Source organism: Melospiza georgiana, chromosome 14 (assembly GCF_028018845.1).
Source record: "Melospiza georgiana isolate bMelGeo1 chromosome 14, bMelGeo1.pri, whole genome shotgun sequence".
NCBI classification, from domain to species: Eukaryota; Metazoa; Chordata; class Aves; order Passeriformes; family Passerellidae; genus Melospiza; species Melospiza georgiana.
Window position 1 is genome coordinate 3,305,007 of NC_080443.1, and position 65,139 is coordinate 3,370,145.

A 65,139-nucleotide genomic window follows, 5' to 3' on the forward strand; every position below is an offset into this window, starting at 1 on the left:
CATCTTTGGAACTAAAACACTAAGCATGATTTGCTTTGAATTTATTTAGTTCTTATACAGCCATAAGAAAATTTTACTTTCAGAAGGCATTTCTTTCCTGAAAAATAAAGTTGCTATTATTTTAAACACCTGAAGTACATTTGACACCAAACAGAGTACATAAATACAGGAAATACATGCATAATGTTAGGTCAGCTCTCTGCTGAAACCTTTATTTTCTTAACCTCTGTGAGGTCAAGTTCTCCACAATAACCTGACTGTTCACTGCTTTGCAGGTCTGAGCCCCAGGACAGGATTAGCCAGAATCAGCTGGACAGACAAAGGCCTAAACCACTAAGGAATGATATGTATATGGCATTTCCAGAATGCACAGTAATAATTCCAAGTGCAAACATTTGTTCTAGCTGTCCTCCCTTGACAGCTTCAGAAAGAGCATGAGCTGTACTTCAACATCAGCTCTGTTATACAGACTAAAATAAACCAAATCTCCTCTTTGTGGATGTGAAACAAGAAACTGAAAATTCAGGGAAGGATTGAAGTCCCAGCCCTTTAGCTAGTATCACCTGTGATATGGTGAGGATGGCAGACAGGTGCTAGCATGGAGATAGGCAAGAAGTCAGCCTAAGCCAAGCAACTTCACATGTAGGTAGCAAAAACTTCCAGGTAGGCAGTGGACACTGCTCTAGTCAGGCTTCCTGGGTCACAGGAATTCATGAAATTCGTGGTTATGAACACAGAACAATACACAGGCCACCCAAAAAAACCCCACAGGAGGACAGGTCAGGGTGTTTTCTCAGGGGAACACGGTGAGGGAAGTTTAGCATTCCAAGCTGTTTCAGTTTTCAGAGAGTGAACAGTAAAATCAGTCATTATTAGGGTGGAAACTGTTCTGCTCTTGGCCTCCTTTTAGAACTGCTTTTCCCCCTAGTCTAGGCATCATGCAGATGAGCACCAGGTCTAAATAAGAGTCTGTCACACCACAGAGCTTCTCTGCTATGTTCTGTGCTCCCTCCTCCCTGGGAACTGTTGCAAAAAATGCTGGTTGCTCTGCAACAGGATAGTGGAGTACACAAGAAAGACCCTGACAGTTGTCCCACTGTGGACTTCAGGAGGGGAAACACGGTGTATCTCTTCACAGGCAACCTGATTTATCTGGTGTTTGTCACCTCTGGGCCTCACCACCTTCTCCTCCCTTCTCTGTCAGGTAGAGGATGGAAATTATGAAGAGAATAATGAATGTAAGTCACAAAGACAACAAGAGAGCCTTTTCCACTGAAAGGGATGGAGGAGGAGGGAGAACATCCTGGGGGTGTAGGGAGCAGTCCAGAGCTTGTCTGCAGGGGAAGAAGGGTGAACTAAACGGGGAGAGTGAGCATAGCTACCAGGGACCATCAAATGTCTCAGGAATAAAACAGAACTGGTGTTTGCCACTTTACAACACACTTTTGGCTACCTTGCTTCCATGTGTTTGGGCCCTGACACTCTGCATGTTTGAGTTGCCCTACACACCAGGCTCTCCTGAGATACCCTCCTGACACATGGGGAAAGAGAGGCAAAGAAAGACCAGGCAGCTGAAGACAGTGATTGTGCATCACAAGCTCTGGTTCTCAATGCACCTAAAAGGGGAAAAAATAGACAGCTGGATAGCACAAACATTGCTGAATCTTTGCTATTAAATGAAAGTAACTTTCATTATTCCTGCACCTGCCTTGTAATTGTGACAAGCAGGGTAAATGCAAATGTATTCTAGTTAATATTAGTTTTCTGAAACCACATAAAAATGAAACAAATTTGGATTTGGAATATCCTCCATGTTGAAACAAAGCTTTATAACACCTTTTGCAACAGCTATAAAGCTGTTGCTGCATATCAAAACAATAAAAAGACAGCCTGGTGTGTGTTAATGTGGCAGTATTACAGTACATTACACCTCTTAGCTATTTTTATAGATTTATAAGAACTGAATTTCCCAGTTATTCTATCTTCCCACAGGCCCCACTGTCACGGATATAAGTCATTCACCCATTCACTGCATGCAAAATGTTAGATACTGAGTGCCCAGGACCAGCCCAATTACTCACACAAAGAAAAGGACCATGAACAGCTTCCCACCCAGATTTAAAGCTATCATTTACTTCCCTTAATTCACTTATTTTCAGAAAGGCAGGAGCTCTGACCAACCACAGAAACAGAAAGAATGAAGCAGACAATATTTCAGTTCCATGCTATATCCTACAATAACTCAGTACCAAAAGAGGTGGGCATTGGAACTTGGATGAGCAGTTTCAGAAGGCCAGTAAGTGAAAGGGGCCTGTAACAAGCCTTCTGTTTGTACAGCCAGCAAATCCATTATTCAATATCCTCCATAGAATATGCTTGATCTCATGGATTAGGAGTTTGTATGAAGTCTTTGTAGCGTGTTTCCCTCAGCTCTGTTTCCACCATTAGGTTTTTTTCCATGGGAGCTCTCCAGACATTAGCCACAGAAAAGCCACCTGAATTACTGAGAAACAGGGAATAAAATACCTGCAGGGATTTCACAACCATGTCCAGAGACTTACATTATTTTCAGATGACTCTCAGTTTCCAGGAATTTGTTCCACATTGGGGTATCCTGATGATCTAATGTGTCTTTCAAGAGCCAGTTCCTTGGTCTGTTGAGTTTATGATTACCTGACAGGAACTTTTATTTATTTTATTTATTTCTTAGCTGTGAAGCAGAAAATACCTCATGATTTAATGAGTCTATGGGTAAAATAATTTTAAAATACATGCAATAATTGGAGATCAAGTAGACCTGCCATAGTTTAAGATCCTGCATGGTTTATTAAGCAGAGAATAATATATGTCTAAAAAGACATTCGGTAAAACAGAAGAATACTATTTAAATGATTTGTGGATGGTCTCTCAGGGTACATTTAATGTATTTCTGATGATGGAGCATAATTTAATCCATGTTCAGAAACAGACAGAAGTAGGTATATAAAAAATCTACTGGGAAGTCATCCACCACCACCAGAGAATTGTTGGGTGTTCTATGAATGGAAAGTTTGGTGGCAGCAGAATTTTAAAGTAGCAGAAGCCTACATCATAAAAATACCTTTTTGAGTAGTGGCTCTATGAGAAAATTCAAGAAAAAAGCTACAGCAAATCTGTAATGAGGGATTTTAGCATCCTCTCCCCATAGAGCAAATAGGAACCTCCTGTCTCACCTGCTGCATCAGAGCTTCAGGCTGCAGTCTCTGAAGAACTGTTCTTTGAAAAGCCAAAAGAAATTAAGATGATCTGGATAAATGTGTGACAGGAATGGCAGAAAGTCCTGCAACAGAGGCAAATCTCGAATATCAGACTATTCCTAGAGCACAGGCTAAGGCTTGTGCTATTATCTGAGAGGGAAGTTTTGGGAAGGGAAGTTTTGGGAAGGGAAATTTTGGGAAGCGAAGGGAAGTTTTGGGAAGGGAAGTGAAGTTTTGGGAAGGGAAGGGAAGTTTTGGGAAGTTTTGGGAAGGGAAGGGAAGTTTTGGGAAGTTTTGGGAAGTTTTGGGAAGGGAAGTTTTGGGAAGGGAAGTTTTGGGAAGGGAAGTTTTGGGAAGGGAAGGGAAGGGAAGGGAAGGGAAGGGAAGGGAAGGGAAGGGAAGGGAAGGGAAGGGAAGGGAAGGGAAGGGAAGGGAAGGGAAGGGAAGGGAAGGGAAGGGAAGGGAAGGGAAGGGAAGGGAAGGGAAGGGAAGGGAAGGGAAGGGAAGGGAAGGGAAGGGAAGGGAAGGGAAGGGAAGGGAAGGGAAGGGAAGGGAAGGGAAGGGAAGGGAAGGGAAGGGAAGGGAAGGGAAGGGAAGGGAAGGGAAGGGAAGGGAAGGGAAGGGAAGGGAAGGGAAAAAAGAAAAGGCGGTGAGGGTTGGGGATGGGGGGGAGGTTGGAAATCATAGCCAGAGGTGCACAAAGAAATGATTTTGGTATGATATCCAGCTCCAGTGGGGTATTGGGTCAGGACTCAGTTTCTGTACATTCAGCTCCATCCTAGGGTGAGAGAAAATGGCACAGATTATGTGCTGTATTTTGAGCAAGGAGTCCTGGTACTGCTGTGATAAACAAGTACAATATAAAATTGAAGATGAACAGGAATTTCTCAAGCTTCAGTCAAGATACAAATACTTTAATTTAGAAAGTCCAAGAAAGAAAAGGGCTCCATCTATTTCCCCAATCTACAGAGACCTAATACTTAACAAAAACATGGTCTTGTAGAATATTCCTTTTTAAATGGAAACAACCCACTTTTCTAATTAGTAAATATAAGCAAGTCTTCTGTCTTTTACTTTCTTTTTCTTCCCCCCCTCCAATCTCATCTTCCACCTCTTTGTGACTGAGTAAAACTTCTCACTTTGCTGGGGCAAAGCTGAAAATTGTTTGTTTGCTTGAAAAAGGACCTGTATGAGGTGTACCTGGAAAAACAGGCCAGAAGCTAGATATGGGACTTAAAGAGAACTTGATCTGCCCCCCTCTTCTGAGTTGTCTTCTGCAAACTTGCCCTGTCAATCCTCCCTGTAACCCAGCCTGCCCCAGAAGGCTCTTGTAGAGCAGCTGAGGACTGAGGAATACTGAGGACAAGGGAATGGATGCCAGCAAGGAACTGTTCTGTCTGTGCACTCTGTTCCTTTCCCTTTGAGTTAATAGGGACTAGAGCAAAACCTTTTGTAATGAACATAACAAAAGATGATGAGTTAGCCTCAAAGCAGTAATAAAAAAAAAAAGAAGAACTCTTATAATAAAAAATGCATTCATACAACTGGGTTTTATTATTTCCCACAGTTTTATTTTAATATATGACTCAGGGTGTGGAGATGAAGGTGTGATTCAGAGCAATAATGGGACTTTAAAAGCTTGTGCCACAGGGGTGGGCTAGGCCCTCTGGTTGCCATTTACAGGAAGCCTCTAGTCAAACAAAACTTCTAGCCAGGTCCACTTATACTTTGTCCATGTAAGATAAAATGCACATAAGGCATGGTGGGTATACTGGGAGGAGCAGACAGGAGATATGTATATGAAGACAGAAAATAGTGTGACTAGAAATTAGCAGAAATGAAGGCACTAACCTTTAGATGTTGTTAAATATTGGTAGCATGTAACACCAGACAGCAGAAAGAACACCCAGATGCATGTTGGTTCTTAGACCATGCAAAGTGTTGAACCATGCCCCTTAGATTTTAGGAGCTGAGCAGCCTGCAATCCTGCACCACATGGTGCCATCACTGCTGGGTAACCAAAGAGAAGGAGGTGAAGCATGCAGGTGTTCATCTTGGCTCTGGCCCTCTGCACACACCTGTGATTGCTCCACTGAGAATCACCAGCACAGCAGAAAATTGTGCTTTCCTTCAAGAGGTCATCTTAGGAATTGTCTGTGGAAAGAAGGAGATGTTGTTGGTGAATTAAAGGAATAGATCAAGCCTCAGAAGCAAGTGCAGCATTCAGCTACAACAAATTTAAACAGGATTCTTTGACTTGTCACTGGCTTTCCCAAAGCCCCAAAGATCTGGTGTGAGCTCAGTTTGAATGGCCAACAGCCCAGATAGAAAAACACCATTTTGTCTGAGTTGTCAGCAGCTTCCTTGTCGGATTTTATTTTTTTTTCTTTTTTGTTTTATGGTTGATTTATGTTGGTTTAGGTTGATTTATAGTTGATTTATGCTTGTTGCTTTTCTGTTTTTTTTGCTGGCTGATTTATGTTTGGAGATACTTTAGGGATGTCACTTGCTCGGTTTTTTGGTTGTTTCAAAGACTTGGAAAGGCCCAGAGTGGCCTTGGACAGCTCGGCGCTTTAAAGGATGAGGAGAGACTTCTGATTTTGCTTTGGTCTCAGTGTTTATTAATTGTTTATCTAAAAGATTTTCTTTTAGCTTAACTGAGGTCTGTACAGTAAGTCAGCTATGGGCACACTTTTGCAGCTCTTGGGGCGGTCACTTATCTTTATACTCGAAGTTACGTGTACAATATTTATGATTTTTTTTTAATACTTTTTACTTTTATTAACTGGTGCACTTCTAGTAAAGACTAATTCTAAAGTGCTACTATTACTACAGAAGATGGAGGCTAAGAAGAAGAAGAAGAAGGACAGGACACACTCTAATTCTTCTATCTTACTTCTTTAGACTCTTCTGTACAGAAATCTTAAACTTTGTGTTCTACACCTTAATTAACTTATCTCTTTACTATTCACTACAGTGAAATCTTCTCAGTCTTTATATAGGTGTCATCTCTTGTGTAGGATCAAAGTCCTGCCACCAGACACTTCTGGCAACATTCTAGGACTCCCGAGCCCCCCAAGGGTGTTCTCGGTCACTCTGCACATCAGTCCTGAGGTGCTGAGATCCCACATCTCCCCCTTCTGTTTGCACTAGGAAAACTTTTTTTGCTATTTGATTTATAGTGTGTTTTAAACATGCAAATATGCATGGGATAACAAGTATGAGGACTAGTAGAATTATTAAAACATAGAATCTTATTTTTAAAATTCTTCTCTAAATGGGAGAGATGTTAAAGAATTCTACTTTTAAAATTCTTCTCTAAATGGGAGAGATGTCAAAGAATTCTACTATATATTTTGCAGTCATGCTATGTGTATGCCTGTCTGTCCACATCTTCCAAGTTTGAAAGGAGTATGAAAGATGATCAGGAGGCATGTAAGCACATAAGCAGCGTATCAAGAAAGGGATTCTAAAGGCAGAATAATGAAGAAAGGGAGAAAGAAGACACTGAAATTACAGTGAAAAAGCAGCAATCTTTGACAGATCAGTGAGATTACCAGTAAAGGAAGATCTCCAGATTCTGGCCCTCCTTTCTGTTAGGGACAGAACCTTTCATAGTTTACAAACTCCCCTTCCTTACTCTTCTGTACCAGCTCCATGTGAATACCAACACCCAACCAAAACTGCATATTTCCATGAGACTGATGTGATCACATGAAGGATCACTATCCAAATGCACACACACACACAGAATAGCCCAGCTGCTTCCAACATAATCTTCTTATCTGTTGGTGAGTTGCTGCAGAAAGAAGAAATGTCCTGCCTTGGAGAATCTTCTGATTCTACTTGCATTTGTTCAGGCTGCTCCCTATTTGGACTGAGGGCCCTCTCCACTCTCAGTAACTCTACAGAGAAGTGCAGCCAAAAAATCTCATTGCACCCACCCACCTCCTGAATTTCATCAGGCCACAGAGCCTAACCTCTTCCAAAGGAAAAGGGCAAGAAGGAGAAAAATCTGATGCTATCATCAAAAATGTTTGTGTGGTGATGCACTCCACAGCAAATCCCCTTCCCCTGCAATGATGCTGTCAAAGCCTAACACAAAGAAAAGGCATCCTGTGCCTCCTCTTGAAAAGGTCCACCACTGGTAATACCAAAGGATAATGTAATATATACAACTCTCCAGGCAGATTGCCACAGGATGGAAACATCTGGTTTAGAGGTAGGCAACCAAGTCCAGAGAGGCAAGAACCTGGATCACATTTTGCACCAGTATCTGAGGGTCATTCACTGTTGTGTGGGCTGGTGCACATAGCAGAAGTGAGTGAATGGGCTCACAGGCAATCCGACCTACACACAGCATCCCTGCTCCCATGTAGCTTTTCCTTAAACACAAATTGTTCCTACTGGGAAGCACTCACACTCAAGGCTGACATTTAAAAATGCCCCCCCAGAACTGACAGAAAACCAGCAGTGCTGCAGCACTCTTGAAATCTATATTCTTCAAGCACTGAGAGGGAAAAAAGGTCTGGTGGTGCTGGGCTAGTGCACTTGAACAGGTGTATCATTTTATCTACATCTCACTCCTGCTCTGCTTTATGTGTTAACAAAAAAAAGGCAACAAAAAAGCTCAAAAGCAGCCCCAGTCCTTTTTGTCTGAGTGCACCTGTACCCTGCAGCAAGCAGAAAGGAGGGGTAGGTGGATGACCCAATGTACTTGCGAGAGCCTGTCATCTCTGTCTCAGCAAATTCTGGGGCCTGCCTTTGTCATTAGTGGGGAAGCCAAGCCCAGGTTTTAACTTCCTTGCAGCTCTGTTTTCCCTCTTCACCAGAGAAAATTATTTCATAAAAATTATTCCAGCAGGTTTACAGTGTAGTTTCTGTGAACTCATTTAATAAGTAAGTACTGGAGGGGACATGTGTGAACTCTAAGTACAATGCACTTGTTATGATCTGACTTAAACCCAGAGGAACAAAGAAAGCTAAGTCTCTATGTATAAACCAGAAAGAACTTTGAAGGTTCCAAATATTCCCATAAACTAGATTAAAACCAAACGAGATTAAATGTTGATGCCAAAAAATTAATATGTTTTATTTAACAGTAAGGGAAGCAAAGAAAAAGAGAAAGTAGAGAAAAGTTTAGAAAAAGCCAAGGTTACTTTAAAAAGCATAGGATAGGTGCTGCTGGGAAGGGATGGGGGAGCAGAGAAAATTTTTGTCCTTTTTTTTTTATTTTTTTTTCTGTTTGAAGTGTCTTATCTGCCGTCTCCGATCTCTGGAATGGGCAGCCCGTCCTCCGGGAGGCAGGAGCGGTGCCAGACGGCGGCAGCGAGCCCCGGGCTGCTCTCACCGCAGCAGCAGCAGGAGCAGGGGTTCCACAGCTCGCTCCTCGCTCCGGGCCAGCGCTGCAGCACCGGGGGGGATCCTCGGGCAGGCGGCATCGGCTCCCGGAGGCCTCAGGCCATGAAAGGTCAGGGATTCTGCCCCTCACTTTCCCCTCCACATGCTGCACCAGTTTTGCCTTCCTTTTAATGAGCCTCAAGGCGAGCTACCCGCAGTCCGCACCACACACAGTTCTCAGGTGTTCAAGAGTGGTGATGATAAGCAGATTTAATGATGAAGTATTTTCGGAAAAAGCACTTTTTGGAGCCTTTCTTACATCACTTAAACCAAATATAGATTTCTGTTTGTAAGACAACTCTTCATCTTGCAGGCAGATTTGCTCTTGGACAACAGGGGAATCTACTTTATTTGTGGTTCTTTGTGCACAAATTCACTAATATTCACATTAAGTGAAGAGCGGGATACATGTTCTAACTTTGTTATTCTTCTCAGAAATTATAATGTTGTACAGATAAAAAGTGTTATAATTTCCTTACTATTCCATTATCCAATAGATGCACCAGCTTATTAAGAGAAGTGGGAATAAAAAGCATTTCTGTATTTCAGAAAACCTAGTGTGCCAAACTGCCTTCCCCATTCTCTGAAGTACACAGCAAAACAAGGCTCTGCAATGGAGCCTCCACACAGGCAGCCCTGTAAAGCACTTTGTGTGACACCACTGGACACCTTGGGTACAGGAATGTCATCTGTGCTGCACAGGTAAGGAGCACACCTTGGCAGGAAAGGTACAGCTGAGACATGACAGCTTTTTATTGAACTCCTCAGGTGGAACAGGCCATAGAAACACACCTTATCTCTGCCAGGGAAATGAACAGGCTAATACAAAGCCTCTCACCCAGGGCACACAGTTCACAGGCCATTTAAAAAGCTGTTCCTTTCTGTTTCTCTGCTGTTAACATCCTACAGCTGAGTCCCAGTAACTGGCTGTGTAAGCACTTCTAGTCAGTTCTAGGGCAAAATCAAACAAGTTCATTCAAACCACTGTCAGGTGGCTCAGCTAACTTGTTTTATTTTGTCCTGGAAGACTCAGGAGTGTTCACAGGTCAGGAAGAGTTGAGAGGGAGCTCTAAAATCCTAGATGAGTGAAGTTAACTTGGCATCCTAAGCATTGCCCTTTGAAGGCAAAGCCAAGACAAGGTAAGTTAAGCACCACTGACTTTACCTTAACAAAATCAACTATCAGGACACAGTATTCAAAAAGGCAGGAGACAGCAGTGTACCCATCATGTCTCAGTGGTAAATCATTGAAGCAGCAGTCTGGAGATTTCCTCTGGCAGCTGAGTTGCCCCCTGCGTGCAGAAAGCTGCCCTGCCCCAGCACCTTCATCACAGGCCCACAGCACAGCCACAGAGCCATGCCTTGGGCCCCACAGAAAGCAGAACCCACACTCCACTTCCCAAACCATTGTAGGAGCCCACAGAGCACCCAGCATGAGCAGAGTCAATAGATCCAAGCTGTACTCACATGAGGCTGGAAATGAAGCAGTAGGTATGGCTTCAGGTAACTTAGATACAATCAGAAACACAATTCCAGAGCTGATGCCATTAGCAAAACTAATGTTACATAAAGTCTTTAGCACAGACTACACCTTTTCTGTGGATCCTGGAAATACCTAAATATATATATAGGTAGGTAGGTAGGTAGGTAGGTAGGTAGGTAGGTAGGTAGGTAGGTAGGTAGGTAGGTAGATAGGTAGATAGGTAGATAGGTAGATAGGTAGATAGATAGATAGATAGATAGATAGATAGATAGATAGATAGATAGATAGATAGATAGATAGATAGATAGATAGATAGATAGATAGATAGATAGATAGATAGATAACCTATGGATCATGGTAGCAATGGCTGGTCTCATCAACCTTCATGCCTTCATTCAAATTATATCTGAGCCATACTCAGACTGGGAGAACACATGGCAGGATGATCCCCATCCTCTGCTCCTCTTAATTTGGTTCTTCATCATCAAACATGGATACATGAGTGCACAGCCAGCACTGGAACATGGCCCAGCTGCCCTCACAGGGCTGGATTACCCCCTCAGTGGCATACATAAAATTGTGCTTTAAAAATAGATGCTGAAGGATTACTGGGGGGGAGGGAGGAGAAGTAAATGACAGCATGAACCCAAACCCACTTACACAAGCCTTTTACTGCTACAGTAATTTTAATCTTAAACTTAGATGCCAAACTTCAAAAGTAAGTACTTCCAAGAATCATCAGAGGAGGCAATTGAGATCACATTGAGTGTAAAACACAGATCCAGAGTGCCATCTAGTGCACTTCTGTGACAAGAGTTCTCAGAGAGGGCTTTATGTGAGTCGAGGTTTTTGTGTCTGATGGGGAACTTCTTTCAGCAGATAAACAGGAAGTGGCAGAGATGAACTAGCTTCCTTCAAACTAGAGCTTTTAACTCTGCCAAATGTGTTATGTTCATAAGCTAGAAGATATAAAATTAGAGCCAAGTTTTAATTGTGATATTACCTGTGTAACTAGTTTTTAAAAAATAATAATAAAAAATGCCTCTCTTGATTTAATTATTCAAAATATACTGGCAAGCCAGAAAGAAATTTCTGAGTGATTCTCCTGGGATCTATCCATGGACCAATATAATTCACTTTGAGTGACAAAACAGAGACGAAAAATTCATGGGTTCACCAAATGCAGAAGTGAGGGATAAAATTCAGGACAATCTCAGCTGGCTGGTGAAATGGTGTAAAGTTAGGATGCTGATGTTTAGCTGAAAACGTGGGGCAAGAAGAAAGAAAGGATCTAACATCCATACCCATGCAGGACAGGGAAGGGCAGGATAGGTAAGAGGGAAAGGACTTGGTGGGTCTCTTCCTTCTGTAAAGGATATTTAAAATTTCCAGTGAACCTCAAGCTAAATGCCTGAGTCAACAGGCACAATTTAGATTAGTGATTTGAGACATTCTTTTTGCTTTTTATAGTGGTGAAATGTTGAAATACTACAGTGTTATCAGAGAGCTTTAAAAAGATGCATAAAACAAGTGCTTATTCTGAAATTGATCATCCTTTCATTCCCTTTCACCCTGCATTTCAAGATACTCTCATAACACAGCAAATGAGGCAATGCTTAATTCAATCTAGGTTCTTTCAATAACTCTGCCTCCAGAAACCTCATTCATCAACAACCCACAAATAACTCTACACATAATTTACTTACACTCATCTACTTATGAGTTGTCATGAAATGTCTTTGAAGGGAGGGTAGAATGATAGAATTTGAACATTAAATGACCCATTTCATGTAGATGGAAATTTAGAAATAGATTTTTGCACAGATATCTATGTATCTAATGGTATCTAAGTATCTAGCAGTTCATACCTGATGAATTATCTACCTAAAAGACAGCAAACACTCCAGTCACCAGAATCTACAGATAAAAGTGTGCTGTTCAAATGATGTGAAGCAGCTGGCCCTGAATTTTCTGCACTTTGTCAAAATACTGTCCTTTATAGAAGCTATGGAGTTATCAACACCAGGCAAGCCCCTGCTGTGTATAAGACCAACATTCCTGTTAGGGCAGAACAAAGCACAATGACAGTGCCTATAGAATGTCCTGAGATTCCCAAATTGCAGAATTAAAGTTCCCAGATCCTGCAGAGGGCCATGGAACCATTGCATCAGTCAGTGCAAACAGCCAGCCCTACCTGTGCCTCTTCCCAGTGCCCAACAAATGCAGCGCACAGCAGAATTCAGAGGGTGTACACCATTGCCTGCTGGAGTCCAAGCATTGGGACACTGCTCTCAGGCACAGGGTGGGGTTCTTGGAGGTGTTCTGTGCAAGGCCACAAGTTGGACTTCAGTGACCCTTTGGAGTCCCTTCCAACTCAGCACAGCCTGGGATTCCATGAGCCTCTTTAACATAATGCCAGAACAGTCCCACAGTTGAGGGAACCTCTCTCCTGCTGCCCTGAGTACAGAGAAGAGTGGCTACCCACCGTAAAAGCTACTCTGGACATTTTCCTACTTTACTGAGTTAGAGAAAAAGATTCTGCTTTTCCTTTTCAAACATACATCCCTCATTTTCTTGTGTGGGTATTGGGGAGTCACACAGCAGTCACACACTCTTCTTGTGTGGGTACTGGGGAGTCACACAGGAGTTACATACCCTTCTTGAGCAGGCACTGGGGAGGCACAGAGTAATCACATACTCATGGGCCTTCTTCTTCTACAGCTTTCTGAAACAGATGTACAACAGAAAACAGTACCAGAAATGCAAAGGTCACCGTTTTCCACCTTTGTCTTAGAGACTGAACACAACAGAGAAAGATGATGGAGAGTAGGATGCTTTCAACAAGTAACTGATCCACCTGCACCTGGGCTTGATTTAGAGTTACATGTTGGGACTCATCCCATTAAAGTGGAAAGGCTTCCTAGGAGCTCCTCCCACTGATGTCACTTTCCAATAATGGGGTGGCCTTCTCCTGTTTGTGTTCTTGTTTAATCCTAATTCTCCCCAAGCTTCTGCCCTGCTACAGAAGTGTGCAGAAACACAGAGAAACAGCAATCCCATTGCAGTGGGAGCCCAAAGGCCCAAAGCAGCTGCAGGGGTGGCACATCCTAACTTAACCCCTCAAACATGCACTTGTGCAAGGCACATCCAGAGCACAGCTGAGATCAGTCTCCCACATTCTGTATGAGCCTTCCACAGACACAACATGGAAAACCTTATTCACAAGTTTATTAGCAATTAAGAAACGCTTTACAATCCCATTAGTCTCCAAATTTCCTTTTGCTAAGCCAACCAGCCCGCTGTTTTATTTAACAATATACAACAAACACGTCATTCTTCCAAATAACTGTTTCCCAGCTGCTGTTCATGGAGCCCATTAGGTTCAAAGTTGAATTATGTTTTAATAACTCTTGTAAGTTTCAGTTTTGTAAGGTTTTAGGAAAAAAGAAATTTGTGTAGATGGATACAAAATGGAGTGAGACTGCAAAACTACTGCTATCATGGAGAATCTTTATATTTCTTTAAGCTTGCTTCCTTTCCATATATCAAAGAGCACATTCATTTGAAAACTCGGTCACAGCATCCCTTCACAAATAGCATATTAAATTTCCTTTTTTCTTTCCAAAATACAGAACTCAAATTGCTATTATTTACTTCTCTTTTTTTTTTTAGAGCATAAGTAGCAATGAATGAAATAACTCATTCCAACAACTTCAGGAATTTCTGTACATTTCAGAACATAAAGAAAATAAGGACAAAAATAGCAACAAAGGAGAATACATGCAAGCTTCACTGCATCCTCTCTATGCAGTTGCTATGCAGCAATTGCCTTCCCACAAAGAACTTTGGCTTTTTTGCTTTCTAACGTTTTGTCACTCAAGTAGATACAGTATGTTCAAATCCAAAACAATTTAAATGAGTTTTCTGCTCCAAGAGTTGCCTCAGATAACTACTAATTAGAACCTACATGCCCTCTGACTTGCTCATTTTGAAACTATATTAACAATAGGACAAAATACACAACCTAAATAAGCCAACACCACCACAAACTGAGAAAAGTCCTCTCTTCACCCTCATGCAAAAACCACAGTGTAGCAGGCAGGCACTCAGCCTGAAAAAAAAAATAGGAAGAAAATAAAGAAAGAGCGTTTTTTGGCAGTTAATGTGGGCAACCTTTGTCACTGCTGTCTTTTCCAACAGGTCTCTGGCTCACTGCTGTTTTACACTCCAGTGTTCTGCTATGGATGTGGGCATATTGAAAACTTGGGTCATAAACAGCCACCTGCTTAATCCTTCACCAGTAGTAAAACACTTAAAACTTTGACAAGGAAAGTAAATTATTATGCACACCCTGGGAAAAGAATCAGTAAATCAGTGTTCTTTATGTGGATTTAGGGAAAGAATTTGTCCTGGGACAAATGAGAAAAATTAAGTTCTCTACAGTGGTCCAGGACTACAATCCTAAATTAAGTGAGTAGCACAGATTTCTTGGCTGCACCCCTTGCCCTTTAATCCATAGATGAAATCAGTCTCACGTGGCAGGAAGGGGCTGTGCTGCTGCTGCACAGCCACCATCCTCCTTCATCACCCCACAGCTGCACCCAGAGCCCCACGTGCCCACCAAGCAACCAGGCTACACTGCCCACAGGGTTCTACTGCATTAGGCAGGATGTGCTGGCAGAGATGCCACAAAGCAGCACCTGTGAAATTAATGCTAATCTTCTTGAGAAAAAGGTAAATGTATACCTTCTACGGCTGCTTTTATAGAAAGGCTTACTGATTTTCAGAGGCTGAGGCTTGTTTCCTACTGCTCTGTTTCTGAATGAACTGCCTCACTAACCACTTCTAAAATGTCCTTTTGTTGGATGACTATGTGATTTTTATAAGAAAGTTTACAAGAAGAGTTACTTTTTGGACTATATAAACAGTACTACTGTTCTTCTTTTAAAGACCACAAAATACATACAAAGACTGGGCAAAGTCCTCTCAAATGGACATTTTTAAGGTCCCTCCTTAGGCAGGCAGCTGAGTGTTGGGTCTGCTGTGTCAGAAGCCCCTGGAAGCACACCTTGCCCAGCCACAAAAGCTGCCTAATCCTCCTGGGAGCAGCCCCACACAAAGGCAGGGGCACAACACTGCCCTCAGGGATCAAACAAACCAGGATTGGTGCTGAAGCTGTAAGGTGTAATAGACAACATCCTGCCATCTAAGCTACACTGAGATGTGGCAGCTCATTAATGTTTTTGCTGCCAGAGGTTTCACTGGGATGAAGCTGAGATTTCACCCCATGGGTCTCCAGTGCCAGCTCTTGTAGCCTCGTTCAAAAGGCACCCGAGGTGAAACTGGATAGCAAGACAAGATGCTTTAAGGTTCCTCTGCTTTTCACAGCTGTAATGGTTTGTTGGCTGCCTCTCCTAAGGAGAGGTTTCTGGTACCTTTCTGTTAGGTTTTTCCTTCTTATTACCTGTGACATCGGTAAAGTCACTTAGTTATTCCTCTTGGCTTTCAGTAAGGAAGAACAATTACAAAACAATCATTTACCCAGTGAGGTGGTGGAGTCATCATCCCTTGAAGAATTCAAAAAAAGACTGGATGTGGCACTTGCTGCCATGATCTAGTTGAACAGTTAGAACATCGGCTGGACTTGATGATCTTACAGGTCTCTTCCAGTCTTGAACTTCTGTGATTCTGTGATTTCCTATCAGCAAGGAAGAGTACACACAGGCACAAAAATATTTAGCATTTTCCCTGGGAAAGCCCTATAAACTGGCCAGAATATTTTTTTAAAAAATCCTACAGCTACTTATCAGTTGATTTGAAGTTTATTAGAGTTAATTGAACTCTAGTATTCATTTCCATCATCCCACGGCCAGCAGGCTCTGTTGCTCACTAATCAGTAGAAGAGGGCTGACTGGGATTTCTATCACACAAACTTCGGAGCAAACCAACACTTTTACCACAGCCAGAGAAAACAAGTGCAGTGTTATCCTTCCTAAGTGTCATTCATTTAACAGATTGTGTGGGTTTTCTGTAAAGGTTAATTAGGCCTAAATTTCATTAGGTTCTTGAAACTCAGTAGAGTTAGAAACACCATTCATTCACATATTTCTTGACTTTTGTATTTTTTAAACGATGTTCAAACTAATTTTTGTTAGCTTTTACAAAAGAAATAGACTATCATAGAAAACTTTTCCAAAATACATTATTTTGTCTATATAAGCCAAGCATGTAGAGACTTTCAGAAGTACCTACTAAAATATACATGGCTTACTAAGAAAGAAGGCTATGAAGCAATCGATTAGGGCAGCTAAAAGAAACACCCAATACTTCAGGTTACTTTTGAATACCTGAAACTTTGTTTCCAGTCTTTGTATATGTATTTTGTGGTCTTTAAAAGAAGAACAGTAGTACTGTTTATATAGTCCAGAAAGTAACTCTTCTTGTAAACTTTCTTATAAAAATCACATAGTCATTCAATAAAAAGGACATTTTAGAAGTGGTTAGTGAGGCACTTCATTCAGAAACAGAGCAGTAGATCAGCTTAGGAAACAAGCCTCAGCCTCTGAAAATCTGTAAGCCTTTCTATAAAAGGAGGAGAATAAAGCAGCAGTATAAAGTAAAACCACTTACAATTATCAGCTTTCTAAGAATAATCCACGGATTTTCTCAAAAGGCTTACCAGTTGTCATAGTTTTCATTGTGAAGACAAAGAAAATCAGATTGGTGTCACCACAGAAACCTCCCAACTTCCTTCACTGGGGTGAAAAACCAGACATTGCCTGTCCCACCCTGCCACAACCTCGCCAGTTTGCACTGGTTGTTTGTCACACTGGTGCACGTTGTCAGTTACCACAAAATCTTCCTAGGACATGTTTCTAACCTGTGCACTTTCAGAATAGGTCACCTACACGGGGGTCTTCTCTGAACACAGAAATGGCCTCAGGAAGGTATCTTCATCTTATAAACACCGTATAAACACGGTGTCATCTTAGAAACAAGTAACGACCTGGGCATTCCCATCAATAAACGCTTGGCTGTTATAACTTGAGGGAAGAGCCCAGGTGTCCAAGCTACGATTTAGCTTTTTGATATCGCGTGAGAGCAGACTTCATTCACTGATATTCTTGTGAAGGCAGTTTGTTCACAGAGCAAAGATTTGCCAAACGCAGATCCCAACATTTAAGCTCCATCCCCTGTGTGAAGAAAGAAAACATTTCTTTCCTTATGTTCCCCGGCAGATACCCCCAGCTGTAGCTCGTCAGCAGCCGCTGCCGGCCCGGCGAGACCCGCGGGGCTGTGCGGGACACGGGAGGGAGCCATGGCAGCCTCTCAGCCCCGCAGGGATGTGGGGGACACGGGAGGGAGCCATGGCAGCCCCTCAGCCCCTGAGGGCTGTGCGGGACACGGGAGGGAGCCATGGCAGCCCCTCAGGGCTGTGCGGGACACGGGAGGGAGCCATGGCAGCCCCGCGGGGCTGTGCGGGACACGGGAGGGAGCCATGGCAGCCCCTCAGCCCCGCAGGGATGTGGGGGACACGAGAGGGAGCCATGGCAGCCCCTCAGGGCTGTGCGGGACACGGGAGGGAGCCATGGCAGCCCCTCAGCCCCTAGTGGCAGTGGGGGACACGGGAGGGAGCCATGGCAGCCCCTCAGCCCCGCGGGGATGTCGGGGACACGGGAGGGAGCCATGGCAGCCCCTCAGCCCCTCAGGGCTGTGCGGGACACGGGAGGGAGCCATGGCAGCCCCTCAGCCCCTAGTGGCAGTGGGGGACACGGGAGGGAGCCATGGCAGCCCCTCAGCCCCGCGGGGATGTCGGGGACACGGGAGGGAGCCATGGCAGCCCCTCAGCCCCTAGTAGCAGTGGGGGACACGGGAGGGAGCCGTGGCAGCCCCGCGGGGCTGTGCGGGACACGGGAGGGAGCCATGGCAGCCCCTCAGCCCCGCGGGGCTGTGCGGGACACGGGAGGGAGCCATGGCAGCCCCTCAGCCCCTCAGGGCTGTGCGGGACACGGGAGGGAGCCATGGCAGCCCCTCAGCCCCGCGGGGATTTGGGGGACACGGGAGGGAGCCATGGCAGCCCCTCCGCCCCGCAGGGATGTGGGGGACACGGGAGACAGCCATGGCAGCCCCTCAGCCCCGCGGGGATGTGGGGGACACGGGAGACAGCCATGGCAGCCCCTCAGCCCCGCGGGGCTGTGCGGGACAGAGCCCCGGACAGAGCCCCCGCAGCCTCTTAGCCCCGCGGGTGCGGGGGAGCCGGTGCGAGAGCCCTTCAGAAGTGTCAAACAACGTGGGAAGAAAGAGCGGAGAAACTTAAGTTAAAAAGTACGGAAACCAGCCAATCTCGGGCATTGCCGTCTTGGTTTTAACTCTGGCAGTACCGATGACAAGCAATAAAACGTTTATTCTCTAGGTTATCGCACCACCTCAACTAACAGCCCAAGAGGAGGCGGTGGCCCCGGAGCCCGCTCGGGGCGGCTCTGCCAGGGGGCCCGGGCACGGCGCCAGGCTGGCTCGTGGCGCCGGGCAGGACCCGCTGCCCGACACGCCCAATGTCCGAGCGCAGCGCTCGGCGTTGAGCCCTCGCCGCACAGCGCTGGCTCTGCTGTCCCCGCGGCCCCTCGGGAACGCACTGGCAGGAGCGGAGAGCGGCCGCGCCCCGAGTGACCGCAGCCCTCAGGCACCGCCACCCTCAGGGGTCCCACGGCCCGTCCGGCCCCGTCCGGCGCGGCCCCCCCGGCTCTGGCCCGAGGGGCGGCGCATGCGCGCGGGGCCGCGGGGCAGAGCAGCGCGGGCAGCGATGGCCGGCGGGGAGCAGCGCTTGCCCGGCGGCCCCGAGCGGGTGGCGCTGAAGAAGGAGATCGGGCTGGTGAGCGCCTGTGCCATCATCATCGGTAAGGGCACCGCTGACAGCCCTGACACTGGGCTGTGCTGCCTCTGCGGCGGGGCTCGGCGCCGGCCGGCGCGGGGACAGGCGATGCGCGGCTCCGCGGGCAGGTGCGCGGCACCGGCCGGGGACAGCGCGCCGCTGCTCCGTGCGGCTCGGCCCGCGGCGGGATGGGCGGCGAGGGGCTGACACCCGGTGCGTGCCGAGGGGCCGGCCAGAGTGAGCCCCCTCTGCCCAGCCGTTCAGCGAGCTCCAAATCGCGAGGTGTCCTAAAGTCTGTCCTGATGCCCGGTGAGCTGCTGAGGCTTCTGCGGCGCTCGCTTATCAGGCTAAACCAGGTTGATTCGTCTGTTTGAGATCGGGCTCTGCAAAGTGCAGGTGGCAGCGCGGGCTCTCGGAAGGCAGCGCCGGGCTGTCCCGGAGCCGCGGTGGCGGCAGCGCCAGCTGGCAGCGGTGCTGTCCCCCGCAGCAGCCGTGGCTGGCACAGCGGTGCTGTCCCCCGCAGCAGCCGTGGCTGGCAGAGGTGCTGTCCCCAGCAGCCGTGGCTGGCACAGCGGTGCTGTCCCCCGCAGCAGCCGTGGCTGGCAGAGGTGCTGTCCCCAGCAGCCAGCGGTGCTGTCCCCAGCAGCCGTGGCTGGCAGAGGTGCTGTCCCCAGCAGCCGTGGCTAGCAGAGGTGCTGTCCCCAGCAGCCAGCGGTGCTGTCCCCGGCAGCCGTGGCTGGCAGAGGTGCTGTCCCGCAGCAGCCGTGGCTAGCAGAGGTGCTGTCCCCAGCAGCCGTGGCTAGCAGAGGTGCTGTCCCCAGCAGCCGTGGCTGGCACAGCGGTGCTGTCCCCGGCAGCCGTGGCTGGCAGAGGTGCTGTCCCGCAGCAGCCGTGGCTAGCAGAGGTGCTGTCCCCCGCAGCAGCCGTGGCTGGCACAGCGGTGCTGTCCGCAGCAGCCAGCGGTGCTGTCCCCCGCAGCCGTGGCTAGCAGAGGTGCTGTCCCCAGCAGCCATCGCCGGCACAGCGGTCAGCAGCGGGGCTGAGCTGCTGCTCCCGTAACAGATCAAAACTGGGAAACAGGGGCAGCTCTGTCCCTCCGTGTGCTCCATCACTGCTGAGGATGTGAGAGCAAGGAAGATTCGCCCAGGGCAATAAAAGCAGCCTGTACTAAGGCAGTCAGCCTCCAAACCCCGCAGGAAGACCCTGCGTTCTGTCACCAGGACCCGGGGACAAGGCTGGCAGTGACAGCCGTGTCAAGGTGCACGGCAGCACAGGGAGGGAACAGCGGGCACAGCAGGACCTGCCACATCCATGGGAATGGCTCGGCTCAGAGGCAGAACTGCCTGGACACCCCCATGTGTCTCTGTGATTGATGACACCAAGCTTCAGGAAGATTATTTCACTGCATGCTTCCTATAGGTGATCATAGTGCCCTACTGAAATTTTGTGCTCTTAGTCATGTATGCCTCTATATGCAATGTAGGTGGATATGGTCTTGCAAAAAAAAAAAAAAAAAAAAAAAAAAAAACTTCAGTACCATTGAACAGGATCATTCTGAGCAAGGCTGTTATAAGAAAGGAAAATATTTCAGTCCATTCCCACAGTGAAAAAATAAAATCTGTATCTGCAGTTTTTGTGTTCTACATATCCAAAGCTACCTTTATTTTGAGTCCCTCAGCATAATTGAGGGGGAAATCTCGGTTCTGGATCTCAGTGGAGCTCAGATGACCTTGTGCTAGAGTGAAGTTTTGAGTGCTGCACTTTGCTGTAGGTAAGGCACTTCCAGGGTTAGGAATTCCCCGAGTTGCTATTGGCCATAGGGAAGATTTATGGCATCTCTGTCATTTATTAGGTATGACAGAATGGTACCTTGAGACTGCTACCCTTCTCTCCCAGTCAACCTTTCATCAACCTTATTTGCAATATCCTGCAAGCAGAATTCATATATGTCATGCCTGTCCAAAATAAATCTTGTGAAACAGCTTCTCATCTAATCAGGGACATTTGAGCAAGGAAATGCACTGACATTTTTGACAAACTGTAGTACTCTCAAGTGGTCTAAGTGTTAGAGAAGGTTATCTGCTTTGCCACATAAAGCCTGAAAATTCTTCTGCCAATTTCCCCATATTTTCATAGAAGACATTTGAAACACAACCATAGGATCCTATTTTTTAGTTTGATTTGTTTGTGTGCAGATGCATGAAGTTACATCACGTATCACAGACTTCTGTAACAAAGTGGTATGTAGTAGGAATAGTCTGGCTTTGTAGGTGCCACTGCATAAAACATGACAACCTCAAATCAGAGGACACGAAATTACATCAGATAGGCTTGCAAGCCTTTAGTGGAGTTAACTAAATGAAATCTTTTTTAAGGCTCCTTTATACAAAAAATAAACTAGTTCATCTAAGTTGATATTCGGCAACCAGGTAACTCACAAATTTTCTGTTTGATAGAATTTAACACAGGGGGAAGATTTATTTCCAAGTGATTGAATAGCATGGAAAGAACAGATGCAGTCAGTGTGTCAGAGCCTGTGGAACAGACCAAAGGACAGACCAGGACTTTTATGTCAGCCATCATACTGGATTTCCTGGTTTGGAGTGGAGGAGGGAAACCCATTTCAAGGGTTTAGACATCAGATTCTAATGCATCCCGCAGCAAAGTCATACTGAGAACACCAAGAAAACCAGAAATCACTTGTGAAAAAAACTCGTCTTGCTCTGTATGGACATAAGGATTATGCTTTCTTATTTTTCTTTAAATGTTCTTGCAGGTACAGAAAATGTATGAGCATATTTTAATATTATCAAATAGAAATTTGATGCTGTGATCTGCCAGCATTACACCAAATGTTCTGGTTTAGCTGACTGTTCTACAATTCTAATCAGCTGCAGGATGGATATAGAGAACTATAATCTTCTGGTAATTATGAAGAGGAAACATGAGGGAGTATTTGAAAAATACTGTAAATATGAGCTTATAAATACATTATTAATAAGTTTGTGGTTGCCTTCTATACACTAATTCTGCATGTTTGAAATAAGGTATTGTATGAGTTGCAGAGCTGGGGAGTCAGTGCTGGGGAGGAATCAGCAGTGACATGGAGTGAAGGAGAAGGTTTGGGGGTGGGAGCACGCTGTATTTGAGAATGTTTCAATAATGGCAGGATGCAGTCTGTAGAATTTGCAGTCTGTCAGCAGTCCTCCATCAGAGTTGCAGCCTCTGTGGGTAGCTCAGGTTAAACATCCATGGCTGCTGAGCTCAGGGGGCTCAGCCTGCCCTGTGGTACAGGGCACAGTCTGCTTCAGGGAGCAGGGAGGGCACAGACAGCCTGCACCCTGCCAGCTGTGCTGAAGTCACCATGCCCTGTGCTAATTCCCTGGAAAACAGGTCTTACTTTTCAATCTTCCTGACATGTTTTGAATTGTTGGGCAATTTTCTTACTACTTTCACAACTGAGGTATTTATCAACACAATAAATTGCTATGCTGTCTTAATGCACTCACAAAACTTACGCTTTCAAATTTTTATCCTCCTTTTATAGAGCTTTGAAAGGTTTTGCCATAAGAAATATCAGTTCATAACAAAAACTATGCAGAAAAAAACCCCCATAATAAACTACATCAAATTAGGACTACATCCTTCCTATATCCACCCCATAGAACAGTCTCCTGATCTCTCTCAGCAGCCTAACTTTTGCACAACATAAATCTGTCTTTCATTACTTCATTTATATTTTTAAACTTGTTTACAAACAAGCCTGATCAGAGAAGAAGGCTATTTCCAAAGTTCATTTCACACTGAGGCAGAAGCCAGCTCTTCTGAGTATCCTGATGTAAATAAAGGTACTGAATACAAAACCCTTTAACTCCAAATAGAGACTGGTAGTCAATGACTGTAAAACTGAACAGTGTTTAGTAGCAGTAACAAATCTTTCTGGCAGTTCATCTCTGTCACAGAAAGAGCACTTTTGGAAAGTGCCTGAGACAGGCTGTAGAAACACCCAAACTGCTCTGTCTCAAAATTGGTTATGTACAGTGAAAACAAATAATCTAATGCACTCACATGCACTGCAAATCAATCTTGCCACTACTTAAATGAAGGGATACAGCTTAAAAAGTAGTGACATACATGTGTTATTATGTCCTAGATAATAACATAGAGATAGTATATCATTGTTTGAAAGCCACACTAGATTTATTTGGCAGGCACAGAAATCAATGCTGTATTTAACTGAACAGTTATTTCATGCACATGCTTTCATAGGACTGTATATGTAATTAAGATTTTTTTATGTGTATTTTCTTTGAACACAGGCATCTTAGCTATACAGTGCCTCCCTTGGAGTCTTGCCTGTGCAGATAAAAAGCTAAGTAAAAAGTTCCATGACTTGATGTAATTTCTACCACATTCCATTGTTCTTTAGAAAGTTACAAGAACTAGAAAGTGCAGGCTGATTAATGTCTTAAAGCAGCCTGGTTCTTTGGGTCTGAACAACAAAATTCACCATTCATATACTAGAAATGTTTAACTGTATACACAAATTGTATCTATAACACATGTAAAAAGGGTTGTTTAACTGTTTAATACAGATCAAGTAACATTATATAAAACAAACAGTTAAACATCTCTTAAAAGCTTTATTTATGTGGTGGTAAAACTGCATGAAAGTAGCCATAGGGTCATACTAGCATTATGATGAAACCTGTTGTATACTCATGAATGATTTAATATCAGGTTATATGAGACTGACTAGAAGACTTACAAATTCAACTACAATGAAATATTTCAGCTAAAACTAAATACATCTTATTTTGCTGAGCACAGGCAGGCAAGTTATCTGCATCAGCTGACTTGGCATTGCTTAAAAAATGCTTGTGGTACTTACTCTGCTCACACATGAATTTGATGTAAGATCCCTTATAAACTGGTTCCTGATTCAGGCCCAGTGATAGCAACAAAACTGTGTTCAGTGAGCAATATGTTCAATTTTTGCTAGTTCTGAAAGTAACTTTCTGGCATTTATTTGTCCAAGTGCCCAGATGACAGCACAGGCTTGCTGTCATCCCCCTCAGTCAGCCACCCAGTGAATGTCTCAGCAGAATGCCCACAAGCTCAGAAACCTCCTTCCATCAGAGATGCCTCCTTAGGCAGAGTTGTCCTGGCCTGTACTGCAATTTACTGCCCACATCATGGTGATCCATCAGGAGAACAACTGAGTTGCCTTGGTTGTAATTATAATTATAATTGTAATTATATCTGCCTGTCTTATGTACAAATAATTGCATATGCATGTGCACAGAAGTTTTTATTTGCATAAATATCACTTCCCAGGGCTGCACCCCAATGTGATTTTCCTCCTTGTCAGTAACAAAAAGCCATTTGCCAGCCTTCCTGTGTGTCAATTAGCTGTCTCCTTACTGCTGTGCCCCTGCCATTCTGACATCCCTTAAAACCCCACAGACAGTCTTTGTTGGCAGAAACAGGATTCAGCAAGCTGCTAGCTTAACACTGGAGAGAGAGAACACGTGGAACTGGGAATTGCTTTCATATTCCTCTTTTTCAAGTGGAAATGGATAGGTGTTAATGCACAGTGCTTGCTGTGTCCTCTCTGGTCATGTTTCACGTGCCACCATTGCTCAAGTGGGCTGGGCTTGGTCATTGAATCAGATCCATCTGTTAATCAAGTAACATTTCAAATCATTAGGAGATCGTTTCTAGTCAGACCCAATGGACTTCACTGGAGCAGTACCCAAGTTACAGAACTGCAGCAGAAAGAAAGATGTATGGAAAAAAAGCAGAGAGCCACCACCCACATTACTGGATGATTTTTCCTGATTTCTGTGATCCTGCCCGGAGTCACAGAAAACAGTGTTGTTGCAGCAAGAATTTTCTCACTCTCTGGATCCGTGTGAGAGCATTTCACTTTTATAGCTAACTGAAGTTTCAGGACACACTTTTGTTTGGTGACTTGTGAGAGTAATACAGATTACACTTCAGTGCTTCTCTCTCTCAAAAAAAAAAAATGTTTCTAAACACTTTAGAAAGGAGTCAGCCTTCCTTATCTGTTACACACCTTGCTAACTAATATTTGAGCATTTAGTTCCACATGGCACTTACTGATGGAACACACAAAGTAATTACAAATGCACAACTGGGGTTTTTTTTCAGGGCAATGGTTCAGGATTGAGCTCTGGACTGTAATTCAGTGTCTTGTCCTCTCATAAATGCAAATTATGGTTTAGTAAAGTCAGCAGTCAATCTTTGTTGAGATAAATGGCACAGATTCCTTACTAGTGAGAAACCACAAAGACACTTTTGAGGGACTTGTGAATGATTTTTTCCCATATAGCCCAGAGGCTTAGGCTTAAATTCAAAACTACTGAAAATTACATGTCCCCATTCCATGTGTACATTTAAGCTGATTGGTGTCCATAATTTGGTATGGTACCCAACAGGAAAAAAGGTTCATACTGCTGAGAAAGATTGGATCCTGTAGCTGGAAGAAAGGAAAGCTGGAGATCACAGAGTCACAGAATCACTGGGTTGGAAGAGACCTTCAAGATCATCGAGTCCCACCCAGCCCCAACAGCTGAACCCTGGCCCCCACATCCAGGCTTTGTTAAACACACCCGGGGATGGGGACTCCACCACCTCCCCAGGCAGAACATTCCAGAACTTTATCACCCTTTCTGTAAAAACTTTTTCCAACCTGCATTTCCCTTGGTGCAGCAGATGCCCAACCAAAATGCAAGTTACATTTATGGCATGATATTTTACATATTCCCATGTTCTTCAAGACTGTTCCAACCTACACTTCTCCATCAGAATTGTTTAGAGTAGCCTTTCACTTGAGTTTAGGGAGCTGAAAACAAGCTGCAGTTTCACTTGAAAGTAAAAACCATGGCAAAGTTCAAATTAAAGTTGGTCAAAATTCAGGGAGATTCTGCAGCTTACCTCTGAGAGTAAACTGACTTACAGAGGAAGTCTAAAAAGGAGCTGTAATTAGAAATTCCTGGGGGGAAGGGAGGAAAGAGCCCTAAAACTTTATAATTTTTTTTACTGAATATTTCTGGAGAAAGAAAAGGGTTTTATTTGTCCACAGATGTGCCTTTCTGCTGCAGTCTATATCAAGGAGAATTCAGCCTGTGAAGTCCCTCATGTTCAATATGAAGGGGAAAAAAAAGCTGAATTTGTATTTTTCTGCAATGACTGCCACACAATTCTGTTTCCAAGTCATTAGCTATCAAGCATTCATTGACTGATGGTTTTGGTTTGAATGGATTTAGTTTGGGTGAGTTTTGCTAGTTTTGGGGGGTTTTTACCTTCTTACCTTCTAAAAAAAGTAGAAAATTCTGATTGAGACAGAGTGACTCTGATCACAAGGCTGAAGAATGAGCTCTGCAGTGAGTGCCAGGAGTTCAGATACAACAGCAACTCCTTCCTTGACAGATGAACTAAAAAAGGTAGCATCCTTTGGTAAGTGTCTCACTCCTGATCTGGCAGTACAGTGCCTGCTTTCAGCACTGCCATAAATCTCCACTCGTGTTCCCTTTTCCTGTGCCTTGCAGCTCATTTCCTTCTAGCATAATGTGGCCTTTTCTGTTGAGAAAGTCTGCTCTGCTTTGGCAGGCTCACAACAAGCAGAAATGGTTTGGTGGAGGTTTAGCTTTTTTTTTTTCTTTGCAGCTTTTCATGTGCCAAACTTTTCCTTTTGAGACCCTGGTTTTTGTTGTGCTGTGGGGGGAGTTTCTACTAGCTGCCACACTTTTTTGTCATCTTGATTGCAGCATGATAAAATGAGAAGGCATTTGTCAGTACTGAAGTGTCCCAAATATAAAACATCCTAACAGTGTTGTGTTATTCTGCTGGTCCTTAAAAACCCAGAACTCTCCCAAAGAGTTCTTTAGCAGATGTTCCATGGCAAGGAGCAGGGAGCCAGCAATCCAGCATTGACTGAGAATCTCAACACCCTAATTCCTTTTAAAATGCTTGTAGCCCTCTCTGTACAGTGAGAGAGCATAGAGAATATGCAAGCTCTGTTGTCCTGCAGAGAAAAGATATGTGTAGTATTAAATACATTTATTCATGTCAGCCTCCACAAAATCTCTTTATGCAGTATTAGTTTATTCTCCTAATGTTTTCTTCTGGCCCTGGCCTTTGCAAGTCAAAGTGAAAAGCAAGATTTGAAGAGTGATTGTCTACAGACTGTTCCCATCCTCAGGAACTCGCAGGTGCTGGTTTTCTGATTGCAGGGTAACGCACAAACCAGTGTAGTGTTAGGGTGAGCTGTTTAAATTGTTCCTTCTAGACATGGTTCATCATCCCTTTCAGGCAATAGAGACAAATTCCACTGGATCCCATAGCAAGGAAAGTGGTGAGGGCTATAGTGGTGATGTTTAGGCCTGAGGAATTTCTGTATCGTTGAGTAATGGAATAACCCCTGGAGCTGAATTGCTCTGATTCATTGAACACTTTCTTTAGAATAGTACCAAAACTTACAGAAAACTAAAATCTTTTGGCATCTGAAAATCAAGTTGAATTCTTTTATATCTGATCCTTAAATAATGGCGTAATCACACTTCAGATATGGGACCAAAATATCAATAGTGTAAAACATCCCATTTAAAAGCAGTAAAACTTCAGAAAGGTTACCTCTAACTCCAAGAAATAGGTCAGTGATCTGGATGAGTGGCAGTTTTTCTGCTGTGAAAAACAATAGCTCTTTCATCAGTTATATGAAGCTGCTTAATCTAGATCAGGCCAAACATCTTAAAATAGTATACCACAAAAAATGATGTCTGAACAACATAAGGGCCTTATTTACATCCAGGAGAAAACAAGGAAGAAACTCACTCTGTCGAATACACTGGGTCAGAAAGGTAAAATCCACAATATTAATGTGATCTGTGGCAATGAAAGTCACAAGGCTGCCCACCACAAAATTATGAATTCACATGTAAGACTGATCAACACACAGGCATGTCAATTATTGTACATTAACTCTGGGTTAGAAAATCCAGGGAGGAGCAGTCAGTGTAAAAGGTGCTCTCTTACAGAGATGCATCCAGACAGTGGAAGACAAAAGCTGAAGTCTGAATATTGAAACACCTTCTCTGTAACACAAGGAGTTTTGTGAAAGGCCATTGCACTTGTGTACACATAAATGACATTATAAGCTACACCTGTGACAAGAAAAAACATCCTTGCTTGGCTGGTCTCCCAGTTCCTGTGTCTTCCATCTTTTTGCTGTTAAATTATGTAACTATCCTGAGAGGAGCAGAAAAAGCTATTAACAGGTGCCAGATATTCCAGGTTTTTAATAGTATTGTGCTGTGAGATTCCTCCTGGTCCCATGTAGAAGGCTGATGAATCCACAAGAGTTTTTTGCCTCCCTGCCTACCGATGCCTTGGAAAGGATCAATATATGTTTCTCCATAAACCTGAAGTTAATGACTGCCAAGGAATGAGGACTTACAGCTTTAAAGTGTGTGCTTTTATACAATAAAAATTCACCCTTTTGGACAAAACACACAAGGGATCATTTTTTCTTAGGGAGTTGCAAGAAAAGGACTGACAAGAATGAAAATGTGGGGTTGAGTTCCTTGTCTGGATTATTTCAAAATTCTTTAGCAGCTCTCCTGAGAGCTTAATAGGACAGAATTTACTTGTTTGTTTTAAGGGAGGTCACCTCAGACTATATTTCATTTTGATTTCCCCATGGCTTATTTTTTTCTCTGCCCAAATTTTGTCCTGTTTTGATAGCAGACTTATTCTTTGCTATCTGGGGTTCTAAGCCTTGTTTTATCACTAATTTAAACCAACTCAGTTCTTATATCCTGAAAGGGTTAAGAAACTGTATCAGAAATGTCATTCTAGCTCTCCATAAATACAGGTTTCTTTTTTCTAATACTTTTAAATGCAGTCTGAAAACTTGAAAAACCATACATTTTGGAAACATAGATAATGAATTCTTTTTATAAGAGTCTTGAAAATAGTAATAGCCTTAGTTAGTACAAAAGAGCAGAGAGTATCCAAGCTTGTTAAGCTTGCAAACACTGTACTTTGACTCAAGTAAATTTAAAAATAGCTGAATCAGTATTTTAAAAAATAAAGAAGTGTTTGATTGTGGTGCTGTCCTCACATGCCTAGCTTTTAGCTTGAAAGGGATTTCCATGTGTGTGATAGAATTAAAATATTTGTAATTTTAAAAAAGCTGACAAAAAAGCTGACAAATCACATTTTTTGTACTCCTGCTAGTAGATCTTGTTGCAATTAAGCCATTTCTTATGGTAAACTCTGCCAGAAACCAGTAGGACACAATGTCTCCATGTTTTTTGGTTGTGGACAGGGCCAGTTCCCTAGCAACACAGCAAGATTTAAGCAGACTTTACAAAAGGTGCCCAATCCTGTACATATTACAAGTGCATACAGAAGGAACAGCTCTCCTTCACATGCTTGTGCTCCTGACAGAAAATTAAAGACCCTTTTCTTAACTGGTCCCAAGTCCCTCAAATCCTGCTGGAGGCATCAGGAGTGGAGGACTCCATTGCCTCATAGGCTTTAAATTAAATGAAAGCAGCTAGATGCAAACTCATTAATCCTTGATTGCCTACATACCTGAGCAAGGCTGGCAGTCAGAGAATGAGCCTTGCTGTGTTCAGCTGGCACAGCAGAGAGCAAAGCCAACAAGTGTAAGCTGTTCTCATTCATTGAACTCACAGGGCCAGGCCCATTCCCTCATTGCACCCCAAATCCAAAACTGAGCACTCTTGTCACTGAGCAAACACAGCCAGGGACAGGAGCAGCATCCTCTGTTGGGGTGGGGATCATCCTCTGTTTCAGACAGGGAGAGGGGCACACAAAGGGAAACAGCAGCAAATTCACTTCTAGCCACCATCTCACAGAACGTCCCTGAAAAGGTCTGTGAATATTCCATCTATTGAAATGCCTTTGTTTCCTTTGAGGCCCTCTGAAATAGTCTGAGGAGCTCTTGGCTGAGCTGCTCAGAAGCACTAGAACTGAAAAACCAAAAACCAAGGAGAAAACTTCTGTAAAGTGACATTTGTAAAGAACATGCTTCAACCATAAGTCTGATACTTTAGGAAACCAGGAAAGCAGAAAACAAGACAGATCTCCAACTCTTACAAAGCTAGAACAGAAAATGTGGATTATAAGCAGGGTCCCATACACTGTGATACAGGGATGTTCAAGTCTGTGTTAACATCTGTTTTGCAGGATTAGCTAATTTTATTCCATGTTTCTGTGTACTCAAACTATTCTATGAACAAGTTTTTCTGTTCAGGGGACAGGAGTGACATTCTTTTGATGAATTTTTTATAGAGCTGGTCAACTGCTTAGATAAACCTGTTACATAAAGACATCAGTGAGCAACATGAAGTCTCATAATTCTCAAGATACCTAATTTCAAAAGGTAGTTGTGATATCTGCAAATACAAGATTCATACATGGATAAGAATATTATATAGCAATTTTGCTAAATCCTGATCATATTACAACAGGTCCTTGAATTCCCAGATCAAAGATATTTGAGAACTGCAAGAAAAGCTGCCATTTCTTTTGGAAATCCAGGATTCTCTGCAGTAAAATTGTCTAAACAGGTTCTTTAAAATAAATCATATATTTAAAAATAAAGTCAAGATACAAATCAGAACTGGTTCTAAATACATGAGGACAGAAACACAGCATCATAAGTGGTGTCTGTCAAAGTGTACACTGAGCTGGTAAGTGTTTGTAAATCTCATTTAAACTCAGGTTGAGCTGTTTACCAAAGTTCATTTTGAATTAAGTGCAGGCTTTAAATCAGGTATCATTGTGCAATAGCTGTGCACACCCCAGGAAGCATAAATACCTTTTTTTTTTTAATTTATTGCTTTTAAATTCCACCTCAGTTCATTGACCATAGACTATCTTTGTATTCCTTGATAAAACAGAGATAAAGCCACTTAGAGATGTGAATGCTGAGATTACCATGCTAAGAGGTAAAACTAACCCAGATTTACAGCCAGAAGAATGTAAACTCAGGAGATTGAATGATTTTCTTTTAAGGAGGTGTGAAACCTGCAACTTCCCCAAGCTTTGCTAAGAAGTTCATGTCTTGTTTACATCTGCATCCAAAATAAGGTTGTGTAAGATCCTAGGCAGTGGCAGTAGACCTTACAGGAGACTCTAAATCAATCTTCTCAATAACATGAGCTATACCACAGCAGTTGAAGTATTTGGATGATTTGTTACTGCCATTTTCACATAGCTTTGTTTTAAACATGTATTGCCAGGAATTGCAATTCAGGAAGGCACTTTGAACATTTTAGCCTTTTACTGTTCAGGGTATTATTGAAGAATAAGCTTTACCTTGAAAGTTTAGCATCCTGAAGTTCCCATTATATCCTTTCAGAAATCAAGGATGAAGTGATGCCTGGTTTAGAGATGCTCTTGATGGATCCCAAGTTTGCTGTGTAAGCACAGTCAAAAATCCACCAACTAGCCTGAGGACACTTCTGCAGGGCTCATCCTTGTGGGATCAGAGCAGAAGGCATAAAACCCAGTAATTTGAGAGAAAATCAGAGGCACGAGTGGGAATTAGGTTTTGCTTTCTTTGCAGTTGAGCCATCAAGTTCAAGCTGTGTTTTTTTCTCCAGACCTGCTCATTCCTGTCATGCTGCCCCATAAATCCCCACAGTGTCCCTTGGCTGGTGCAGGGCACACATGGGTGTCTGGCAGCCATAGCTGAGGGTTGCAAGGACACCAATGTGTGCAAACAAAGTTTTTAATTTGCAGGAAGGAACATTTTTCAGAGCAGAAAGCTGCAGAGGTAAGCAGGGAATGTGGAGCAATGAGGGGGTCAGAGAAATGTGCCAACTTCTAGGCTGCTTTCTTCCTCTAGAGCCTACACCTGTCTGACAAAAAAAATCCTTCTGTTTGCTGTGTAACTCTCCAAATTGCATCCTGATGTTTTATTTAATCTTTCTGATTTGGCCAATGGCACATCCTTAAGGACTGACAGTTTTCAGGAATGGACAGCAAGAGGCTTTCCCACTGGGCAGCAGCTGCTGATGGATTTTCCAGACTTAATAATCTGTTCACTGTGATCAATCAGTCAGCAAAAAGAATAGAGTTGAGGGGAGAAAAAAGGGGGAAAATCCAGCATTTCCCATAAAACAAATGATGCTTCAAAGATGGTGCAGGGATCTTTACCATTGGCATGAGCAGGGCTGAAGGGTGGCCTGCTGAAGAGCTGTGGCTGTCACATTGTCCTGTCTGAGCCACAGCACTGCCCAGCACAGCTGAACTCTGGCTGTTTCCACAGCTGACTTGGTGAGCTTTAAAGCAGCATTTTGGAACTGCTTTTCTTCTTGGTAAATACCAAAAATCATTGCAGGTATAGAGAGCCCTGTGAGAAATGCAGCTGTCACTTGTGGGATTTCTCAGCTGAGGGACAAATATTAAATCAGCTGAATGGGCTGGCATCTGCCCCCTAAGCCACCACAGAAGGACCAATCTCCACTGTCAGGTGCTTTTCTTCTTGGTAAATACCAAAAATCATTGCAGGTATAGAGAGCCCTGTGAGAAATGCAGCTGTCACTTGTGGGATTTCTCAGCTGAGGGACAAATATTAAATCAGCTGAATGGGCTGGCATCTGCCCCCTAAGCCACCACAGAAGGACCAATCTCCACTGTCAGGTGCTTTCCTTAAAATCAGAATTTATCAGTCTCACAGTGTCCTAGAGAAGACCCCCATGTCCTCCAGCATGCTTGCAGGGCAGAGCTTTACCCACTCCCATTTCTACACCAGGGATTTAACAACACATTTCTGCCCTTTGCAGGTAAAATTCCCAGTCAGGATATTGAGATGCAGAGAGCACAGAAAGCAGATGTTGGACAGATACCAAGGGCCAAAGCCACAAAAAGCTGCAGTGTTTGCAGAGCAGTCAGTGGGCAGAGCTGCAGCTTCTTACCAGGGCAACCCAGGCACTGTCACAGGGATCCTCCATGTCCCTCTCACAACACCAAGGTAGGCTTGGCACTCAGTTTCTCTTTGGAAATCAGCAGGAGGGTTGAAGCCTCTCTCCCTTGCTTCAAGGGTCACAGAGCTCCTTTATGTCCCACAGTCAGGGGGAAGTTTGAGCCTCTGTTCCCCATAGGTGCCACTGCCAGTGGGGAATTGCTGCTCTGCAGCTGTCTGTGGGCTTCCCTCATGCTTACCTGGCAGCACTGCCCTGCCACAAACCCTGCTCAAGGCCCCTGATGCCAAGGAAAAAGGCAAAAGAGGAAGGTGCAATATGGAGCTCAGCAAAAGCAGCAGGCTTTTGTGATCCCCTCCTGGCACAGCTGTATTGCTCTGAGTGCAGCAGGGTGTGGGAGCTCCCAGTGAGAATATCCCACTGAAAAAGTCTCCCAGTGCCCAGGAGAACGCTTTTCCTGATGTTTCTGCCTTATCATTGCAGCCACAGAGAAGGGCAAGGGAGGCTGAGGTTTCCTCTCCATGGTAATGAAATGCAGCCCACATACCCCAACGCTGGCAAGAGAAGAGGAGAGCAAGTCAGAAGTGAAGGAAGTAGAGAAGTCAGACCAAGTACAAGAGTCAGAACAGAGGAGCAGGAAATAAAGCAGTGGACTGTGTGCCTGAAAAGAGGAGACAGAGCCTGCAGCCTGTGAAAGGATTAGCAGAATAAAAGGAGTTTCAGTTTAGAGCAACAACAAAATCCTATCATAGAGGCTTTAACTTCTTCTTTGAAATAAACACACTGTAACAGTGTTAATCAAATCAAACTGAATAAAACCATGTACTAGCAGATATCTGTCATCTTTATTATTTCATGTTCTCCTGAGAGGCCTGATCCCCAGCACCTCTGGCCATTTATCTGCCTTGGTGCAGATCTGTGCTGGATGTTTGCTCTCCAGCAGGGCAGCACTGGCACTGACTGATAGGGACAACCAGGTTTCCCTCTCAGTTGTATGTCCTGCAATTTTGGACCAAAGGACAAAAGGATTTGTAAATTGTTTTATCAAACCTAGTGTATGCCCACATACATACTCAGGATTGCTCAAATACAAACATCTAATTGCAGGAGAGCATGATGCTTGCCAGCCAGAGGACTGGATCAGAGGTTCCAGGGCTGGTTTTGGTTATTGGAACATCTGCATTTGACTCAAGTACTATAATGAGAATATCCCCACATTTTATCTCCTTCAGTGAGGTCCTTATGGTACAGATGTGCCCTTCCTACAAGTAGTCAACACATGCCAAAGGAACCTGCTTTGAAAGTATTTTGTGAATACCATGTTACCAAAACAGAGGCTTAAAAGCTTTCCTGATTAAGTTTCTCTTGGTTAACCCGCTCCTGTTGAACAACAGTAATTGACAAATTATCACTAATTTTACAAGAAGGTAGAAATTTTAAACCACCAGATTTTTGTGGGTTTAAGCTGCTGGGTACTTGGGCAGAGGTTGGATTACTGATGGCCTGAGCATGGTCAGTCTCCTGTGGCAAGCAGCAGGCTCCAGCTGAAGAGCAAAGCACTGCAGTGCCATAAATGCATCTTGCAGAATTAGAGTACTGCATTCCTGCAGGGCTGCCTTCCACTGCCAGTGGAAAGGGAATCCAAACAAACCCTCATCATCAAGCAGTTTATATACCTTAAGCCAGAGCCAAATGTGTGGCTTACTACTTTTAAAGAACCATTCAAATGGCCCCAGATATATTAAAGGTCCTGTGAAGACTGAGGTTAGCTAAAATTTACCTTGATTGCTCTTCTCTAGATTGTGATTTTTTCATCTAATTGCTGCACAGCTGCCTAACACACTCCCAAAATCACAACAATGCAGCTGCCATGCACAAGGTGTATCAGTGGTCTTTGCAATTTAGTAACTCCTATATTTTCTTACAATAACAGATGAGAAGGCAGAGGTTGCTCTCTCTCTGGGGAAGGATACATGTCATCATCCTGCAGACTGGATTTTTACTAGGGAGAACAGCAACCCAAATATCTGGCATCCACAGTAACATTCACTAAAATTCAGGATAAGGATGATATTCCATCCTTGCCACAGGTTCTCCAGATAACAGATATTTCCAGCCCATTTCCCACCACATGGGCAAGTCTGCATTTCCCTGTCCTTTGTGCAGCTGGGCAGGGCACAGCTGTGCCTCGCTGAGCAGGTATTGATTTTTAATATATAGAAATTTAAATTATTTACAGCTCTCCACAGTACCTCATGCAATAGCAAAATCTAACCCTAATCACTGGAACAGTAAGGCTGCATCAGGTATCATTAGTGAAGCTATGCCTGAAATATTTTCTTTCCTTAACTCAGTTTTCTGTTCTATCCACAACTTCATTGTTAGAAAACTTGGTTGTTCAAGCCCTAATGGACTACACCTGCATATTGGTGCTCAGAAGGTAAATGATCTTTACACATCTAACAGAAGTTAAGGAAAACTCTCAGTATTTGAAGCAGCCTGATTTTTTAAATCTTTAAAGTTGTGTGTAGTATAATCAGATTATAAATTCTTAACACAGTAAAATCCTGTTGGAATGCTGGAACAGCAGTTTATAATGGCTGGTCATGTTCTGGCTTGCTAGGAATTTTAACATAAATATTTGAAGTCAGGTTTTAAGTTTAATTTTGTTAAATACTAATCCCTGTAAACATTAAATTATCACTGTTATTTTTACAGCCCTTTTTGAGTTTGTTTTTTTTTTTTTTTTGCAAGCATATTAGCAGAGCAGCCATAATTCATTTTCCAGTGATACAGAAATTCCATTTTTTTACTTGCATATGAAATTAAATGGCTATTATTTTAATTCCAGGCTTTATAGATCCTTTTATTCTTTATCTGTTTTTCACTAAGAGTTTTCTGAATGCTATTTAAAAGCAAAAAAACTCCAGGAAATTGCATCAAATACCTTAACTGCCACATAGCCTAAATTCATGTTTGACTAGAGGTTAAGAAAATGCACTTGAAGTGTTTGATGGTTTTAATTCCACTGAGTCCCTACAGCCTAGCAATTTTATGGACCTGTTGTCTTGATGCAGAATTTCATTTACTCTTTGTATTTCAGAGGGGGAGGAGGGGACACTTCAATCCTTGCACTGGATGTGCACTTGTGTGCTGCATGGCAGCCTCCCCTCCTGGCACGGGGCTCAGCCAGGGCAGAGAGCAGCAAGTTCATTTTCTGGGAATGAGCAGAGCCATTGGGACTGTCTGTGCTGCCACACAGTTTCCAGTTTGCACCAAAATTATGAGCTGGGCATTTTACTTCTTGACTGGCTTTGTATCCGTGTCATGCCCTGAGTTCACAAAGGGGCAGTGGCAGTCAAAACTGGTCACTGGCATCCTCAGCTGGGAGTGCTTAACTCCTGGGAGCCAATTAACTGGCAATTAGCTGCACCAGAAGCTGCTTCATTTAGCAGATTTCTGCTAAATACATACATAAATAAATATCCATGATGAGTTACATTATTGACATAATCCACCTCATATTTAATTTGGATTGAGACAGTTTGCAAAGCACAATTCCTTTTGATTAAGCTCCTTTGTTGCTGTTGCCAAACAGGATTCTCAATTCTTTACAATATTTTCTACTGAAAAAAGATATATTTATTTATAATTCCTAGGCAGGATGCAAAGCTTCAGCATTTGTTGATAAGAGAACTTTTTTATGCAGTGACACAGACTGTCATCCTGTTGGCCTGGGCAATGTCCACCTGGATGTGGGAGTTCTGAGAGAATGGGAGAACTTTTTGATTATTATTCTATTCTCAGTGAAAACTGCCTGTTGAGGACACAGTACACCAATATATCAAGAGAGAGCTGAACCTGAAATCAGGTTTGTGGTGGTGTTCGCAGGGGTCCCAGGATGAGGGAAGAGATGAGGATCTGACTCCATGTTTCAGAAGGCTGGTTTATTATTTTATGATATATATTATATTCAAACTATACTAAAAGAATAGAAGAAAGGATTTCATCAGAAGGCTTGCAAGGAAAAAAGTGGAATGGAATGATAATTACTGATACATCCAGAATTTCAGATGTACAACAGATCTTTAAAGAAATGCGCATGCAATAAAAAGGCATGAGTGATATTTTTCTTTGCTAGCTATACAGGAAATTGCTTGGTTTTATCCAAGAAAGACCAAATATGGTCTCTAAATATAATAAATCAATTTTTACAGAACTGAGGGATGCTTTCAACAAGCTGCAAGATCCAGTTTTTATAGTCTGTGTGTATTGTGTGCTGCAGATAAATGAAAGATGCCCTAAGGATTTTGCATACTAAGTGAATATGCCAAGTATTACCAAGTCCCTTTATTTTCTCACAAGCACAGGGATACTGTTTTCCTTCAAAGTGCAGTTCTTGAAGTGTTTTGGTGAGAATTCAGCTTTTGTTTAAGAAATGAGTTTCAGTTCTCATAGTTATATTAAAAGACATCAAAACCCCACATCTAACCCCAAATGCACTCTCATAGTTCAAAAGCCAAAGGCAAAATGAAAACACTGGATTTTTCAATAAGCCAAATGTTCTAATTGTCACATCATTTACCACAGTTCCCAAATGGTTTAGCTCCACATGAAGTGCTGACCTCAGAGCCAAACCACACACTGCATGTGTGTGACTGGTCTGGAAACCCATTCCAGGGCCAGGTCACAAAAGATCCTAAACACAATTAGATAAACAACTGGAGATTTGAAAGGATGGGGGGTTTGGCATTCTCTTCACAGAAAACCAGGTTTGGGACCCACTTCCACTGAGGCAGAGATGGAGCATGGCTGAAGGGAGAGGCTGGACCCACTTCACACCCACATTGCTGGTTTGGGTTCGTTCACCTGGCCCAGGATTCACAGGTTTGGCTGCTCGGGCTGAGCATGCAGCTCACAGAGAACAGGCTGGGCTCCTCATCTGGGACTGGCTGAGCTGCAAACAGCCAGAACTTTCTTTCTTTAAGGAGAATGCCTTCTGGGTGCAACTATCTGCAGGAGCAGGACAAGGACCAGACACATTTCTGATGGTTCTTCCATGCAAACATTCTACCAATTTTACTACCAGCACTGCTGGATGTGTTACTTGACTGGAGAGATAAAGAGACACGGATATTTTTTCCTTTTTTTTGCTTTTGTATTCCCTTCCCCCATTTCCTATTTTTCTAGGATGTGGAAACTTCTCTCAACATTGTCCCAAAAAAAGAAAATAATCATGACACTGGATAAGATCTCAGAAGTGATATATATATATATTTCAGGATATTTTGCTTGCGTTCTGACTCATAATTGTTGGTAACATAATTTTTAAACAAAAGCTGAGGTTGTCATGGTATTTTTATACCAATGATTCCATATTATTGTGAAAAGGAGGGGAAAAAACAAACACCAAGAAACAAGAGATGACAAAATACAATGCTGTGTATGGGAAAGAGTGCATGCTGCATTTTCTCACCCCTAAAGCTGCTCACCAAATTCCCTCCAGATCCTGCTGACCAAGACCTCCTGAAAATTGCTTCTCACCAGGCAGTTTCTGACATCTTCATTTCTGGAGCATTTCAGTATCTCCACCTATTTGTAAACATGTCCTACACTAAGTGAAGTGAAGGTACTTTTTGGGCACATTTACCACATTCATGGCAGATTTTCATAAGAACATTTTGTTATCAGAAGGGGTGTAGCACTTCCACTCCTACTGATATGGCTTTTGCACATGTTGTGAGTGCAAAGTAATATGAAATCCATAATGACTTTGGAAGGTAATTTTGCCTTATTCTTTATTCATTCATGAAGGATATTACATTTATTAAAATATGATTCACTATTTAATTTCTACAAAATTAAATCACTATTTAATCTTCTACCAAAAAAAATTAGTAGAATGCTTGTATGAAAGAATTATCCAGAAATGTGTCTGGTCCCTGTCCTGCTCCTGCAGATAGTTGCACCCAGAACATATTCTCCATAAACAAAGAAAGTTCTGGCTGTTTCCAGCTCAGACAGAGCTGCAGATGAGGAGGACTGCTTTGGAAGTCTTACCATAACAGGAGGCCACAGACACCTCCTCCCTGCAGCCATTTGGATTTGGGTAAGAGCCCCAGTGCCAGTGCCCCTCAGTGCCCACCAGCCAGGCTGCCAGGGATGAACCAAGCTCCTTCCTGGGGGCAGAAACATGAAACACAGAGAGCTCTGACAGTGCTGAGTGTAAGCATTCAAAACACACATCATCTTTATTTAGCCTCTGTGCAAACCCAGGGCACCAGGAATATTTCTGTGTCTGCTCTGGGGTGCCCTGACCCCCAGGGCAGCGCTGACTTTGACCCTCCCTCATGGAGAAAGTTTCCCAGACTTCAAGACAGACTGGAACCCACAAAAGTGTGAAATAGATTACAGAGAGCAGTGTAGGTGTATCACCTGGTGAGAAATTGAGGTTTGGGATTTTTAGTGTGTTGTGGATGGCAGCGAGATGGAGGGCACAGGGTGTCATCCTGGGTTTCTTCTCCATGGGTTTGGGTGGCATTTTGTAATTGGGCAGAAAAGTCCCCACTGGGGGCTCTTTGGGATCAGTTATTGGGTTAAAAGGGAAATAATCCAGGTGTCAGTTCTTAATTGGAGAGTTTAGTCTTAAAAGACCTTGTAACAAGAGATTGTTGGGCATTTTGTGCCTTCTAATGAAAAGGTGCTGAACTCACAGCAGTGACACTGTTTTACTGATTAGAAATAATGACCCCCTGAGTCTGAACATGAACTACCTCAAGTGCCTTCAATCCAGACTCAGAGAAACCAAGAACTGGTATCCCCACAAGCCTGCACTGTGCCACATCACTGCCACCACCTTCCCTCTGCAGTTACAGCTCACCAGGAGCCAGCTCTCTCCCCTGGGTGTCTCACAGCATGGCCAGATCCCACTGCTTCCCCTGGTGCTGCTGATGTTTGTCTCTGCATCCCCCACCCTTGCCACCCCCCTGCAGCTCTGTCCACCCCCCACAGCTGAGTGGGCACAGCCAACCCAGCTCAGCCCCTGGCCAGCACAAAGGGCAGACCCTGCCAGCACCATGCAGACCCCCTGGAACCTTGGATTTCTTGTCCATTACCAGTCTGAGGGATGCCCGGCTGCGTTTGGATTGCATCCTTTCCTCATGTATGGACAACGTGGAAAGGTGACCCAAGGGACAGGGGTGGAAACTGAGAGCCTGCTGAAGGGTGAGCCTTTGCATCTGCTCTCTGCTGCCAAAATACCAGCAAACCTGAGCTAAGGTGAACAAGGGTAGGAAGAGATGGCAGGAAAGGAGCCAGTGGACCCATTTAGGGCTTGTTCTGTCTTTGGGCATTTATTCAGTATGGAAACCTACAGGTCTATCTTGGTAAAAAACACTGTGTCTGAACTTCAGCATGGTCCCCAGAGCACCACCAGCTCCTCCCAGCAGTGCAGTGTGCTCAGGCACATTGATCTGTGGAAAATGCAGGTGCACAGGTATGTATGCTGGCACATAGCAGATCATTTTTAAGGGGTTTTTATCATTTAAGGTCTTTCTCCATATGCACAAGTACAACTGTTAAACTGTGGCACACAGCAGCACCAAAGACTCTCAAGGTTTCCCCTGCAGACCCTTCCCCACCCTCATGGCCTCCTCTGGGCATTCTCCAATGCCTTCATGTCTTCCTCATGCTCTGGTGCACTGAAGGTGAGGCTGCCCCAGCCCAGAGCAGAGCAGAACAATCCCCCAGGCCTGGCAGTGCTAGGGCTGATGCCCAGGACAGGGATGTCCCTGCTGTCCCCAGGGCACTGCTGGCTCAGCTCCAGTGGCCACAGGCCAGGAGCCCCAGGGCCCTTCCTGCAGCTGCTCTGCAGCTCTCAGTGTGCCCACAGAGCCAGGGCAGAGCCAGCTCTGCCATTGCCTGAGCTTCACATGGCTGGCATTGGGATTGCCCTGCTCTGCCATGGCCTGAGCTTCACATGGCTGGCATTGGGATTGCCCTGCTCTGCCATGGCCTGAAAACTTCACATGGCTGGGATTTCCCTGCTCTGCCACTGCCTGGGGCTCTCTGCAGGGCCTGTCTGCCCTCCAAGGAGCCAACAGCTCCTCCTCATTCAGTGCCATCCCCAAACTCCCTGAGGGCTCCTTTGGGTCCTGCTCCAGACCATGAGTGAAGGTGTTGGGCTCAGGGCTGAGGGTGGAGCCCTGCGGAGCCCCACTGGGGACAGGCCCCAGTCTGGTGCCACCCCAGCCACTGTCACCCTCTGTGCCCAGCCACTGTCACCCTCTGTGCCCAGCCACTGCCATCCTCTGTCACCCCAGGCACTGCCACCCTCTGTGCCCAGCCACTGCCACCCTCTGTGCCCAGCCACTGCCATCCTCTGTCAACCCAGCCACTGCCACCCTCTGTGCCCAGCCCTGAGCCAGCTGCCCACAATGTAACACACACTGGTCCCACATGGAAAAAGAGCATCTGGAGGTTTCCAGCGCTCCTTTTCTATACCCAGCACTGCCTGAACTCACATCATCTCAATTGTCTCATGCTGTCCAACATTTTAGCCATGCCACATTATAACTTTACATTTTATGGCTGATCACTAAGCAGCACAGCTATTGCAAGTACAAAATGCTTATGGATTTTTAATATTTCAGACTTTGAGATTGCTTTTTCAAGCACAATCTTAAATCCATCCTTGGTGGCAAGCACACCTTTTGGGCCCATCGTTACAGACAATGCTATTCTCTTCTTTTTTGACCTCCCAAACTCCCTGGAAATTTGCCTTAACTTGTTCAAATTCCTCTTAGGAGTGGATGAAAAGTCTTCATTACAAAGTCACTTCTAACTCCTTGCAGTAATACACTTGGGCATGGCAGGCTGAAGAAGTTGGTGCCAGAAAACTCATGGATCCTCAGCAGCAGAGCTGAGCACACATTTAGCATCTTTGATTGCTGACAAATGGCAGCACTTCTGCCAGGGCATAATCAGAAACAGTGCAGTCATACAAAATCTGAAACGGGAGCACAGGGGTGGCAAGGCTGTGCTTTTTGTTTGGGTGGGGGCTCTGGGCTTGTTTCCCTTCTTTTGAACAAATAAAAGCCAACTATTTACTTTCGTTTCCCTGACTGCTGCCGTGTTGTCCTTTGCAGGTAACATCATAGGCTCTGGGATCTTTATTTCCCCCAAAGGAGTTCTGGAGCACGCAGGCTCGGTGGGACTGGCTCTCATCATCTGGGTGCTGGGGGGCGGCGTGGCTGCCCTGGGCTCGCTGTGCTACGCGGAGCTGGGGGTCACCATCCCCAAGTCAGGAGGGGACTACTCCTATGTCACTGAGATTTTTGGTGGGTTGGCTGGGTAAGTACCCTCTCTCTATAAACTGATCTGAAAGCACATTTATGTTGTGTGTTTGGTGTGGGAAACTTGGAAGAGACAACATTTGTTAATGAAAATGCTTCGGCAAAATCAGTCTTTCTGTTCTGTGTTAGAAATACCAAATTGTCCCCACACAGAGCTCCCAGTGCTGTTTCCAAGGGAAGGTGACAGATCCTTTCACTTCCCTCCAAGTCCATGACAGAGGAGGTGATGCTGTGTCTCAGTGATGTTCCTGTGTGCAAGCCATGAATGATCAGTGCCTGTGTGGAAGAGTTTTACCCATCCCAGGCCAGGCTGGAGCTGCTCAGCACAAATAAAACAAAGCTGCTTGACTTGCTGTCCAGAATCACCAAGTAAATACAGAGAGGGGGAATGCTAACTCAGGGAAGGATTTCTCTCTGAAAATAGTACTGATGTGAGGAAGGGACAAGTGAGAGGAGGTTATCTTTCTTAGTGTACACTTTTTGATGCATTCAACACAATTAATTAAGCTGTCAGCCTGTACTCACAGACTACTAGAGAAGCACCAGAATGTTCTGAGTAGCTCCCTCACTGTGAGTAGAGAGGCCAGACCACATGCTGGTGGTTTAGTTAAGAAAAATAAGCACCAGTACAGAAAACTAGAGAAAGAGTAAGGAAAACCCCCACCAAACCAGAGTATTCCTTCTCATGTGAGATGGAAAATGAGCTTCTAACAGTTGAGCTGGCTGCTGAGCAAGGACAGATCAGAACAGGCACAACACAGGCAGTCTGTCACCCTGTCCCAAAGGCTGTCCTCTCATTTCTGCCTCAGCTCAGTGCCACACAGGCACAGCCAGCACTGCAGACATGCCTGCTCACAGGGGCATTTCTGATGCTTGCCAAGCTTCAGCCATTGCCTTCTGCTGGTTCATGAAGTCTGTGTTTCTTTAGCTGATGGGATCTCTCCTCTGACTGCTGTCCTGCTTTGCACAGAAAATTACACTGACATCACAGAACAGATGGGGGCAACAGCAGCACTGGCTTGGCTAACCAGAGCTGAGCTCCACTCAGGTGTGTCCTCTCATGGGGCAGGAGCCCAGCAGAGCTCTGCTTCCCCAGGGCCCTGCAGCAGCAGCTCCCCCAGTGCCTGCTGACAGGAGCAGGGTCTGCAAGCAGGGACAGGGCAACTGAGAGCACAGAACCCCACAACTCCCACCCCTGGAACATCACTGTAAGGAGGCCAGCAACATGAGAGGTCCACAAAACCAAAGGAATTGTGTTTTCTAAGGGAGAAAATGAAACTACTTAGAAATCAAGTACCACTAAAATTGAATTTAATTCAATTAAAATTAATTTAAATTGTTCCTCAGCTCCCTCTGCCACTTCAGAGAACTTGTCTGGTGCCTGCAACCACCAAGATGTGCAGCTGCTGTAACAAACCACCCAGCAGCTGACTGATCACTGCCCAGCATGTACCTGGGGACAGCCTCACCTCCCCAGGCAGGAGATTCAGCTTGGGCAGCACTCACTTGGTGTCCAGGCTTGTAATGCACAGGCAATATTAAAAAAGCACAACCTGTGACCTGAAGGGAAGCAGTGCTCCCATCCTTCTGTGTAGAGATGTTAGCTCTCTCTCAAGGAAAGAAATAGTCCCACTGTTGTGACAAAGGGTGCACTAGGCAAGAGCCATCAGGCAGGTTTTGGTGTAAAAGGGGGATTGGGGTCAGCTTTTCCAGTAAAGCCAAGCTGGGACTGTGCCCTGCTGCCCTTTGCTCAGCCACCACCCAAAGGCTGCAGCTCTGGGAGCTCCAGCACCCCCAGCTCCCCACCTGGGAGTGCCCATCCAGCCCTGGCTGGGCACAGGCAGGCTGAGCTTCAAGGGGCTGCCCTGTGCCTCCCTGGCACAAAAACCACTGCTGCTTTTTGATTTAATCCTTCTACAGCTGAGCACATCAAACTCAGCACACAAAGCTTTAGTGCACCTGACTTTCCCGTGCATCTGACTTTGCCAGTGACCAGCTGGATGTTTTGGTTTATTATTTATATTTATTTATGAAAAGGTGTTTGTTGTAAGAGCACAGCTGTACCCACCCAGACCACAACAACTCCACTTCTGCTGTCTTGTCCCTGTCTCCCAAAATCCTCCCATTTATTATTTTTTATATATTTATGCAGGTTTTCCTGCACAGATACAAGGCACAAATAAATACCATTTGACTGTGACAGCTACTGGAGTACTCCATGCCCCAGCTTCTGTGTCTGGCACTACTGATAGCTGGATGCACAACTGTTTATTGAAAAAATCACATTGCTGTGATGTGAGGAGCTGAATGCAGTAACAGAGGCAGGACAGGGCCACCTTGGATAGCTCAGGGACAGCACGAAGCACTGCTGGAAAGTGGTGGTCATGGCAAACCTTGGCTGGGGACAGCCCTGAGCAGGGATACTGCCCAGCTCCTCTGGCCAAGGGAGGAGGAACAGGTGAGGAAGGGTTCCAGTATTACCAGGCTCTGGTCTGGTGCCAGAGAAAAACTCCTGCTTTCCTCTCTATTTAGGAATCATTGTGGTTTTAAATAGCATTTGTGTGTGAGCACAAACTGCAGGGAATGGCCACAGCCTGTGCTGCAGGAGCCCTCTGAGCACAGCTCTCCTTGCATGATGTGGGCCTGCAAGTCTGTTTGAGGAAAAAGAACATCACCCCAAATGATAAATAGAGGCCTTAATAGGTGTTCTTGCAGAAGAACAAACCCTGCAGTGAGTTTCTGATCAATACCACTCCTTCTGAATGCTCAGCAGTCATGCTGCAGCTACCACAGCAGAGCCTGCTCTCTGGACATACATGCCCACCAAAATCAGTGCAGAGTTTGCAGCCAGAGCTTTCATAAGTGTCACTCCAAACTGCAAGTGTAACATGCTTCAAATATACTTCCATGTTTCTTTTTCGTTATTGCAAAATTTTGAATTTTCCAAAGGCAGTAAGTCATCCAGCAATGTAGGATGGCATTAATTGTATTCAAACTGGCTCCAGCTTAAACCAGTCCAGTTTTTCCTGAGCTGTACTACAGCATCTGTTTCAAACTGTTTCTTTTTGCCAATGCACAAGTAGGGTACACTGGAGTTTTAATTTTCATAGGCTGCTTTGAATCCATAATATATCTGAGATCCTTGAGGGAGTACAGGCATATCCCAAACAGATATTTGAGAACCAATTTCACCAAGTCCACTAGACTATTCAGGACCCAGGTGAAACCATGTTGTTTATTTCTTTCCACAGGTGAGGGAGTTAGTATACTGAGGTATCTGCAAAAAATTCAGTTTTGGTCCAGGGATGGGTGGCACTCCACGTGAATGCCACACTTGCCCAGGGGTAGCAGGAGGCACCACTCACCCCAGGCTGTTCCTAGGACAGAGGGAGGGCTCTGAGTAGACAGGGTCTCACTCATGTACACACTGATGGACTGTGGGCCATGGACTTCAGGGAACTTTGGATGTGGCTCAGCAACCAAACACAGCAGAGCCCACCCAGCCAGCAGCTGGAATACAGGTACAGAGATTATTTCACCTGCTCCTTGACCACCAGCACGTGCAGGAGCTCAGATTTCTCATGCAAACTCCAGTGTTCAGAAAAATAAAACCCAACCAAGCAACCAAAACCAACCAAACCCAACCAATGAGTTACATCTTCCTTTTTCTTTACATTCAGTTGTCTCAAACCTGTTATAAAATCTGATCACTTCTCAGTCAGCAACAAGAGAAGATTTGACTTCTCTTACTTTTGTGATCCCAGCTACAGAGTAACTATGAAAAGCTGTAGGGTTGAGTTCCATCTCCAGCTCTGTAGCTCAGCCCTCAGGGCAATAATTCTGCCACTTTCCAGCTGAAGAACAAAGTGATTCCAGGTGTGCCATGCTGTGTTCTCTCCCACATCATCTCCCATGAGCCATTTTCCCCAGGAGCAGCCATTCATTCCCAGCTGGGCCCCAGCCCTGGCAGCTGCTGGCACTGTGAGCACGTGGCTCATGCCAGCCTTGCCCCCTGGCCCCCACAGCTGCTTGTTTAAGGATGGAAATGTGATCTCAGTGACCAGCAAGGAGATATTTTTCTCAGAAATAGGTTTTAACTAAGACTTACATGTAGAAACACCATTAACGTGGGCCTATACCTTAGGCAAAGCTTCCTTCTTGTTTTGCTGCCATCTCTTTTTTGAGCTTCACATTTGACAGTGCAACTTTGTCCCCCCTCTGCTAAAATTATGCATTTTCTTTAATTTGTGTTATCAATCCTGCATTTCAGTTCCATGACTGTCATTAATCCATTCCCATTAAACCAAGTTCTACCCAATACCAGCTACCCCACACTCCATATTACAGCATATAAACCAGGGCAAATTTTGCCTGAAATAGTCTTTTCAGAGTCATTCTCCCCACTGAATGTTTTACACAGTTCTCAGCCTACATATGTAGGCTAAAAATTTGTGTAAAATTTGAAGAAAAACATGGCAGGGAAAAACTGGCAGCCTCTGCAAAGGCCCTGCCAGTCAACAGCCACACAAAACAGCTCAGGCAGCACCATCAGTATCCAAATTATATTCAGCAAATTGTTATTGTAGTCCTTAGGTCCTGTTTATTCTTCAGTGTGGACCAGCAGAGTTAACTCAGCAAGCAGGACCTGCAGAGCTGTCCCAAGCTGGGTGCATCATCAACAACACCAAATAGCACAAAGCAGTCACTGGAGAAAACTGCTCTGAACCACAAGGAAAAACATTAGAAATTGAGGGGGGAAAAAACCCTAAAAAGGGATTCACACAACAAAATAAAGAGAAAGAAAAAACTGCTGAGTTTATTGTAAAAAACTACAGTGGCAGCTGGGAAGGTACCCAGCTCTGACATTGGTCTGGTTCACCAAATTAACTGTGGTAGCTAATTAATTGCCCCATCCTTCTCAGGAGCAAGAAGGGAAAGTGAAGGATGGGGCTGAGACATTTTGCAGCTCAGCTGAGGAGCAGCCAGGAGCAGCACTGCCTTCAGGCTGCTGACACAGAGAGGCTCCCTCAGGTGGGCAGATTTCAGGGCTGGGAGCAGGGTGGGTGCAGCCCCTAAAGAGCAGCCCATGTAATATAGAAATTATACTGTCTTATTTGGAAATATCATCTCAAATCCTCACTTGTGTCATGCATCCCTGCACATTATACTTGTGCATGCATGTGAATGAATGACTCTGTGTGTGTGTGTGTCTGTGTGTGTGTGTGTGTATATACATGGCAAGGAAAGCTTCACTTTCTTGCAATGATTACTTCTCACAATAGAAATAATAATACTTCAAATATTTTTAAAGACTAACCTGATCCACTGCTGACTTTTTAAGTATTTTTTTCCTTTGCACAGAATGGAAAACCAAAATATCTCACACTTTATATTTGCACAATACCTTGTTGGGTGCAATCACCTGAAGCCACAGCTGGAGGCAGGCAGCCAGCCCAGCTGTGAGATCCATCACAAATCCTGCAGCACTGGCCTGGCTCACAGAGCCAACAGCAGCAGGGACCAGCAGGGAGTTGGTAGCAGTCCCAAAAGTGCAGCTGCTGCCTTTGGCTGCAGCCAAAACCTTTCAGAGGTGCCTTCAGTGTAGGGACTGCTGTCTGCTGTGGTGCCATGTCAGCCCAGGAGCAGCAGAGCTCCTTTCTAGACACAGAGTTAAACCCAAACATGCCTGCTGGTCATAATCCTCACTCTTCCACACATTCCTAAGCCATGTTTGCTTTACAGTGTTTGATTTAAAATACATATTGTGCTGAGCACACGGGAGAAGGGCTGAGGAGGGTCCCACTGGTGTGTGTGACAGGGTGGAGGTGTCCAGCCCTGACTCCCTGTGCACAGCTGGCTGTGTGTCCCCTCCTCCAGCACAGCACCAGCTCTCTTGTGCTTTGCCTTGTCTCTGCAGGTTTCTGCTGCTGTGGAGTGCAGTGCTTATCATGTACCCAACCAGTCTGGCTGTCATTGCACTGACCTTCTCCAACTATGTCCTGCAGCCTGTCTTCCCCAACTGCATCCCGCCCTATAATGCCTCCAGGATCCTCTCCATGGTGTGTCTGTGTAAGTATTTGCTTCTTGCACACACACAAATCTTGCCCTGGTTTTACAAGGGGCCACTCCAGCCAGGCTGGGGTCAGCCCCAGCTCCAAAGGCCCGTGGGGAGGTCCCAGGAGAGGCACTGTGGTGGCTGGTGTGGGATGTTCTGTCCTGGGGGGAGGCACAAAGGCACCCAAACCCCTGTGGGTCCAGGGAAAGTGGTGGCAGGTGAGCATGTGGGATGGGGCAGGACTGCAGAACCATCCCATGGGCACCTGGCACGGGTCACCACCACCCTGTGAGCCCCTCCTGTTCTCTCTCACACTCACACACGAGTGTGCAGAGGCAGAGTGCAGCCAGCTCTGCACCAGCCACTGCTGGGGCTGGCAGGAGCAAAGCTGAGCTGCAGGACTGGAGATTTTCACTGTTCCTGAGAGGAGGCAATGATCCTTCACACTTGTCAGAACCCAGGACATTCCTCTGGCTGCCCTGGAGGACTCCAGACCCTGGCAGGGGGCTCAGAGACCTTGGCATGGAGTCAAAACCACCTGTGCCTTTGATTTTAGCCCATGGAAACAATGACCAACTTTGTGCAAAGAGTTAAAAGCCACAAAAGTTTGAATAAAATGATAGTGAATTTATCACAAAGTGAAAAAGTAGAATTTTAAAGTTTTTAGACTGGGGGTTCAAGAAGTAAAATAGAAGAATCTAAGCATGTCCTGTCGTCTTCTTCTTCTTGTCCTCTATCTTGTGCTATGATAGTGACACTTCTATGATAGTGACACTTCTCTAGTTTAAAATAAAGACAAACTGTCTAACATAAGTCATAAGTATTAAAAAATAACTGTAAATAAAGTACACATAGATTTTAGTTTAAAAGATAACACTGCCCCAAGGGTGGTCAGTGTGCCTCAACCCAACCTGCTAAACAAACCTGCACAAATCCAAAAAAGAATGTATTAGGAAAAAAAAAAAAAAAAAGGCAACCTTAAAAACCAAACCCAAAAAATCCCAACTTCTTTGAGCACAGGGCTAAGTAAGAAAAAAGACTTTTAATACCTCAAGAGCCATTCTAACAACTCAAAACCCAAACACACTGGGCACGGGCTCAGGCACAGTTATTGAGCTGGGGAGAGCCCCTGTGGCAGCACCCAGGGGCTGATGGCTGCCAGGGAAGCTCCTGCAGCTTGGGAAAGGCAATTTTCCTCCTCACCCTCGTTCTGGCCATGCTAGAGCTCCCTGCAGGAACACGGTCACCACATTTCTCTTCACAGAGAAAAACAAGGAAATATCCCCAAGAATATTGCTGGGATTCACATTCTCTGAACCTCAGAGAAAGAAAAAACAATTCTCATCTCATTTGCTGTGCCTGTGCTGTGCCAAAGTAGAATGCAATATGGAGATTGTTTACCCACAGTGATGGTGTTTTGTTTCCTTGATCTGTCAGGGCCAGGTGTGTGTGTGGGGGGGACTATCAGGGGCCAGTCATGAGATTCTGAGCAGTTGAGTGCTTGGCACGTTCAGTTTAGATGTAATATGATGTAGAATAATATAGTATAATAAAGTAATTAATTAGCCTTCTGATAAGATGGACTCCTCATCATTTCTCCCTGCCATGGGGGTCAGCCTGTTTCAATAGAACATGAGTGTGTTTTTCACTATTTTGGCTGTACATTCTCAAATAAGCACAATTTCATCCCACTGAACTCAGCCTTTTGCTCTGCAGTGCTCCTGACATGGGTGAACAGCTCCAGCGTGCGATGGGCGACGCGCATCCAGGATATTTTCACAGCAGGAAAACTCTTAGCCCTGACCCTCATCATTGTTGTGGGCTTCATCCAGATCTTTAAAGGTACTCTGTGAGACACTCTGTCATTGCTATAGTACTGTTGATAGACCTGATTTTTCCCACTTACTGCAATGTTTCCTCCTTACAAACTGACCTGGAGGTGTGCTGGGTTTTGCCAAGCTGTGGGATTGCACACTGACACAGCTGACACCAGGGAGCAATCAGCTATATCCTCTTTAAAAAGTCTCTTTCCAGCCCACCTTGTAGGCTTTGATAGAATAAAATGTTTTGGAATAGTTACTTAACATTTTTAATCTGTTGTTCATTCCTTAATTTGAAGTGTTCTGGATGTAAAATGAATAAGCAATGCTTTGCCTAGGGCAGGATGATATCTGCTTCATTTCAGGCACTAGTCCAATTTCCTACAAAAAGTCACTTATAAGATTAAACTAAGGTGAAAAATGTCTCACTGATTCACCAGTTATTGGAAAGCCAAAAGTACAAAAGACCTATAATATTTTTATCATGGGTCATATAAAGGATGAAGAAATGTGACATTTGCAGAGAACAGAAAACTTGTTTTCTCAGTGGTGCTAGTCCTACAGTCCTGACAAACCTTTCAGGCCCATAGGTATTTTATTTTAAAGGATATCTCCTAAATAACACCAAACTCTTGTAAAAGAGAATGTCATTAAGAGCAGGCAGGGATTTGCACTGCCCAGGATCCACCCTCAGCCAGAGCAGGCTGCCAAAGGGTCCCGTGAGCTGCTGTGGCACAGATGTGGTGGTGGAGAGCAGGAGCTGCCTCACCAGGACACTGTCCTGCACAAAGCACTGCAACTGCTCTGTCAGCCCATGGTGCCATGAACAGCATGAGGGCTCAGCTCTAATAAAGAATAAAAAGCAAAATCTTACATATTTAAAGTCTGTGAGGTGGGTAGGCATGGCCTAACATCTGCCTTGCACTCTCTATGCAGGAAACTACAAAGAGCTGACACCAAGCAATGCATTCAGATTTTGGATGACTCCATCTGTGGGGCATTTAGCATTAGCTTTTCTCCAAGGGTCCTTTGCATTCAGTGGCTGGAACTTCTTGAACTATGTAACAGAGGAGCTGGTGGATCCCCGCAGGCAAGTACCCCCCTCACGGTGCCCTCCCTGCAGTGCTGAGACATGGGAGCTCTCTGGGAGCATTTCTCATTCCATCAGGGGCTGCAATGTCATTCCATGGCTGTGGGACCGGTCTTTCCAAAGGAGACAGAGTTTTGTTCAGAACAGATAGCAGGCAAGTTACAGAAACACTGAAATTAGGTATGAACATCAAAGCAGCCACAGACAAGGCAGGATCTTTATGTCACTATTCAATTCCAGAGCAGAAAATTAACCATGGATGAGGTGCCACACAAATATCTACAGGAAGAATCTTCTTTGTCATAAAATAGTTTAATTATTTGGAAGTTGCTTTGCTTTTTCACCCAAAGCTCTCCCACAGACGGCTGAAAGAGAAGATGATTTGTGCAGCAGAAGTGGCACACACTGCCAAGGCAGCTTACCCTGGGTCACTGCTGATCCTGGCTATGGGAAGGGCTGGAAAGGATTCATCACAAGCAGCCTGAGAAGGCTGGAGGGAAAGGGAATTTTAGTTCAGCAAAGCTCAAATGTTTCAACATTTCTGAGTTAATAAAGTGGGATGGCAAATGTCAAGAGCAGCTCTTGGAGCATTAGTTACTCCTGGGCATCCAGTGCACACAGCAATTAAACAGCAAGAAATGGAAGCTATTACAGCTTGGATGGGAAGGAATTAAAGCTACAGCCTTATGAGCATCTGTGCACACCAGTGAGTGGCAAAGTGTCCAGGGATTTGGCAGAAATAAAGAAAGTGTGGTAATGTGTTTCCTTATTAAACAATAATATTTTAATGGACCACCACGATTTCAAAGCTGAACAATAAAAAAGTTATTACTTAAATAAGGTAAATATGGCCTTGGCTGAGAAATAGAGAATGGAGCAAATGGCCTTTTTTAAAAATTATTGTTGCAGCCTTAGTGGAGAAATTAAAGTATTAAAAAAAATTGGATAACAAAAACCATTTTCTCCTTTTACTAATCTATTCAAATTCACAAGGTTAAACAAAAAACTTTTTTTCCCAAATCTGACACAGAGAGGAAAATGCATTCTGTTAGATATAGAATGCATTTTTCAGGTGTGCACCTCTAGGAAGCTCTCTGGGTTGGATATCAAGTACATCTGTACTACTGTGAGTTGAATAACCAGACCAGATTTAGGGTACACAATGGGCCAGGGCAGCAGCTGAACAACAGGACCCCCTTTCTTTTGAGAGCAGGTGAAGGTGAAGCAAAACAACACATTTTATTGCACCACAGTGCCTGTCCCCAGGGCTTTTGGGAAATGTAGGTTTCCCTTTTCAGTCCCAGTCTGTCCCAGTCCCCATCAAGAGCCCCAAGGCAGCTCATGGTATCTGTCCCCTGGAGGTCCCTGCAGACAGAGCAATTCATTTCAGCCTTCTCTCACCTGCAGTGGGGCAGAGAGCTGGGAAAGCTCTGCGTCCCTCACAGACCAAGGCACCCACCTGCAGACACAGCAATTCATTTCAGCCTTCTCTCACCTGCAGTGGGGCAGAGAGCTGGGAAAGCTCTGCACCCCTCACAGACCAAGGCACCCACCTGCAGACACAGCATTTCATTTCAGCCTTCTCTCCCCCGCAGTGGGGAGCTCAGCTTCCCTCACAGACACAGCCAGGGAGCTCACCCAGGCCCCACCCCACTGTCATGATCTCACTGTGTATGGTTGTAATCTCTTATCTACCCTCCCAATTCTCTTATCAGGAACCTGCCTCGTGCCATATTCATATCCATCCCATTGGTGACATTTGTGTACACGTTCACCAACATTGCATATTTCACTGCCATGTCTCCCCACGAGCTCTTGTCCTCCAACGCTGTGGCTGTAGTAAGTAAAACCATTCCCTGCACGTACCACCACACTTTGATTTCAGTGCTGTGCTTTGCAGTGTGTTTCAGTTTCTCTGCCTTCTGTTGCTTTAGACATTTGGTGAAAAGTTACTGGGCTATTTTTCCTGGGTTATGCCAGTCTCAGTGGCCCTATCTACATTTGGAGGAATAAATGGATACCTTTTTACCTCATCAAGGTTAGATGGAGTACAATTTTATGAACGTTATCTAATTTGGGGAGGGGCTGTTTTAATTGCATTTGCTAGAGAAATGCTAGCTAGACATTTTGGATGTTGTAGAGCATGAGTTTGTTGTTGGGTGTGTTGGATACAATCAGTTATGAATTATTCTGTTTCAAATCAGCAAATGTAATATTGAATCATGAAATTTCTTGCAAATTAATCCTCATGAGTTATTGAAAGTGTTTGCAGGTGTGGAATAATTCACAGTGAGAGCCAAACACAGCTTTAGCATGGAACCAAAATAATTTTATATCAATAAAGTTCCAGTAGCTCACAGCTAAACTGTGCTTTGCTCAAGGAGGAGTTTTGGGGCCTGGTGCTGCACTCAGCTGCAGGCATTTTAATGCTGGGAAATCACCTTTCAAGCAAGATGCTTTGCATGCATAGTGCTGATAGCTGGGCCAGAATCTGTAAAGTCTGTAAGATTGTCATAAATAAAGTCTGTTTATAATAACTGACCTGTCTTAATTTAATTTAGAAGTTACAATGTTTTTTGAGGAAACAGCTGAAGTACCTTGGGAAAATTATTTATCCCAACCTTTTCATGGGTGTGATGAAATGCAACAGGCTGTTGCATGCATATGTAACAGGCTGTACACTTAAAAGTGAAAAGCTAAGGCATGTTGAACCTTATCCAAACCCCTTTTGGCACTGTAAATACCCACACAACCTTCAGAGCCATCACCCCTCACTGGGTAAAGAGACAATGCTGGCCAGCAGATGGTCCTTGGAGGTATTTTGGCATCTCAGAGCAGGTCTGAGATGTTCCCAGGTGACATTAGCTGTTAAAGGCCTTGCACACTGCAGGGTTCAGTTTAAATGCCTTTCCCCAGTCTCCAGCTGTCTCTGCAGCTGCAGCCACAGCTCCTTTCCATGAGAAAACCAAAGCAGGTGGTTGAGATAAGAGGTTTTATATGAGTAGGGACTGGAGAGGCTGTTGCACACCCAGTGGATTCATCATTCCCCTTCTTATTTCCAGGCTGTGTTTCTCTGGTGCTCGGGAGGGCCACTTGCCAAGTTTGCTGGCCATGATCCATGTCAAGAACTGCACACCCATCCCTGCCCTCCTCATCTGTGTAAGTTCCTATCCCTGCTCCATCACCTGCTTGTAGAAACACTGAGCCACTGAGAGGTGAGCTGGAAAAACCCTTGAGAGGTGGTTTTACCCCAGGAGAGGAGCAGTGGGTCACCCTGAATAGCAGCTGGTAGGTGCCAGCTGAGCAGCTCCAACCAAGCAGCCTTTAGCCTCAGAAATAATTCCTCCTCCTCCTTCTTCCAGTCCCCTTGGCACCTGAAGGGTTTCCCTCATAACCTGAGTTGCAGTGTAAGCTCATTAACTCTTGTCCTGCAGCAAGAGACCGGGACTGGCTTTTGAAACAGAGAAACTTCATCTAAGACAAGTTCCTTAGACCAATTTTCCTGCTTCCCACCAGAATTTGGAAACGTCCATGGTCCTAATCCCACTCCAGCAGGGCTGCTTTAGGTCCTGCCTCCAAAGACAAAGATATGGGGAGTCCCAGAGAAAGGACAAAGTGCTCCAAAAATTACTTTCAACAACCAAGACACCTTGTGAGGGGTAGCCAGGCAGTTCTCTGAGGGCCACAGGTATTTCTTTCCACAGCCAAGAAACTATTAAGGGACAATGATTCCAGCAGGGAATCTGCTGAATGGCACACCAGGCAGACAAGAGGTCACCTGCAAAGGCCAGACACCAATGTGCCAGCTGTTGGGAGTGCTGGGGGTACAGCTCCTGCTCTGCTCCATGGGAAAAGGCTCCCCTCACTTTTTAGGCAGCAGAAATTTCCACAATACTAATGACTTAGGGAAGTTACTATTCTAAACAAAGAGTTTTATATGCTTTTATTGATAGTGCAGCTGGAATTTGTGGAGGGTTTTAGAGTGGCTTAGAAGATGACAAAGAGGAAAGTGATTTGTGCCTCTGCTGTCCATGGCCACAGGATCCAAGCAAAGGAATCCCCAAAGGCCATTTGCTTGAAATCTAGGCTGGTCAATGGCTGCCAACTGCAGATTTGCCACTGATATCAAAACCACAAGGGTTTGACCCCAGATGCACTAAAAAAAATGCATGTTTACATGTCTCCCGGCTCTAACAACAATTCTGGCACAATACGCCCATACAAAATTTCACCAAATAAGCTTTTTTTCCCCACCATAAAAGCTCATTCCTCTTTTATGACAAAATATGCATTTTGTTGAGGTTTTATGGCATTCCTGGGGCTTAGTGCCCCATCACAAACATCTTGTGTATTGCCCATTGAAGGTTTGGGGTAAACTGCCCTGGGCAGCCATCATGGGATGGGATCCTCTGTTCTACAGGGGCAGAACTCCTTTGTCCTTAAAAATACATCAGTTGAAACAACAGCTGAGTGTCAGAGGCTGTTTTCTGTGGAACAGCCCCAAAAAGAGCAGGCTGCCTGTTGAGCTGGCTGATCCATGCCATGCCACCCCCTTGAATCACAGTGCCAATCACAGAACCAGCATGGCACATTAATTCATCATTTGAAGGTGTTTTAATGCAGCTCAGTGCACACCAAATGCTGCTAGGAAATATTTATTTCTTAACAAATAGAAAGATACTAATAGTATAGTGTAGGCATCTACAGCAGCAAACTGGGCCACACTTCAGGCAAACCTAATTAATACATCAGGTTCCTTGTCTCTTCCACAGAATCACACCTAGCTCTCTGCATGGAGAGCAGCTTGTTTGTACATCAAGAATGGCTATTTCAACACTACCAGTGAGACCTTTATGTTTACTGATTTCCTATTTTACTGCCAAAAATCAAGGGGCCAAGCTAAATGTAAAATTTCGGCTGCAGCTGTTTTGCAGGATGGTGGGGAGTGGCTGCCAGCCAGGGGGCTGTGGCCAGGCCAGCAGGAGGGCAGCACTCCCTTGTTATCATCTTATTGCAAAGCTCCCATACCTGCTCCATAATTTCTCATGGGCAGGTCCTCACAGCACAGCCAACAAACCCCATCTCTCTCCTCACCCAGCTAGCCCACTCTTTTATAGCCCTCATCCTTCTTGGACACAGCTGTGCCCTGTTAAGGGCAGGGCTGTTCCTAATCTTTGGTGATTGGCACAGCTGCAGCTCCTCAGGTGTGAGATTACCTTCTGCACTATCTTTATTTTCTATCCCCCCCACAGCCCCTCTTCAGCCACAGGGGCTGGCACCACCCTGTGAGTGGATCTGACACACCAGTGGCATTGTGGCACTCCCAGTGGCAGCAGGGAGTTGTGTGACACAGTGCACACTGCAGGGGACAGCACAGACTGTGTTATATGGCAGTGGTATGAGATGGTGCCCAAATTTAAATCCATTTTGAGCTCAGACAGTTCAAGGTGTTGAAATCCCCCAGCCAAGCCTGCAAGGCTTTGAAAAGGGGAGCAGAGGGACCAACAGAGTATTTGGTTATGGTGGTGTTTAACTCCTCTGCTGGAGGTGCAGAGACCTTCCCTCCTGGGAGGAATGTACTGTTGAAACAGCTAATTAAGAAAAAGGGGAGCCTGGATCAACACAAACCAAACCTTGAACACTCTCTGGAGGGATTTGGGTATTTAGTTTCCCTCAGGCTCTGGGCCCCAGTGTTCACTGGGTTGGTATTTTGTGCAGGTGAGTGCTCAGCCCCTGGGGTACCAGAGTGGGTGGGGGGCTCAAGGAGCAGTGCCCTGGCCCCCAGCTCAGCTCTCCTGGCTTTACAGTATTGATGCCTTTTTGCTGGTCCAAAAATCACAAGCTAGACACAGGTGCTAAAGAGAAGTTACCTTTACAAGGATCATTAGGTGCACAACTTGGTGGAAAGCAACAACGATGCACAGTTTAGGTTTAAAGTGCATACAATTTCTATATGTTCAGGTTATTAGCATAACTGACAAGAAACCCTAATTAGAGGCATAAATAATGAGATAATTCCCCTTCAATCCTTTCAATCCCCCCCCCCCCCCCCCAAATTAGACAGGAACTAAACTGTGTTAATGAAAATGTGTCTTGGAGAGCTGGTTTAAGCCTTGGCTTCCCAGAAAATCTAAACTTGGACCCCCAGATTGGAGCCACAGGGGAATTTATTTTGTCTTTCTAAGAGAGTAGGTAAAAATACTAGAATAGTATTTTTGCTATGAATACTAGAATAGTATTGTATGTGTACAGAATATAGAGAGAATATAAAAGCAAAAAAGGTGGAAATCAATTCCCTATCAGCATTAGGCAGACACAGAGTTCAAAAAGCAAGCAAAAGCATGGAAATGTCCACCATCCATCTGCCAGTTTCTAAACAATAGTAATGCTCATAAGATTCATGATGCTGATTAGCTGTGACATGAGCCAGCAGGAAAAAGGGCAAACCTCTAATTCTTTATAAAATACAGAGCAACAACACAGTGCCTGAAACACAGCATGTAAAGTCTACAAAACCCTTTCACCTGGAGTCCTCACCACAAGGTTAAAACACCTCACAGAAAAAGGTGGAGTGGGAGTTTTGCCAGCCTTCCCAGCCCTGCCTGCCTATGGGCAGCAGAGACACCTCTGCCAGCACAGGGTATTTTTATAGAGACCCTCTAGCCTCTGGCTTCAGCATGCCCCAAATCACCCCAAATACCCACATAGCCCCAGTCCTGGTGGCACAGCTCTGGGATAAGGAACAGAGCCCCAGGAAGCAGCACATGCCCAGCAGGTGCCACAAAGAAAGGGATTTTTCATGCTTTAATGGGATTTTTGCTTGGTTTTGTTGTTTTTAAGCTACTTTCTCTAGTAATGGCTGAAGAAGGCTGTGCTCCTCTCGTTGCAGTGTTTGGCCACACTCATCATCATGCTTGTTGGAGACACCTACACACTGATCAACTACGTGTCCTTCATTAACTACCTCTGCTATGGAGTGACAATTATTGGCCTGATTGTTCTACGCTGGAGGAAACCCAAAATCTTCAGACCTATCAAGGTGACACTGTTAGAGCTCAATCTCTTGGTTGCAATGGGTGGGGTGGGGACACCTCTCAGACCATATCCCAAAGTGCCATTAGTGTAACAGAAGGGTGCACAGGCACATCTCTTGTGAGCTGCTTGGGATGGGCAGAGAGGGGAACAGTGGTGGAGGGAAGGGGGCACAGCCTGGGGGGCTGGAGCCTGCTCTGCCTGCAGCCCCCAGAGCCACCCAGGCCCTGCTGCTGCTCTGCACAGTGCTGCTCTGCTCTGCTCTCCCCTGGCAGGTGAACCTCCTCATCCCCATCACTTACCTGGCCTTCTGGGCATTCCTGCTGGTCTTCAGCCTCTACTCCGAGCCCATTGTCTGTGGGGTTGGACTCATTATCATTCTAACTGGAGTGCCAGTGTTCTTCCTGGGAGTCTACTGGAGAAATAAACCAAAGTGTGTAAATAGGCTAATAGGTAAGGCAGCACTGTGTGCCTCCCTGCCCTCCCAGCCAGGGAACTGCCTCAGGAGCCTGGCCACCCCTCCCAGCCATGGCAGCCCCTGGGCACAGGCTGGCCAGGCACTGCTTTGCTTTGGGCAGCTATTTTGCACACTCCTGGGTACATTTAACTGCTCTCATGCCTCTGTGCCCATGCACTCAGCTTGCTCACAGCAGCCTGTCCCAGCAAATACACTTTACACACACAGAGACTGAATGGACACTCACCAAGGAACTGAAGAGTTTGTTTTGCCCTGCCTCCTCCCCCTGTGCACCAAGCCCTGGTGACATGATGAGCTATCTCATACTTAAATGTTTCTTACAAAGACTTACATTACTCCTCATATAAAATTGAAACTGCAAACAGTCTTTTATGTTTTGGTTGTGCTTGGGTTTTAATCACTCTGCTGGTGAGGACTCTCAAACAAGCACACTGCAACCCTCTCGAGGGTTTCTGTCAGCTGCACTTGGCTGCACTGCCAGCAGCTCCCCCTGGCCAGTGGTCACTGCAGCTGGGCTGACACAGGGCCAGGAGGGCTGGCTGCCATCCCAACCCATCAGGCTGCCATGGGCAGCACTGGCAGCTCTGTGAGGGGCTGGGGAGGGGTGTCCCTAGAGCTGTCCCTAAAGGTGTTCCTAGAGCTGTCCCACCTTCATTTTCCCTGATTCAGGAGCACTCTGCAGACTGAGCTGGAGGGAGAAGGGCGGGAGGGCTGTGCAGCTCCTGCCCTCAGGACATTGCTCCAGCATCCCATTTTTGTTTAGAAGCCCCCATTAACCCCCACTAACGCTGGTGATTTGCTCCCTGCAGAGTCCCTGACGTGCTGGGGGCAGAAGCTGTGTTTTGTGGTGTACCCTCAGTGTGGAAGTGCAGAGGAAGAGCACTCCCACTCCTCCTCCTCCCACTCCTGGAGGCTGGTGAGCGACACAGCAGTGAGGAAATCACACCAGCGTGGCCTTTGAGGCTGAAGTGGCTTCTTGTTTACATGCTGATTTTTGAAAAAAAAAAAAAGTTTTTCTGGAAAAAAAATTGTTTTAGAGCACCAATAGTGAAGCCCATAAAATGAGCTACATCCTTTATGGCCTCTGTAGCTTTTAGTTATTCCCTAAGAAAAAAAAAAGAAAAAAAAAGAAAAAAAAAGAAAAAATAAAATGTAAAATAAGGAGCTGGTTGGTTTGTTTGTTTTTTGGTTTGTTTTTTTTTTTTTTTTCTGGCAGCGTTCTTGCTCAGCAGGGGAAAGCAGCACAGACACAGCTCTGGAATACTGATTTTAGTCACCATGAGGGTCCACCAGAGACACACAAATTTAGGCATTTCAAAACTAGGGCAGCTCCCAACACAAAATCAAAGCACAGAAATCAAGAGAGCACAAGCAGACCTGTTGCTGTCCCTGAGTGGGGTGAGTACCCAGGAAGGAACAACCCAAAGGATCAGCCCTCCACACACCTGGAGCAGCACAGCACCCCCAGCCCAGCTCCAGAGAGCAGCACAGCCAGGGCTGCACTGAGCACAGACTGCAGAGTGAAAGCACCAACAACCCCTGCACCCTGCAGCATCATTCTGGGACACAGGAAAAAGGTACAGAGTAGTGATCCACATCTCAGGTAGCTCAGCTTTACAGTGATCTAAATCCCAAGTATCTCAGCTTTGTAGAGGTCTAAATCTCAAGTACCTCAGCTTTATAGTGATCTAGCTCTCAGGTATCTCAGCTTTGCAGTGATTTAAACCTCAGGTAGCTCAGCTTTGTAGTGATCTAAATCTCAGGTATCTCCTTTTTGTAAAGATCTAAATCTCAAGTATGTCAGTTTTCCAGTGATCTAAACCTCAAGATTCTCAGTTTTATAGTGATCTAAATCCCAAGTGTCTCAGTTTTGCAGTGATCTAAATCTCAAATGTCTCAGTTTTGCAGTGATCTAAATCCCAAGTGTCTCAGTTTGTAGTGATCTAAATCTCAAATGTCTCAGTTTTGCAGTGATGTAAATCTCAAGTGTCAGTTTTGCAGAGATCTAAATCTCAGGTGTCTCAGTTTTGAAGAGATCTAATCTCAAGTATCTCAGCTTTGCAGTGATGTAAATCCCAAGTATCTCAGTTTTGCAGTGATGTAAATCCCAAGTGTCTCAGTTTTGTAGTGATCTAAATCCCAAGTCTCTCAGTTTTGCAGTGATGTAAATCCCAAGTGTCTCAATTTTGCAGTGATGTAAATCCCAAGTATCTCAATTTTGCAGTGATGTAAATCCCAAGTCTCTCAGTTTTGCAGTGATGTAAATCCCAAGTGTCTCAGTTTTGCAGTGATGTAAATCCCAAGTGTCTCAGTTTTGCAGTGATGTAAATCCCAAGTGTCTCAGTTTTGCAGTGATGTAAATCCCAAGTCCCTCAGTTTTGAAGCCCTGATGTAGAGATGGAGGGGGTTCCTGCATCCCTGATGGGACAGGGCTCCTGCAGGGAGCTCAGCCTGCTCCAGGTGCCAGCTGGGGAGGATGGAGAATGCAGAAGTTTGCAGCAGGCTCAGCATGGAGCTCAAGGGAAGCACAGGAGAGGACCCTGACACTGCTCCTGTCTCTTGACAGGTGTCAGGTGCTGTCACACTGCTCCAGAGACCAATTCCCCTCTCCAGCTGGGCTCAGCCAAGTATCACTCACACATCAGATGCTCCTCAGAAAGTGTTTTGCATATTTTATTTGTGCCATACACTAGGGGGAAAAAAAAATCATGCACTTAATAAATTTATGGAGATTTGTTACTGTAGCAGTATGGCCACTTTCACACCAGGGAATCTTCTAAAAATGCAAAATGTGAGAACAGCACTGAGCTACTGTTCTTTCACAGTATTTGAAAACAAAACCTATCACATTCAGTAGCCTTGGTAACAGCCATCTGAATGTAATTTTAAAAGTATCTTTCCATGGCCCTGGCACAAAAATTGTGGATTTATTATCTTAGTTAATTATTCAGAAATACTTTTGTAATAAAATAATAATAATATCTATATCTATATATTAAAATTCTATTCATCTCCATCTTTCAGAGGGTAGATACTAAAAAGAAACACAGTTTACATTCTTCTCTCTGTATAAAGCTGTTAACTGTAAGAGATTAAAATACATATTTAGCTAGAAAAAAGGTGTGGTTTGTGTATATATATCCGCACATGTAAAGAAAGATTCCACATTTTCAATAATAGCATGAATATATTGTTTGTTAATGGGAATCATAAATATTCAGCTTGCTTTTAAAAGAAAAGTTCAGAACAGACCTCCCTGTGGCTAAGCAGCTCCTGAACCTTTAACTAATATCAGAGGCTCTCATGATTAATTCTCCTTTTCCATAGCTCAAAATCCACTTTCTGAGGTATAATTTCCAACAGATTAATTCTTTCAATACCTTTACTAGTTAGTGGGAAAACTACATGTACTACAGCATCAGAAATACTGATTGCTTACAGAACTGCTAAGTTTTGGCATGGGTTTATTTTTGTTTGTTTAAACAATTAAGACATGTAAATCAGCCAGCAAGGAAACTTTGCAGCTCTTGAGACAAGTCTATATGGTAATGAGAAAATATTAATAATAGTAATAGTAGTAATGCTGAAACAGCTACCAAGGCTTTTCTTGGCTGTTATATAAGGAAATCAAAAGGAAAATTAAAGAACAAATTTCCTCATAATTGTTAATTGAGTTTGGCTCAAGTTTTCCCTGGTTATACTGACATGCTTTAAAAGTAACAACATTTGGCCTTAAACCAGAAGGCTTAATTTAAAACAGGCTGATTTACTAGACTTCATCTTTGAATTACATGCCAATCCCTAAAAAGTGCTCCACAATGTTTCATTTTTAGGAACAGCTTCATCTCTGCTCCCAGCATCGCATACATTAAAGCCTTTGCAAAGGTTAGTGCCTAATGTGCAGAATTTCTAAGCACAGAAATCAATGTACAGAATTAGAAATTTAAATTCATATGCTAAATGAAATTTAGCAGCACACTCAATCCATATGAGAGAGATTTTTCCTAAAGACAAAGCAACTAGCCCCAAAGGAGACATAATTACTGGTATTTTAAAGCCCACTGAACAAAAAGCCTTGAAGCAGCTGACACTACCAGCATGTTGAGACTACTGTGATACTTGATACAGAAAGGCAAGCTGCTTCCAACAGAAAGGAGTTAAAATAAAGCTTGAATAGCAATGCAATACTATGTAAGCCTATATATTTATATAGCATAAAATACTAGGGGGTGTAATGCAGAAAATACTCTGGGGAGTATCACCTGTAAGTCAGCCTAAGGCAAAGTCAGTAAAAAATTGATTGGATTATTCTAACCTGATTTATCACAGGACTGAAAACAGTGGCAACAGATATATCATCACTGTGCTACATGCTTTGCAAGACAGAAGTGGAGAAGATAAAATTCCAGGAGCTGGATAGGCACAGTTGGGAAGAACAGGGAGAATGAGGCAGAGCTTCTGCTGGCCTGGCCACCCTCAAGTGTTTTCAAAAACTTTATAAAGGAATTTATTGTCTTCCATTCACACTAGTACATAAACCAGAAGAGTTTGATCTCAGAAGGATCGAGGGATGAGACTCACTGAATATTCTGAGTTGGGAGGGACCCACAAGGAACATGGAACCAAGCTCTGAAGGAACAGGCCCATGTGGGGATTGGGTTCAGAGCTTTGTTTCAGTCCAGAGCCTTCCTCCACTTAAGGACACAGGAGTCCCTGTGTATTTAATAATACATTAGACTTGGAAGCACCTTTCCAAAAGATGTATCCAAAACCACTCAGAGCAGGTTGCAGTTGGATTGAGGGGTCCCTGGGGGGCTGTGTGTTCGCTGGTAGCAGCAGGCAAGGAGAGGAGACTCCACACGGCTCCTGAGGGGGCTCATCAGCTGAGGGTTTATTGGGGTCCCACCCCGGGAGCAGCAGGGTTCCTGAAGGAGAAGGGAGGAACAGGAGGGACGGGGGGGAGAGAGGGAGAGCCTGGGGAGAAAAGGGCCAAGAGAGGATCTGTGGTCTCCCCTCACAGTTTACCAGAGAGATTCAAAATGGGCACGGAATATACCTTGGGCCAATGGCATTACAGATCCACGAGGCTTCAGGGGAGGATCACAGGCCTGCAATAAACCCTACATTTCTGAGGGATGAGACAGAGCAAACTATTTAACTAAAATGTAAAAACCACAAGAGCAGGTTTCCTTTGCCACCCTCCATCACTGTGAAAGCACAAGGCCTGGTGCAGCTGCCAGCCTCAGGACAGGGGCTGGTGGCACCAAGGGAGGCCACCTTTGCCTGGGGTGGGCTGAGGGCCCAGGACAGAGTCACAGCCCAGCTCCAAACAGGCTAATGGTGTGAGAGAAATGTGCTGAGAGCTGAGTTAGACAAAATAATTCACCTTCAAAGGAAAGACAACACATGAACAACCAACTAGCCCTCAACAGACATGCTCTCCCACACTTCATATGCAGAGGCCTTTGTCAAGGGATTTCTCATGTTTCACTTACTTGGGAAAAATCATTTGGTTTCCAGTCCCTTTGTACCAAGAACCAAATCAGAAATTGCTCGCAGTTATTCACCTGATGAGGAGTTCTATGAGAGATATTGAAAGAAAAATGTAGGGTAAACTTTGCTTAGAATTTGTCTCTTCCTAAAGCTTTGGAGAGTTGTGTCCTGTGTCCACCTCTAACTGTGAGTACAGGCAAACCAAACTCTTGGTTTTAAATCTCTTGTCCTTGGTCCTTGACACCTCTCACCAGCGCTCTATCTTCAATGAGAAACTTCTGCACTTGGAAAATGGAAAAGGAAAATGCAAGAAGGATTAGAAAGTGAGTAAGAAGATGCTGAGAGGCCAAAACCAAATTTGTCTTAAGGTCTTATAGTAAGACACAGGTATAGGAGGGAAGGAGATCCAGAGGGCATCATAAACAGGGAACACATAGAATGAAAGGAAATAAAATTAAAACCTCCACCACTCACCTCAGCCTTGGTAACCATTTAATCCCTGCAGCCAGCAGGGATTAAAGAGCCAGAATCTGAAGAGGGAAGAACAATTCACTGAGCTGTTTGCTAGGGTGACAGACTGACAAAGAACAGGACACCAAGTGCGCTGCCTGCAAGGCTCAGGTTCAGACAGCTATTTGTATCAGATTTTAAATCCTGGCACTTACCTGGGAGATTAAAACTCAACTTCCAGCCAAGTCCAAAAATCTTAAATAAGCAAAAGCAGTTTTTCCTCTCAGAGAAAGGTCTTCCAAGTAACCAATTCCCTTCAGACTTCTCAAGTTTGTCCCTTGGTTTGTTCTAAGACAGATCTATTGTACTGCACAGGCTGTCAAAACACTCAGGTA

The 65,139-nt window shown here is 44.7% G+C and overlaps 1 protein-coding gene across 2 annotated transcripts; it reads left to right on the plus strand.

Annotated features, from left to right (window-relative positions):
- The first annotated feature begins 18,914 nt into the window (after positions 1-18,914).
- SLC7A10 (solute carrier family 7 member 10) lies at positions 18,915-59,897 on the plus strand. Of its 2 annotated transcripts, XM_058033919.1 has the most exons (11): positions 18,915-19,013; positions 42,120-42,324; positions 48,244-48,395; positions 50,098-50,223; positions 51,138-51,291; positions 53,007-53,130; positions 53,226-53,329; positions 54,354-54,450; positions 58,181-58,330; positions 58,599-58,776; positions 59,611-59,897. In XM_058033919.1, the coding sequence occupies exons 1-11, from the start codon at positions 18,920-18,922 to the stop codon at positions 59,760-59,762; spliced, it is 1,536 nt and encodes a 511-aa protein (XP_057889902.1). In that variant the 5' UTR covers positions 18,915-18,919; the 3' UTR covers positions 59,763-59,897. The 2 variants fall into 2 exon arrangements, with proteins under 2 accessions (XP_057889902.1, XP_057889903.1); XM_058033920.1 differs by lacking the exons at positions 53,007-53,130; positions 53,226-53,329.
- Positions 59,898-65,139: the final 5,242 nt, after the last annotated feature.

Excerpts from the sequence above, each read along its gene's own strand:
- SLC7A10 (XM_058033919.1), top strand. The coding sequence starts at position 18,920 with ATGGCCGGCGGGGAGCAGCGCTTGCCCGGCGGCCCCGAGCGGGTGGCG. Across the intron at positions 51,292-53,006 it reads GAGCTGGTGGATCCCCGCAG|GAACCTGCCTCGTGCCATAT; the intron begins GCAAGTACCCCC and ends TTCTCTTATCAG. Across the intron at positions 58,777-59,610 it reads GTGTGTAAATAGGCTAATAG|AGTCCCTGACGTGCTGGGGG; the intron begins GTAAGGCAGCAC and ends TGCTCCCTGCAG.